Genomic DNA, 72,089 nt, shown 5'->3' with positions numbered 1-72,089 from the left:
ATTGAACAACATGGGTTTGCAATGTACAGATTCACTTACATCTGTGTGTTTTTGTGTGTTTTGTTTTGTTTCCACTAAATACTTAATATGTGTGTGTGCATGTTTGCTTAATCACTCAGTCACGACAACTTTTTGCAATTTCATGGATTGCAACCCACCAGACTCCTCTGTCCATGGAACTCTCCAGGCAAGAACACTGGAATGGGTTTGCCATTTCTTTCTCCAGAGGCTCTCTCCACTCAGGGATCAAACCTGGGTCTTCCACATTCCAGGCAGATTCATTACTCTGTGAGCCAACAGAACACCTACTATAAAAATACAAAGGTTAAAATAAAATGAGGAAATATCTCTCTCTCTCCTTAGCCAAATCTGTATTTTTAGTCAATAGTGGTATCAAGAATTCTACCTAATCATAGGAAAAAATTAACAAATGTACAACAACAACAGAAAGGAGACAGGTATTCACAGGAGAAGGCAATACTTCTAAACTTAAATTTCAGTGAATGTTTATGTTTCAGTTCAGTTCAGTTCAGTTGCTCAGTCGTGTCCAGCTCTTTGTGACCCCAGGGACTGAAGCACACCATTACATTTAGTAGCAATTTAATCTGGCAACATCTTCTGCTCACAGTAATATGTTAAATAAGTGGTTCTTTGACCCCAGTCTTGAAAATTCTGACCTTCGAAGGTCTTGCACAAAGATAAACAAATTAATTGCTATCCCTAAGTTGCCCCATCTTGCTTTCTGAGATGATAAATAGTCTTTCTTTTACATCTGTGGTGATTAAATTTTTCGATGAAGCATGAAATATAATTACAGTGAGATTAGAGAGCATTACCCACATGTGTTATAATTGCCCATGAAATTAGCAATTTTCCACTAAAAAATACCTACAGTGCTTAATACTTTTTTTATTCATCTTGTTGAACTGTAAAGAGTTATGCTTTGTTGTTTAGATTAAATGATAAAAAACTAATTTTGAAAACTCTCACTTTATTGCTCTGTAGTTTTACTTTTTCACTGAAGACCGTTTAACTGTAAGATGCCATGTTTGTTTCAATTTGTATTCATTCAAGTCCCGTTTTGTCGCAGGAAGGGGGACCCCTTCCAGGGCCCAAAACCGGGCTCTCTAATACTCAGAAATGAATTGTCCATGGAGACATGTGTGCTGACAAAGCATGAGATTTTATTGGGAAAGAGCACCCAGTTAGAGAGCAGGAGGGTAAGGGAACCTGGGAGAATCTCTGTACCATATGGCTCCAGTCTTGGGTTTTATGGTGATGGGATTAGTTTCCGGGCTGTCTTTAGCCAATCCTTCTGACTCAGAGTCCTTCCCGGTGGTGCACTCCTTGTTCAGCCAAGATGGATGCCAGAGAGAAGGATTCTGGGAGGTGGTTGGACATGTGGTGTCTCCTTTTGACCTTTCCTGAACTCTTCTGGTTGGTGTTGGCTTGTTCTTTCCGTGTTCTTTACCAGGACTTCCTGTCATAAAGCAACTCATGCAAATGGTTACTATGGTGCCTGGCCAGGGTGGGCGGTTTCGGTCAGTGTGCTTCCCCTAACAGTTTGAAATCCCTAGCTGAAGCTTTTCTAAAATGTCATCTATCCTAATGAATATGTATTAAATAAAGTATAAAATAAATCTAGGAATTGTTTTTTCCAAGTACTCTTGGTTTCTTTGGACTTGAAGGCTCTTTTGCATTGAGTACATTATCAGAGACAGTGTTCATGGTGTAAACTGCTTATTTAAATAGATAAATCCAGAAGGTGAATGATTGTTGTGGAGAACAAACAACAGTGGAAAGTTTTAGGTAACAAAGAGGAATTTACAGTTTAGTTATAAGATGTCCTTTTCTCCTCACAATGGAATGTTTTACTCCATGTGTTTAGAAACCTAGTTAACAAATCTGCTTTTAAATAGCATTTGTAATATTTTTACCTTTTTTCTGATTATAAATAGCATATCCTCATTGTAGTAAATGTATACAATCAATTCACAAAAAGAAATAAGCTCATAATTGTTCCACGATCCCTCAAATCTATCTTTATTACATGGACACAGTTACTTAACTGGGCTTCCCCTGTGGCTCAGAGGTGAAGATTAAGCCTGCCAACCCAGAAGATGCAGGTTCCTGGTTGGGAATATCCCATGGAGGAGGAAATGGCAACCCACTCCAGTATTCTTGCCTGGAAAAATCCCCTGAACAGAGGAACCTGGAGGGCTACAGTCCATAGGGTTGCAAAGAGTCAAACAGGCCTGAAAGGACTGAGCAGGCATGCAATTACTTCATCTACATGGAATGAATAGAAGGAAATTATCGCCATTCTCACTGCCTCTCCCTTAATTGCAAGCCTTTATCACTTGCTAACTGGGCATGACATTTACTTGCTAAGCACTCCCTTTCTCCAGGTTATCTCCATCCTCACTGTTCTCTGCACTGTCTTCAGTGAGGTAAAATATATTTTTGCTCAGGTGATATCCCTCATTAAAATTTGTCCATTAGAAGTTGGTTCCTGTGGTCCCCTTTACCATGCCAGAGAGGGAGAAGGCACTTCTCATAAGGAAGTGAAGACTGGAAGTAGTTAAAATTACCTAGAGAGAAAGCACCAAAGGGATTCTGAAGACTAGTGTCATATAACCTAGAGGAAGGCTGAGCTACTCAAGTCAATATAATGAATTTTTGTAATAACGCCATGGTAAACCTTCTTTTACCATTGAAATGTGAGATGAATATTTATCTGTTAGGTTCCACATCTGATTATTCTTTCTAGAGAAATTCAGGGACATGGAAATCTAATATGTCTGAGAGTTGCAGTTTCTGTCGTTTCCTCCTCCTTTTTTTGTGTTTGATTATTGTCGTTTTTGCTTGTTTGTTTCTTTGTTTTAGCTGTGCTTTGCTGGGAGTGTAAAATCTTAACCACTGGACCACGAGGGAAGTCCCTCCTCCTTCTTACAATTATGGTTTGCAGTTAGCTTTTTGTGTGTATCCTACACTTAAATATGAGTGAATAGCATAGGCTCACTTGATATTTAAAGGACATTTTCAACATGAAAAACAGACCAGAACAACAGTATAAATTATAGGAAACAATATTAATTCTAGACAAAAGAAAATTCAGACTCTTTTTTGGAATTCTCAGCATGTTAAGTAAGTGAATATTAATGATAATACCAGAATGCTATTAAAAAAAAAACAAAACACACACACATCTTGAGGCCAAAAATATGCTCTTTAGTAGATATTATTGTCTATGATTGCTTTGGGATAATGGTACTCAAGTTATATTGCCACTGCAATTAAAGAATAGCTTTTCCATTGTTCTCATGTTCACAGATGTGTCCATGTGAATAATTTTTGACCACAAAAATGTAGGTAGATCTGTTGCTTTGGAATTTAGGAGGAAGTTGCTTTAATAAACTAACTGGAGTATTAAAAGTATTGTATGTGAGCATTGATTGATAACTCAACAATAACAAGAAAATACCTAACTCTGCTATAAGTTATGGAGTAAAAAAAAGAAAAAGAAAAGCATGTGTGCTTCTTTTGTGTGGAGTTATATGTTTATTTTTTGTGCCCTGTGTTCACATGTACTGTTGACTGGGAAAAAAATGTACATGAGGGTTGTGAGCTAAGATTTTGTGGGGTGAATGAGGACTCTAGCTTGGGAGACAGTATTTCAGATAATTCTGAGAAACTGCTTCAAAGAGGTAAGGGGAAAGTTCAGTGTATAGCTGATTTTGGTGGAGCAGGAGTACATGCAATCAGGCACATATTTTTTGCAGATTGCTGCAAGCCTCGTGAAGGTTACTGCTAGTTTCAAGAATGCATCATCACCATGAAGAATTTTAGTGCTTTTCTCAATAAGTGGAGATTCAAGAATTAGGCTTGTAAAATCTTCTGAAAACATCTAACCATCTGAAAACACGATCTGCCCGTTTTCCCCAGAGCACGCAGAGTGCCTTATTCCTGATCTCCATCCTGAACTCCTTAAAGTGTGTCGTAAAGGGTCAGTGGTCACAACAGCTGTGATTTTATTCTTTGTAGCAGTAGATGGCCAGAGAAGGCAAGGGCAACCCACTCCAGTGCTCTTGCCTGGAAAATCCCATGGCTGGAGGAGCCTGGTGGGCTGCAGTCCATGGGGTCATGAAGAGTCAGACACGACTGAAGTGACTTAGCAGCAGCAGCAGTAGATGGCAAGTACCAACCTTTAGTTGGCAGCACGCTAGAAGATTTGAGTTCAACCACGTGTATGGTTAGAGTGCTTGCCTGGTGGCTCAGATGGTAAAGAATCTGCCTGCAGTGTAGGAGACCTGGGTTCCATCTCTGGATTGGGATGATGCCCGGGAGAAGGGAATGGCTATCCAATCCAGTATTCTTGCCTGGAGAATTCCATGGAGAGAGGCACCTGGTGGCCTACAGTCCATGGGGTTGAAAACAGTCAGACACGACTGAGCGACTAAGGGTTTCACTTTATTTTTTTCACTTCATGCTAGAAGATTGGAGTTCAACCACATATATGGTTAGAAGAGTAGACCTGAAATGGAGGATGGAAGTGTTGAATTTTGTATAGGACTTTGCGTAGTTTCTGAGAATTTTCATATCCCTCAAACTCCTAGGCAGGCTGTTCTTTGTTTATGCTAAGCCAATTAAAGCTTAATTGATATTACTTTGCTATATTGTTTATGTATTTTTTTGATAATTAAAGGGAAGTCATAACTTCCTGATGTGAGATAATTAATAGTGAAATATCTTACATGAAACAGCCAAACACATTCTAATTTTGTTCTGCATAATAGAAACATGGAAAAAAAGGAGGATTGAAGCTGTTTATTATAGATATCAACCAGAATGTGCTAACAACTTCAAGAAAAATAATCCTACTCAATTTTGTTGCATTCTTACTTTAAAATTGCTCTGTGAAATGTCCTAATACTGAAGTTGTTTTGGTGTAGTGATTCCAAATAATTCTACTAAGTGATTTTCCTTGTAATAAATATTGTGATATATTTTAATGTAACCAATGAGATATTTATTTACCCCTATTCAAGATAGGAATGGTAAAGAAAGACTGAATAGTCAAATTCCTAGTTTGGAGCTAAGTAGATTTAGTAAATATTTAGCAAAAGCAATAGTATGAAAACCAAAATATGTTTCAAGGACTAGGCACTTGAGTTAATAAAAGAATCCTCTTAAGAGTTTTTATGGGCTTTCCTGTTAGCTCAGTTGGTAGAGAATCCGCCTGCAATGCAGGAGATCCCGGTTCAATTCCTGGGCCGGGAAGATCGGCTAGAGAAGGGATAGGCTTCCCACTCCAGTATTCTTGGTCTTCCCTTGTGGCTCAGCTGGTAAGGAATCCGCCTGCAATGGGGGAGACCTGGGTTTGATCTTTGGGTTGGGAAGATGCCCTGGAGAAAGGAACAACTTACCCACTCCAGTACTCTGGCCTGGAGAATTCCATGAACTGTATTGCAGGGTTGCAAAGAGTCAGACACAACTGAGCGACTTTCACCTTCACCTTCAAGAGTTCTTAGAATATGCCTTTATCTGTCTATTCACTTGCCATATTTCTGTTTCCCTATCTGAAAGTGAAAGTGAAAATGTTAGTCCCTCTGCTGTGTCCCCAGCTCTTTGAGAACCCATGGACTATAGCCCACCTGACTCCTCTGTCCATGGTATTCTTCCAGGCAAGAATACTGGAGTGGGTTGCCATTTCCTTCTCCAGGAAGACTACTAAACTCATTAATAGTTTGAGGACCTTAATTTTTAAAAAATGTACTGAAGTCAAATTGTTGTCACTGAATTTATATATGTATACATGTGTATGTGCACAATAAATATGCGAATAGAAGGACAGTCTAGAGACCCTTTCTCCTGTGGGCCTCAGTTCTTGGTAAGGACACAAAGAAGAATCTAAGGTGTTACTGATTGCAAGAAAGTTTATTAACAATAAGGAAAGAAAGAATACGTCACAGAGTTGGACAGTACTGGGCAACTGAGAACACATAAAGAACGAACCCAGAGAACACCCCGAGGGAGAGGTGGACCAAGCCAAGGGAGGCAAATGACCCTGAGGGCTGGGGTACAGAATTTTTAAGGCAGGGTCATTTGCATAAGGCAGAGAGTGGGTGATTGACAGCTGCAGGGAACTATAACAAGATGCTCTACCACCCACTACCTTCCCATAATTCAGTTTGTTACAATTAGATGTATGTATTCATGGACTATTAAAGAGCCGTTAATGAATCCAGTGGCCGCAAAAGATTACTTTAGTACAAGATAGTGTGAGGTGTGTGCACGTGTTAGAGTAGGGGAACTCCTACCAGTTGGCTGGTGGGGGGGTTTTCTCGCCCCATGACTGTTTTTGGAGTACTGGTGGGGGACATATTAGGGTCCATTGGTTTAGTCCTAAGTCATGTCCTTGTGATCCTATGGATGGTAAACTGCCAGGCTCCTCTGTCCATGGGATTCTCCAGGCAAGAATACTGGAGTTGGTTGCCATTTCTTTCTCCAGAGGATCTGCCTGACCCAGGAATGAAACCTGGGTCTCTTGCATTGCAGGCAGATTCTTTACAGACTGAGTAACCCACTCCAGTACTCTTGTCTGGAAAATTCCATGGATGGAAGAGCCTGATAGGCTACAGTCCATGGGGTTGCAAAGAGTAGGACATGACTGAGTGACTTCACTTTCTTTCTTTCTATAGTTTCTTTTGGAGCACACTCCAGTGTTCTTGCCTGGAGAATCCCATGGATGGAGGGGCCTGGTGAGCTGTAGTCTATGGGTTGCAAAGAGTCGGACATAACTAAGCAAGTAACACACACACACAGACACACACAGACACACACACACACACATGAGGTAAGCCCTATATTAGGGGCTGGGCTGGTAAGTTGCCCTTGATGGGATTAGACAGTTATTGAACATTTAGCTGAAGGGGCCCCCTCTGGTTGCTCTCAGCTAACTTCCTTCCTATCACATGCATATATTGCATATACTTATATGTATATGTATATGTATGTGTATTTGTATGCATACAATACACTCAAATATACACATATATATGTGCATATATATTATATATAAAAGCATTGAAACAAAAAGGAAATTTAATGAGTTTTATGATGGCTCAGAAGGTAAAGAGTCTGCTTGCAAAGCGGGAGACCTGGATTCGATCCCTGGGTCGGGAAGATCCCCTAGAGAAGGAAATGGCAACCCACTCCAGTATTCTTGCCTGGAAAATTCCATGGACAGAGGAGCCTGGTAGGCTACAGTCCATGAGGTCGCAAAGAGTCGGACAGGACTGAGTGACTTCACTAGGTCACTAAAAATATTCATCAATTGAATTGTTAAAATTGTGTATACAGGAGGAAAGAGTAGGTGTAGAACTTTGAAGAGTTATTTAGCTTTTGTCATTATATCACGCATAATGATACAAGATGAGCTAATTCTTTACTGTTTAGATCTGAACTAATTCCAGAAATCAGACTCATTCATTTCTCTGATTTCGTGTATACTGGGATATACTTTCTCATTCTTATTTTTCCAATGGAACTATATTCTTCTTTGAGTTAAATCCAGAAATCACCATTCTTCAATTAATTCTTCCAAATAAACTCTAAAAATTAGTTGCTTTCTTATTTATGCCAATTCATCCTTATACATGGTTTTGTTTCTGTATACAATTGCATTTATTTTACATCTGTTACCACTGAAATAGTAATTCTTTGATAGCAGAAATGGTTTTACTTATTTTTATTACTATTATTAACACATTATATAGCACATATTGAGAGGTAATCAGTGGTTACCACGAATATATCTTATACATGCATGAAGTGTATGCATGTGTGCTCAGTCATGGTGGACTCTTTGAGACCCTTTGGATTGTAACCTACCAGGCTTCTTTGTCCATGGGATTTTTCAGGCAAGCATACTGATGTGGGTTACCATTTACTCCTCCAGGGGATCTTCCTGACCCATGGAAGGAACCCACATCTCCTGTGTCTTCTGAATTTCAAGGCAGATTCTTTATTTGCTGAGCCATCAGGAAGCCCAATAAGTAGATAGAATTTTTTTCTTCTTTTTTCACCTTTTTTTTTCTGACTTTGTTGTTTTTTTTTTCTGTGTGCCTTTATGTGTTTTTCAATAGTCTTTTCTTCCTAATAAAGAAAGTGTTGTTGTTTTATTTCATATTATTTGAATTTCCATGAGAGGAGGGTATTTGAAAATTATTTGGACCAAAAATCAAGAACAAGCTTCTAAATATTTTACAGTTCATTTGCTCCTGATTTGGAAGACTACCATGGTGTCTGATGGTCAGGAAAGAGGTGAGAAAGTTGGAAGGAAACTCTTTGGGCCTTGGACTCTGCAAAGTAGATGAAGCAGTGATTTTCAAAAAGCAAGACTAATATTAAGCCTTAGACAAAAACATTATTCAGATAAGCTGCAAGATCTAAGAAATGGCAACAGACAGACTTTTGTATAGGTAGGAGTGAAGGAATAGTCACCTTACCAAATTTGGATATCCAACTAGGGCTTTCAGAGGAAAATAAAATCTGAAGTCAGTGATCTAAGAATAGCACTCAGTACAGCCAACAGCCTATTTATAAAGTTTTCAACAATTAATTTCTTTTTAATTTTTACTTTAATTTAGTCTGTCCCTGAGGCAGTTAGTGAGAGCTGAACACAGCTGCTGATTCCTTGAGAAACATGCAAATTTAACTCTGTTTCCTTTAGGCAGGGTTGACACTTGGTTTGTCAGATGGTCCCTTCGTAGCTTCAGTGAATTTTGAATATTCTGTGTCATTTAAAGGGTGTTATTTCTCATACAGCAGGAGACAACAGAGACATGGGTTCAATCCCTGGGTCAGGAAGATCCCCTGGAGAAAGAAATGGCAACCCACTCCAGCATTCTTGCCTGGAAAAATTCCATGGAGAGAGGAGCCTGGCAGGCTACAGTCCATAGGGTTGCAAAGAGCTGAACATGACTAAGCAACTGAGCACACACATGTTGTTTATAGCAGCATGCTGCAGACAGGAAACACAGCGGCATTTGACACAAGTCATCCTTCTGTCCAGATCCTGGCTCTGCCACTCACGTAATCTGTAATTGTGAACAAGCAAATCTGAACTTCAGTTTCTGCACTGGCATAGTGATGAAGGTAACATGTCCTACCTCACAGGAGTTTTGTGATTTTTAAATAAGGTTTGCAAAGTTCACAGATAGAGCAGGCATTTTGAAACTGATAATTCCTCTTTTCTCTAAAGTTACTCAGTCTGCCTAATGTGCTAGACTCTGTTCTGCCCACTATTATCATATAAATTATGTTTCCAGTAACAACAAAGATACCTAGCAAAGTAGGGTCTTGTAGAAGATTTTGCAGAAGTGATTTTTAATGAAATGTTTTTTCATGTGATTTGCTTTGGCTACTGAGCAATAATAAAAGACACAAGTAGAGACTTTTAAAGAGATTGTACTTTGGAACTTGGCCTTCCTCGCTGCTCTGTGAACCCTGAAGCCGTCATGTGAGCCAGCCTGGGCTAGCATGGTGAATGGTGAGAAGGAGGTGACCCAACAATTTCCATCTTCCATGCTGACAACCAGACAGTAGCCAGACAACTGAGTGAAGTCACCTGTGACCAGACAACCTGCACCCAACCTGTCAACTGACTACAGGAAGAGGAGTTACCCCAGCCGAGTCTGGCCCAGTTTAGGAGAATTACACAGCTGATCGCAGACCAATGCCAACCCACAGAACTATGGCACAAATAAATGGTTGATCTTTTAGCCATCACATTTTTATGATTTGTTGCACAAGGACAGATAACTATATCTCTTAGTATGTTTTTTAAAAATATATTGACTAATTGAAGACAAAAATATGGAGAAAAAAGAGGAAGAGAAAAAGAATGAAGGGAAAAGAGTGAGAGAGAAAAGATGAATCACGAAGAAGGGAGAATATTATCCTGGATCTTGACATTTTCCCAAGAACGAGCAAAAGAACACTTGTCTGCCATCATTTGCTTCTCATTCAATCCATAAATTAGCATTCCAATGTTGAAATGCCAGATACATTAATTTAGGGGTTCAGAGGTGATCTCTGGGGGAGAAAAAACTCTGCAAAAGCACGTTGGAAAGGCTTCTGTCTTAAATACACCAAGAATATGATTTAACATTTAAGAGCATTTTGTAATCATTAATTAGCACAGATAACTTACTCCATCCATCTAAGAATTCTTTGGCAAAACTGAATGTCCCAGTAATAATGAAAAGAGTAGTATGCCGATTGCTGCAATACTAATTTTAAATGGAGCAGGGGAATTTAAATATGAAGATGAATTATACTGGGACTGTAGTGTATACATATTCCTAAACTAATGTTCAATATATTTCAACCTTTTCCAGGGAAACATGGTGTTATAGAAGAATAGATAGAAGATTCATATAGTTCCATAATATGTTTTAAAAGGAATTGGTTATTTATTTGTCACATTAACAAAAATATGTTTTCTGGTGTTAAGATAATAATCTCAAATTTGGTGCAGTCTCCTTTGGTAAACTAAAAGAAAAACTGAGAATGTCAGTTTGTAGAAAAAATTAAAAATTGAAAACTATAAATTTTTACTGATGGCTTTGCACTTGGGTTAATGGGTCATTGTAGATGGAGATCAGCCACATTTGTAGCATTTAACTCTTTCTCACAGTCCTAGCCTCATTCTGGAAAAAAAAAAAGTCATTTAAAATTTTTTTCATGAACTGTGAACATAATCAAATTATATGTAAAGACTAACTTTTCAACAAACATTAAAGAATTTACATTGTTAAATTAGTATTCACTTTTTGAAAGGTAACATCAAGAGGCTATATAATTATTTTAATAACATTGCTCTTACTTATAATATGTTATTTAGAATTTTTTCTGGAGACTCAAGTTCAAGTTCTATATTACTTATTTGTTTGCCAGAGAAATAAAGTTTCTATGCTGCATACTTCCATGTAGTGAGCATGTGCTGTCCATGTTAATGGGACTAATGTTCAAAAATTCCTCAATTGTCTCTGAAGTGAAGTGAAGTCGCTCAGTCATGTCCGACTCTTTGCGACCTCATGGACTGTAACCTACCAGGCTCCTCAGTCCATAGTATTTTTCAGGCAAGAATACTGGAGTGGGTTGCCATTTCCTTCTCCAGGGAATCTTCCCGACCCAGGGATCAAGCCCGGGTCTCCTGCATTGTAGGCAGACGCTTTACCGTCTGAGCTACCAGTCTCTACCATATGTTAAACAGGCCCTTCAGGCACTAGGAGTTGTGACTTGCCTCAGGGACAGTCCTTGAGAAGCTTTTAACCTGTAGTAGAAAGTGATACTAATATTGCATATCTTTGATCCTATTCATTTATGTGCAGTCACCCTAGTCACAAGCGCTGACAGTGCTGAGAATTTCTCTCTGACAATAAGCCATCGCTTAGGTTCTGCACAGTTTCTACTTAAATCCTTTGTATTTTGAGCTCAAATTAATCTATTGGTTTCTTTCTTTTCCCCACATTCACTGTGCTTTACCAACTGCAAAAAATAAAAAGAAGAGGTGAAAATATATTTCCTTGTCCCTACAACTGGAGAAAAAAAATGGAAGGATCATGCATTTTAGAATCAAACAAAACCACCTTCAACCCCTATATTAAACACCTGTTCTGCAATCTCACACCTACCCCTGTTGTATGGTCAGGCCGATCAAGAAGACCGTTCTCTTGCTCTTTGTCCATCCCTTGTCTGAAAAATGCCTGTCATACCTACACCGTACTCACTCGACCAACCATCCTACATGATTACCCCAGGCCCCAGCTAGGGATAGCTTATCGAGGGACTGGTAAGAGGCATGCCTCTCTTCTTACTTCCCTGCTAACTAATGAGCCAATCTGATGTGACTCCTCCTCTAGCTGGCAATCTCCCCTTCCCATTGGGAGCAAAGTCTGCCACCACGTCCTGACTGCTGTCTTGCTGCACATGGTGGGATGTTACTCCAAAATCCTGCCTCAAATGTGTACACTCCCCCATCCATGAAATCACTGATGCCTCTGTTACTGACTCTTGATCTTTCTTCAGTCTTAAAGCTGAGCAAGCGCAGGCCTCATAGGCCTTCAGGGTGCAGCCTAACACTTGTCGTGTTGCTATGAGGATTAGAAATGGTGTATGCAGCTGATTGTATACATGGGCTTTGTGACCAAATGACTTTATAATTTCATATTTATGGAAGCCTCTCCACTCCAAGCACAAGGTTATGATCGATAAAATTTGGATAGATATAATTGAAAGAGCATAGTGTGAAAGTGAAAGTCGCTCAGTCGTGTCCGACTCTTTGCGACACCATACAGTCCATGGAATTCTCCAGGCCAGAGTACTGGAGAGGGTAGCCTTTCCCTTCTCCAGGAGATCTTCCCAACCCAGAGATCAAACCCAGGTCTTCTGCATTGCAGGCGGATTCTTTACCAGCTGAGCCACATAGCACACTAAAAATTATAGCTACCTCTGGATACGTAACAGAAAGCTAAAATGTTAATTAGGAAGGAAGTCATACATAAGTATGTTGAACTCCTTATACAGAGGTGGGCAGGGGAATCTGAAATTGCTTTGTCATTTTATTTCCAAAGAGTAAATTTATGTCATTTTTTTTTCATTATTTTGCCTGCCTTTCATTTTTTTTTTAAATTTTATTTGTCAGCACATGTAAACAAGAAAGTTATGTGAAATAAGTGGCTGGATTTCATCCTATTATATTCATTATATTATATGATAATTTCATCCTATTATATGATAGAGTTTTCTCAACCATAAGTAAGGCTAAAAGGGGGGAAATATGTCTAAGTTATGCCTGTGCTCTTTTTCTTTTCTCCTAATCTGATTACTAAGAGAAAAAGAAAGAAAAGAAACATACTCAGTATCCTAATCATAATCTGTACCATGAAGGAACCTACCGGATGGGTGGTTTGATTTTGATGTCTCTGTATTACTATACAATGGGAGACACTACTGTCAATAAAAGTCACGATGTATGGGACTTTTTGGAAGTAACTTTAAAACCAAAAATTGTGGTTAAAGAAGAAAGAACATACAAAATTCCACGGCAATTAAGTGTACAAAATAAAAATATAGAAAAGGAGTACTAATACTAAAGAAAACAGCCAGCATGTATACACATGTACATACACACACACACAGACGCTTATATGCATATGCGTGACAAATATACTTCCAGTGAAATATAAATAACAATTTGATGATATCGACACTCACATGTTCATATCTAGTCTGTAAAAAAGAATCACAGGTAAGAAACCGAAATACATCTTAAAATACATAATAAGGAAAAGAGAAATCTATTAAAAATGGAATGGAAAACCACACACAATGAAATCTGTACAAATTAGCATATACAAATGTATAGGCTAGGCAGTGTTTAAAAACTTTAGTGAGTTGGGAGTAAATACTATGTAACTTAACAATTCAAAATAGAGTTGGGATAAAAAGAATGTTAAGATATATAAGACTTCTGTACAAATATTGTTAAATTATAAAGAATTCAGTAAGATGATAAAGAATTATGATAAGCAGGAAAAACAAAAAAATAAATCTTTCATGATAGTTATACCACCACAACAATGATGACCATAATATCGAGGGCTTACCATATAACAGGCTTTGTTCACAGTGCTTTACACATTTTATTTTTAAAACAGTTTATATTATGTACTATCATTTATTCATCTTAAAAGTGAGAAAGCTGATGCAAAGGTATGTTTTTATATAGCAAGTCATAGTATATGCATAAATGTTCACTAGTCCTCCTGATCCTAGTAGTAGACCATACCACTTCTTTGTCAACATGACACGATTTTTCCAAATTAACTTATATATTAATTTTCATTCATTAATTAATTTCATTAATTAGTTATCATTCCCTTTGCCTTTTAAAAAATGTATTTAGTAACTTGACAATTGACTTCTAAATTTCATGTAAAGTAATCAAGGTGAATTTCAAAGCAAAGGAAATTTTGTTAAGAAATAATAAGAAAAGGTGATGATTTAACATCTTGTATAGGGATTTATTTTGTGGATGGTATTCTAGAAAACTAGAGTGCGAGTCAGATGGATTATTTCTGCTTCTTTCTCTATACTTCCAAGCAGCATCTCTGGCAGTGGCTGCATCTTCTCCAGGTTCTAGCTACAATCAGGCCAAATTGTGCCTGCTATCCTAACCACAGGATCTTGCAAATACTAACTCTTCCATGGCCCCTTCTAATCCTAGAGGTCATGATGCCTTTCTGCTCTTGCCAAACTCTGAGTTGCCTCACCAATCCCTTTTAGCCTGTTCAGTTCTGCCTCCTTTACAAATAATTCCCATAGTAAATTCCCTTCACTGAAGCCATTCCCTTCGGCATGGCTTCTGTTGGCTTGATCAAACCCCGGATAATACAGCAATAGTAATTTAAAAAGTAGGATATTGATATAGATATAGAAAAATTGGCAGAAAAGAACCACATATTTGTGAATATTTGTGACAGAATTAGTTTTATAAATTAGTCAGGGAAACCTTGACTATGTAATAACTCCCACTGGGAGCAATTAATTCATCACATGCAGAAGGAAAAGTAAGAAATTAGTTCTTCTCCTCACACTATACATAAATATTTTTCATAGTCCTTAACTTCACACTACATATTTTTCTACCATAGTGAAGAGAGAAAAGTAAAATAAGTTTTAACATTGTTAAAAATATATAGAGAAATATATGTTAAGTAAAAAAGAATTTTTCTAATAAGATACTCAATGCAAAAAATAAAAAGGGGATTATTAATTGCTAATATTAACATTTTATTTTGACAAAAGAAACAAAGTTAAAAAATAAAATGAAAGAAGCAAAGATTTTATTATCAATGTATAAAGAATGTCTAAAAATCATTAACAAAAAACAATTCAATAGAAATGAGTGAAAAATGTAAGTGCAGTCAGTTTAGAAAAAGTGTGAGTTGGATGGCCAATAGATATGTGAAATGGTGTGTCCTTCTACCAATAATCTAAAATATACAAATGTAAAGAATAATAAAATATTTTTTCAATTTTAGCAAAATTATACAAAATGCTTTTAAACAAAATAAGATACTTGCATTTTGCTGATGAGTTGCACATTGTTGGAACATTTTGGAAAGTTCTTCAGCCATAATTAACAAAATTAATGACATATATATCTTAAGACTTAAGGATTCTACAGTATGCCTGAAATCCAAAGAAAAATTTTCACATTTACATGAGAAAACATACAAAACTTCATTGTAGCATGTAGGATTGGAAGATTGGAAATATCTTGTATTTACACCAGTAGAACTCTGGAAGTAGGTTTAGTGGGTATGTGTGTGAATTCTGTATTATAACAAGAAAAAGTAATGACTAAGTCTTAATAAACCTGGGTAGATATTTTTAAAAAATGAATATAAAAGGCAAAGTACAAAATTTATATTCAGATGATAACATCAAGGGAAATTTTAAGACAATACAATATATTTCTATTATATACATATATCCCTGGAGAAGGAAATGGCAGCCCACTCCAGTATTCCAGTCCATGGAGTTGCAAGAGTCGGACACAACTTGGCAACTAAACCACCACCATATACATGTATAGGAAATACATAACAACAACGTTATGTGAGAAAGGCATATATATTAAATTTAGAATGCTGCTAAATGTTGATTTGGAGAAAAAAGAAATGGGATAATGACTAAGAACAAAGAGGGCTCTTTTGTATGAATCTTCTTATTTCTTTTAAAAAATAAATTGATTATTATGGAAAATTTAATATTTTAACAATATAGATGATGTTTGCAAGTGTTACAAATAATAAAATGTAACTTTAAAGTTATTAAATATATACACAACCATGGGCTTCCCAGGTGGTGCTAGTGGTAAAGAATCTGCCTGCTAAGGCAGGAGATGCAAGAGACACTTGTTCAACCCCTTTGTTGGAAAGATCTCCTAGAGTAGAGAATGGCAACCTACTCCAGTATTTTTGCCTGGAAAATTCCATGGACAGAAAAAGGCTGGTAGGCTACAGTCTATGGGGCCACAAAGAATCAGACACAACTGAGCACACATGCATAACCTATGTTATAGACACAGAAAATTAGAAAAATAAACTTTTGTGTAAAGTGATTATGAGTAAATATTGACCTATTAGTTTATGTTTTATCTAGTTTATAATATTAAAATAATATCATCTTATTTATGATAAACAGTGATTCATTTTGCAAACATTTGAATTAACTCAAATGGCATCAAACTGTTTTTATAATATTATTTCCTTTCTATGCTTTTAATATAGATTCAAATTATATATCTAATATAATTTTATACTTGTATTTTACATATACAAAGCTGTTTAAATGGGTTAGTATAAACCTCCATTTTGATTTTTCTTTCATATAAATTAATAGATTTATTTACAGAATAATTCTTTGTGAAAATAGTAGATAGCAAATATGGTCAAATACAGTAGTGCCTTCAAGTTGAATCATTAATCTGCCTCCCTCCCAATACAATATTTTCTTCTTGTTTTACATATTTTACATAATGATACTTTGATACCAGTATTAAATTTTAATGCTTGGTAGATGTTGGCAAATTAGATACTTTTAACATTGTGTTACTCTGAATAGAGTTACAGGACTCCTTTACAGATAAAAGTAGCATATTTGTAGGAATAATAAACATATTTTTATTATGCTGGGGGCTATGAAATATATGTCAGTCTAAATTGTTTGGAATCTCTTTTCCCTCTAGATTTTAATAAATTCTCTTAACAACACAGAATATATTTTCATCTTGTAACTTTTTTGCAAATAAATTTATTTCTAATGTATTTCTAAATTAATTTAAATAATTTTGTGCTGAGTATATAAACACTGAAATAAGTTGCATTGAATGACAACACCACATGCAGATACCCTCTCTAATTACAGTATTTTTCTCTAGAATTTTAGTTCAACAAAGATTTTCTATTGGGTTTAAAGCAGGTAACATTTATATCTTTTATTCCTCCTATTAGTGTTAGAGAGAAAGTTCCTCTGGTCTTTCCTTTCATTGTTTGTAGCTAATAATTAAAAAAAAAAAAATCATTGTCCAAATGTTTATTTTTGGCCTGCTCAACTGAACCTATCTTACTACTATTTCTTCTGGTTTCCAGTTCTTATATCAGAGGAGCAGACAAATAACACAAAGTGAAATGTAAGTAAGGTTTGATTTCCCAGAAAGTAACCTTAAAATGCTTCTTCTAGCCACACACTGTGCTAGAAACCATGGGGTCAGAAAAGAACATATAGACATGGTTCCTGCCCTGAGGTTCTAGGGATGCTATCAGTCTAGTGGATGATGCCTGTTTTTAAATATATTGTAAAAAGAATTTAAAATGAAATATTTTATTTTAAATTTATTTTAAATTTAAAATTTCATTTTATTTAAAATGAAATATTTTAAAATGAAATATTCATTTCTAGAAATGAAACTCAAAACTTTAAGTTGATTAATAGAAATAATTGAAGTGACAGATGGTATTTAATTTCTTAAATTTATTTGTTTTCAATTGGAGGATACTTGCTTTACAATATTCTGTTGTTTTCTGTCATGTATCAACATGAATCAGTCATAGGTACATGTATGTCCCCTGCTTCTTGAACATCCTTCCCCCCTTCCACCCATTCCACCCCTCTAGGGTGTCACAGACAACCTATCTGCAGGCGGCAACAGAGATACAGACATAGAAAACAGATTTGTGGATGCAAGGAGGGGGTACTGGGGGAAACGAATTGAGAGAGTAGCATTGAAACATACATATTACCATATGTAAAATTAGATAGCCATTGGAAATTTGCTATATGACGCAAAGAGATGGTATTTTAAAATCAATGTTATCAATTATTTCCCAAACTGAGAAATTTTTCTATGAGCTTTTTCATCTTTAATACACCACGATTAGATTTTGGGTTGTTTGTGTTTTAAAGGAAAAACAATAATGAGAATTAAAAGGAGGCAAAAAAAATTCAGCAGTCTTGAGTCAAATGACTTATGTGATTTATCTGAAATGTGCAAATTATTTTATATTCAGAAAAAATTAATTAGAATATTTATTTAAAGTATTCATATATTTTTACAATAGTGCTGAGATAAAAATCAATTCTTACATGTATAGGGAGAATAAGTAAATGTGCATATAATACATATTTAATGGCTAAGTGAAATGATTAATATATGTATTAGACATACAGGTTGGGCTATACAGGTATATTTATAGATAGGTAGAGAGAATTAGATAGATAGGTAACTAGTTAGTTATCTACATATCCTTTTTATAATTATTCTCAAAAGGAGGAATGACTAAGAATATTTTTGTAACAGTAATTTTGAGGTAGATAAGTGAATGAAGGTGATACTCAAATATTCAAACTCCTGACAGTAAACTTTTGATGAGGTCAACATTTGGAGTGAATGTACAGAGTGTGGTGTAGCTTCAATGTGAAATATTGTTATCAAACCACTCTAAGTCTTCATTTCTTTGCCTGTAATGTGTAGGTAATAAACTAAATTTCCTCTTGAATGTAAAATCTAGGTGAGAAGTAGTTTGTCCAATTTATTATATTCAATTTATTGAAGAAGTATTTTACTTAATATTTTATTCAATACTACAGCCCAGATGTAAAATATAACCCTTCATATTATAAGTATTGAATACACCTTGTCGAGTTAATAGAAATCAATGCATCAGTCAATTAGTGGTTGCCTTTTACAGACAAGTTTTAGTTGACCTTAGGCACTTTTCAAAAAACTAAGATCATGGCATCTGGTCCCATCACTTCATGGGAAATAGATGAGGAAACAATGGAAATGCTGACAGACTTTATTTTCTCAGGCAAAATCACTGAAGATGATGACTGCAGCCTTGAAATTAAAAGACTCTTGCTCCTTGGAAGAAAAACTATGACCAACCTAGGCAGCATATTAAAAAGCGGAGACAGTACTTTGTGGACAGAGGTCCGTTTAGTCAAAGCTATGGTTTTTCCAGTAGTCATGAATGGATGTGAGAGTTAGACGATACAGAAAGCTCAGCCCGGAAGAACTGATGCTTATGAACTGTGGTGTTGGAGAAGACTCTTGAGAGTCCCTTGGACTGCAAGGGGATCCAACCAGTCCATCCTAAAGGAAATCAGTCCTGAATATTCATTGGAAGGACTGATGCTGAAGCTGAAGCTCCAATACTTTGGCCTATGGGGCTCCAAAGAGTCAGACATGACTGAGCAACTGAACTGAACTGACTGAACAGAATCAGCACTTATTCTTAAGGTTACGGCAATCTAATAAATATGTTAGCATAACAAGAACAATATGGTACATAAGTAATAAAATATTCTTTCAACTTTTAAAGCAGTTTGACATCTTTTGTCAGAATTTTGGTATTTGTCTTGCTTTTGGCCTTAGCAACTTCTCTTGAAAAACTTAAACTTTGAACATCAAACTGTTCAGAGTTTAAACTGCTTAGTCAAAGCATTGCTTATGTTACTGAATCATTTAAATCACTTAATAAAGAGATGCTAAACATATTATGATAAGTCCATTAGGTAGATTGATTTGTGGTCATTAAAAAGAAATGAGAGAGGGTGCTTAATGGAAACAAATATAGTGAACATGAGGAGAAATTACAAAGTATTGCCTTTATTGCTTCTATAAATTTTATGAAAAATGCATTCCCATCTATTCATAGCACAAAGATTGATAAAAGAGATAATAATACACATGCAAGAAATATATCTATACTTTTTAGATGTTCCTGTTCAAATATTCTTTGCTTTTAAAATACTTTTAACAAGTCATTTTAAACAGAAGTATCAGGCAGCAGTATGCAGGATGGAATGTAACCAGGCAAAAGTTGAACCAGAAGCCAAGACAAACTAAAGATGAATATGAAAAGGATGTGGCTTTAATAGGGTTCTGAGTTCTGTTGATCTACTAGTTAGTTGCTAAGTTGAGATAGAGGATACTATAGAATTTCAGGAAACAGTTTTATGATTGTTTTTATTGTTTTTAATTTTTATTTTATTTTTACTTTATTTTTACATAATCAGAGATTATGTAAGCAATTTAAATTTGAAGTGGCAGATGAATATTTAATTAAACCATATGTATGGAGCAAAACCTTTTTTCTCATCTTTATAAATTAATACATACTTGCACCTTAGGGTTTTAGAACAGACAGTTTATTTTAATTTTATATGTTCTTGGTTCAGAAAGATACAGGACGGGAAATAGAGACACTTAGGACATAATGTAAGTTGAAGCAACAAAGATGAGTAATAGTAGGGCCAAGACCATATCATGTAATTAGCAGTGAGGATAATACAATACAATACAAACCTATTACATGAGATTGTTAGGACACAAATTTTGTTTTTGTTAATACTATTCCAGAAATCCCATCAGTGAAAAGAATGCAGGTTAATTGCAAAATGGCTAAGGCCTGTGATATCAAATGGCTAGTTAGAGACTTACTGCTAGATTCTTATTTACCTATAAGAAATCATAAAATCAGGAGGAGGAGCCAAGATGGCGGAGGAATAGGACGGAGAGACCACTTTCTCTCCTATAAATTCATCGAAAGAACATTTGAACGCTGAGCAAATCTCACAAAACAACTTCAGATCGCTAGCAGAGGACATCAGGAGCCCAGAAAAGCAGCCCATTGTCTTCAAAGGGAGGTAGGACAAAATTTAAAAGATAAAAAGGGAGACAAAAGAGCTACGGACGGTCACCCGTCCCGGGAAGGGAGTCTTAATAGAGGAAGTTTCCAATCACCAGGAAACCCTCGCACTGGCGGGACTGGGGGAAGTTTTCGGCAATCTAACTGGGAGGAAATATTAAACAAGGCCCACAGATTACGTGCCTAAAAGCAACTCCCAGCAGAAAAGTACCCCAGACGCCCGCACCCGCCAGCTACAAGCGGGGCGGAACGGAGAGGAGCGGGCGGCATTGCTTAGGGTAAGGACCGGCCTGAAGACCCTGAGAGCAATCGGAGGGAGCTTCTTTAAACGGTGGGACAAAATTAACCGGCCGGAACACACTGCCTGCGGTTCGTGAGACAAAGGGACTGAGAAAGTCCTGAAAAGAGCCGGCCCGTCCCCGCTGGAGGTAGGAGGCAGGGGGAAGGGGAAAAGGGCAAACTCAGCCCCTGAGAAGCCACCCCCTCCCACACTGCAAACAGGCCCCCGGTTCCTATCTAAAGACTTCCTGAGACCCGACTGGCGGCGCGCGCTGGGGCCGCGGAGGGGAAAACCGCGCCGTACCGGAGAGATTGCGCCCAAGCCTCTGGCTGCCTGGGCCGCTCGACGCGAAGGGAAAAGGCGCGCCACATCCGTGGAGAGTGCGCCCAAGCCTCTGGCTGCCTGGGCCGCTCGACGCGGAGGGAAAAGGCGCGCCACATCCGTGGAGAGTGTGCCCAAGCCTCTGGCTGCCTGGGCCGCTCAGGCCAGGAAAGGCACAAAACGCAGGCGCAACCGAATCCGCGCTCTTGTGGAGTACCGAAAACCGAAACCGCACTCAACGCAGGGCCCGCTCCTTATAGAGCAGCCGGGAGCCTGAGCAGTGTAGACGGCGAAAGCACAGACACCCGTGAGCGGGGCAAACCCAGCGTGGCCGGCGAGTGCTAGCCACACGGAGCAGTGTCTGTCTGCAGCGCCCCGCCCTCCCCGTAGCAGGACTGAACTGAACTAACGAACCTAAATAAGAGATCACCTCCGCCCGCCTGTGTCAGGGCGGTAATTAGACACCGAAGAGAAGCCAAAACAAACAAAGGGAACCGCTTCAGAAAGGACCGGTGCAACAGACTAAAATCCCTGAAGGTAACACCGACTACACCTGAAGGGGCCTATAGATATCTAGAAGTGTAAGCTGGAAAGAGGAGCTATCTGAAATTGAACTGAACCTACACTGACCGCAACAACTCCAGAGGAATTCCTAGATATATATGTTTTTGTTTGTTTTTTTTTTTTTTTTTTTTTTTTAGTTTTTATTTTTTCGCTTTTATTATCTTTTAAAATTCCCTATTACTCCCCTATTACTCCTTAACTTTCATTTTCATATAGTTATACGATTTTTTTAATTAGGAAAAAAAAATTTTTTTTTCCTTTTTCTTTATTTTATTTTTTTTTTTCTCTTTTATTTTCTTTTAAAATTCCCTATTACTCCCCCATTACTCCTCAACTTACACGTTCATATATTTTTACGATTTTTTTTAATCAGGAAAAAAAAAAATTTCTTTTTCTTTCCTTTTGTATATTTTCTATTTTTTCTTTTTTATTTTCTTTTAAAATTCCCTATTACTCCCCCATTACTCCTCAACTTTCATTTTCATATATTTTACGATTTTTTTAATTAGGAAAAAAAATTTTTTTTTCTTTTTCTTGTTTTTGCCTTCTATTTCCTTTTAAAGTCCTCTAATACTCCTCTATTATTCCTTCATTTTCATTTTCATTTCACTATAACCTTGCCAAAAAAAAAAAAAAAGAGAGAGAGAAACCCTATTTTTAAACCAAACTTCATATACTTTTCTAATTTTTTTGGGTGTTTTTGTTTTTGTTTTTAAAAATTGTATTTCAAAGAGTCTAACCTCTACACTAGATTTTTAATCTTTGTTTTTCAGTATGTGATATAAATTTTGGACATTTAAGAAACCAATATTCAGTTCCCATTTCTATTTAGGAGTGTGGTGATTACTCTCCCACTTTTGACTCTCTGATTTCTACCTCAGAACACCTCTATTTCCTCCTTTCCCCTTCTCTTCCCAGTCCAATTCTGTGAATCTTTGTGGGTGTCTGGGCTACAGAGAACACTCTGCGAACAGATAACTGTGTGGATCTGTCTCTCTCCTCTTAAGTCCCCTTTTTCTCCTCCTGCTTACCTCTATCTCCTTCCTCCCTCTCCTATTCTTCATGTAACTATGAGAATCTCTCTGGTGGTCTCTCACAGTGGGGAATCTTTTCACCATTAACCTAGAAGTTTTATTATCAGTGCTGTATAGTTGGAGAAGTCTTGAGACAATTGGAAGAATAAAACTGAAATCCAGAGGCAGGAGACTTAAGCCCAAAACCTGAGAAAACCAGAAAACTCCTGACTACACGGAACATTAAGGAATAAGAGACCATCCAAAAGCCTCCTTACCTACACTAAAACCAACCACCACCCAAGAGCCAATAAGCTCTAGTACAAGACATACCACGCAAATTCTTTAGCAACACAGGAACATAGACCTGAGTGTCAACATACAGGCTATCCAAAGTCACACCTAACACAAAGACCCATCGCAAAACTCATTACTGGACACTCCACTGCACTCCAGAGAGAAGAAATCCAATTCCACGCACCAGAACGCTGTCACAAGCCTCCCTAACTAGGAAAACTTGACAAACCAATCGTCCAACCCCACCCACTGGGTGAAACCTCCACAATAAAAAGGAACCACAGACCACAAGAATATAGAAAGCCCACTCCAGACACAGCAATCTAAACAAGATGAAAAGGCAGAGAAATACCCAACAGCTAAAGGAACATGAAAAAAGCCCACCAAGCCAAACAAAAGAGGAGGAAATAGGGAATCTACCTGAAAAAGAATTTAGAATAATTATAATAAAAATGATCCAAAATCTTGAAAACAAAATGGAGTTACAAATAAATAGCCTGGAGACAAAGATTGAGAAGATGCAAGAAAGGTTTAACAAGGACCTAGAAGAAATAAAAAAAAGTCAATTACAAATTAATAATGAAATAAATGAGATCAAAAACACTCTGGAGGGAACCATGAGTAGAATAACAGAGACAGAAGATAGGATAAGTGAGTTAGAAGATAAAATGGTGGAAATAAATGAAGCAGAGAGGAAAAAAGAAAAAAGAATCAAAAGAAATGAGGACAACCTCAGGGACCTCTGGGACAATGTGAAACGCCCCAACATTCGAATCATAGGAGTCCCAGAAGAAGAAGACAAAAAGAAAGGCCATGAGAAGATACTCGAGGAGATAATAGCTGAAAACTTCCCGAAAATGGGGAAGGAAGTAGCCACCCAAGTCCAAGAAACCCAGAGAGTCCCAAACAGGATAAACCCAAGGCGAAACACCCCAAGACACATATTAATCAAATTAACAAAGATCAAGCACAAAGAACAAATATTAAAAGCAGCAAGGGAGAAACAACAAATAACACACAAAGGGATTCCCATAAGGATAACAGCTGATCTATCAATAGAGACCCTTCAGGCCAGAAGGGAATGGCAGGACATACTTAAAGTAATGAAAGAGAATAACCTACAACCTAGATTACTCTACCCAGCAAGGATCTCATTCAGATATGAAGGATAACTCAAAAGCTTTACAGACAAGCAAAAGCTGAGAGAATTCACCACCACCAAACCAGCTCTTCAACAAATACTAAAGGATCTTCTCTAGACAGGAAACACAGAAAGGCGGTGTAAACGTGAACCCCAAACAACAAAATAAATGGCAACGGGACCATACCTATCAATAATTACCTTAAATGTAAATGGGTTGAATGCCCCAACCAAAAGACAAAGGCTGGCTGAATGGATACAAAAGCAAGACCCCTATATATGCTGTCTACAAGAGACCCACCTCAAAGCAAGGGACACATACAGACTAAAAGTGAAGGGCTGGAAAAAAATATTCCACGCAAACGGAGACCAAAAGAAAGCAGGAGTCGCAATACTCATATCAGATAAAATAGACTTTCAAATAAAGGCTGTGAAAAGAGACAAAGATGGACACTACATAATGATCAAAGGATCAATCCAAGAAGAAGATATAACAATTATAAATATATATGCACCCAACACAGGAGCACCGCAATATGTAAGGCAAACGCTAACGAGTATGAAAGAGGAAATTAATAGCAACACAATAATAGTAGGAGACTTTAATACCCCACTCACAACTATGGATAGATCAACTAAACAGAAAATGAACAAGGAAACACAAACTTTAAAGGACACAATGGACCAGCTAGACCTTATTGACATCTATAGGACGTTTCACCCCAAAACAATCAACTTCACCTTTTTCTCAAGTGCACACGGAACCTTCTCCAGAATAGATCATATCCTGGGCCATAAATCTAGTCTTGGTAAATTCAAAAAAATTGAAATCATTCCAGTCATCTTTTCTGACCACAGTGCAGTAAGATTAGATCTCAATTACAGGAAAAAAATTATTAAAAATTCAAACATATGGAGGCTAAACAACACGCTTCTGAATAACCAACAAATCATAGAAGAAATCAAAAAAGAAATCAAAACATGCATAGAAATGAATGAAAATGAAAACACAACAACCCAAAACCTATGGGACACTGTAAAAGCAGTGCTAAGGGGAAGATTCATAGCATTACAGGCCTACCTCAAGAAACAAGAAAAAAGTCAAATAAATAACCTAACTCTACACCTAAAGCAACTAGAGAAGGAAGAAATGAAGAACCCCAGGGTTAGTAGAAGGAAAGAAATCTTAAAAATTAGGGCAGAAATAAATGCAAAAGAAACTAAAGAGACCATAGCAAAAATCAACAAAGCTAAAAGCTGGTTTTTTGAAAAAATAAACAAAATTGACAAACCATTAGCAAGACTCATTAAGAAACAAAGGGAGAAGAACCAAATTAACAAAATTAGAAATGAAAATGGAGAGATCACAACAGACAACACTGAAATACAAAGGATCATAAGAGACTACTACCAGCAGCTCTATGCCAATAAAATGGACAACTTGGAAGAAATGGACAAGTTCTTAGAGAAGTATAACTTTCCAAAACTGAATCAGGAAGAATTAGAAGATCTTAACAAACCCATCACAAGCAAGGAAGTCGAAACTGTAATAAGAAATCTTCCAGCAAACAAAAGCCCAGGACCAGATGGCTTCACAGCTGAATTCTACCAAAAATTCAGGCAAGAGCTAACACCTATCTTACTCAAACTCTTCCAGAAAATTGCAGAAGAAGGTAAACTTCCAAACTCATTCTATGAGGCCACCATCACCCTAATTCCAAAACCAGACAAAGATGCCACCAAAAAAGAGAACTACAGGCCAATATCACTGATGAACATAGATGCAAAAATCCTTAACAAAATTCTAGCAAACAGAATCCAACAACATATTAAAAAAATCATACACCATGACCAAGTGGGCTTTATCCCAGGAATGCAAGGATTCTTTAATATCCGCAAATCAATCAATGTAATACACCACATTAACAAATTGAAAGATAAAAACCATATGATTATCTCAATAGATGCAGAAAAAGCCTTTGACAAAATTCAACATCCATTTATGATTAAAACTCTCCAGAAAGCAGGAATAGAAGGAACATACCTCAACATAATAAAAGCTATATACGACAAACCCACAGCAAGCATCACCCTCAATGGTGAAAAATTGAAAGCATTTCCCCTGAAATCAGGAACAAGACAAGGGTGCCCACTCTCACCACTACTATTCAACATAGTTTTGGAAGTGCTGGCCACAGCAATCAGGGCAGAAGAAGAAGTAAAAGGAATCCAGATAGGAAAAGAAGAAGTGAAACTCTCGCTGTTTGCAGATGACATGATCCTCTACATAGAAAACCCTAAAGACTCCACCAGAAAATTACTAGAGCTAATCAATGAATACAGTAAAGTTGCAGGATATAAAATTAACACACAGAAATCTCTTGCATTCCTATACACTAACAATGAGAAAACAGAAAGAGAAATTAAGGAATCGATACCATTCACCATTGCAACCAAAAGAATAAAATACTTGGGAATATATCTACCTAAAGAAACAAAAGACCTATACATAGAAAACTATAAAACACTGATGAAAGAAATCAAAGAGGACACAAACAGATGGAGAAATATACCGTGTTCATGGATTGGAAGAATCAATATTGTCAAAATGGCTATTCTACCCAAAGCAATCTATAAATTCAATGCAATCCCTATCAAACTACCAAAGGTATTTTTTACAGAACTAGAACAAATAATTTCACAGTTTGTATGGAAATACAAAAAACCTCGAATAGCCAAAGTAACCCTGAGAAAGAAGAATGGAACTGGAGGAATCAACCTGCCTGACTTCGGACTATACTACAAAGCCACAGTCATCAAGACAGTATGGTACTGGCACAAAGACAGAAATATAGATCAATGGAACAGAATAGAAAGCCCAGAGATAAATCCGCGAACCTATGGTCACCTTATCTTCGACAAAGGAGGCAAGGATATACAATGGAAAAAAGACAACCTCTTTAACAAGTGGTGCTGGGAAAACTGGTCAACCACCTGTAAAAGAATGAGACTAGAACACTTTCTAACACCATACACAAAAATAAACTCAAAATGGATTAAAGATCTAAATGTAAGACCAGAAACTATAAAACTCCTGGAGGAGAACATAGGCAAAACACTCTCTGACATAAATCACAGCAGGATCCTCTATGACCCACACCCCAGAATTTTAGAAACAAAAGCAAAAATAAACAAATGGGACCTAATGAAACTTAAAAGCTTTTGCACAACAAAGGATACTATAAGCAAGGTGAAAAGACAGCCCTCAGATTGGGAGAAAATAATAGCAAATGAAGCAACAGACAAAGGATTAATCTCAAATATATACAAGCAACTCCTCCAGCTCAACTCCAGAAAAATAAATGACCCAATCAAAAAATGGGCCAAAGAACTAAACAGACATTTCTCCAAGGAAGACATACGGATGGCAAAAAAACACATGAAAAGATGCTCAACATCACTCATTATCAGAGAAATGCAAATCAAAACCACAATGAGGTACCATTATACACCAGTCAGGATGGCTGCTATCCAAAAGTCTACAAGCAATAAATGCTGGAGAGGGTGTGGAGAAAAGGGAACCCTCTTACACTGTTGGTGGGAATGCAAATTAGTACAGCCACTATGGAAAACAGTGTGGAGATTCCTTAAAAAGCTGGAAATAGATCTGCCATATGACCCAGCAATACCACTTCTAGGCATACACACTGAGGAAACCAGATCTGAAAGAGACACGTGCACCCCAATGTTCATCGCAGCACTGTTTATAATAGCCAGGTCATGGAAGCAACCTAGATGCCCATCAGCAGACGAATGGATGAGGAAGCTGTGGTACATATACACCATGGAATATTACTCAGCCATCAAAAAGAATTCATTTGAATCAGTTCTAATGAGATGGGTGAAACTGGAACCCATTATACAGAGCGAAGTAAGCCAGAAAGATAAAGACCATTACAGTATACTAACACATATATATGGAATCTAGAAAGATGGTAACGATAACCTTATATGCAAAAAAAAGAAAAAAGAGACTCAGATGTATAGAACAGACTTGTGGACTCTGTGGGAGAAGGCGAGGGCGGGATGTTTCAAGAGAACAGCATCGAAACATGTATATCTAGGGTGAAACAGATCACCAGCCCAGGTTGGATGCATGGGACAGGTGCTGAGGCCTGGTGCACTGGGAAGACCCAGAGGGATGGGGTGGAGAGGGAGGTGGGAGGGGGGACCGGGATGGGGAATACATGTAAATCCATGGCTAATTCATTTCAATGTATGACAAAAACCACTGCAATGTTGTAAATAATTAGCCTCCAACAAAAAAAAAAAAAAAAAAAAAAAGAATCTTAGTTATACTTTCAGTGTCACATGAAATTCAGAAAAACTATTCTATTACATAATTCAACAAGAAATAAAAAGGGATGCTTGCCATATTCAAAAAAAAAAAAAAAAAAAAAAAAAAAAAAAAAAAAAAGAAAGACAGGGGAACAATGAGAATGTTTGCCACAAGGATAGTAGCAACTTCTCAGATGAGAAGAGAGGGCTGTGGAGGGGCAAGATCTATTGGAAGAAATATTGTCAGAGTGGCTTACAGAAGTCATGGAAGGTCGGAAACAACCCGATTCCTCCGTAGGATGAATAAAAAGTCAATGGGCCGCAGAGAGACATTACACAACACAAAAGCAGAGGAAACATCTTAAAAGTAACCAGATGGGAAAGACAGATTATCCAAAGATAAACAATAATTAGACCACCAGAGCATATAATCCTCAGCTGTGAGAGAGGCCAGAAGACAGCAGTAGAAAGCCTTCAAAGTGGAAAATAAACTAAACTAAGTTGAATTATCACTAAAGAAGGAGAAAATAAAGACATTTCAGACAGCAAAAAAAAAAAAAAAAAAAAAAAAAAAAAGAAATCATAAAATCAAATGATATCATACAAGTAACATCATCAACCATATTTCTTACAGAGGATCAAACAAAAATTTTGCAGGTGTTTCCAACAGTACTTTTTAAAAAGGACAAATGCCCACATTGGTGTGCAATTCAGTAACATCAGTTAATTTTATGTGTTTTGAAGGGATTGTGGTGACAGAGTAAAAGTTTCACATATATATTTCCTGCTTATATGGATTTCAGCGTTAATTTTGGAGAATTGAGTGGTATAAGCTTTTTCACATATACTGTTTCTTAAATTATACCTTTGAAGGTGGGTGGTTTTGAGTATTATACCTACATGGAAACTTTTATGCATTGCTCATTAAACATAGACCCAAACACCTTAACAACGCTGAAAAAAACATACAATTTTGAAATATTGTGAAAAACAGTGTGAGGAAAATGTTAGAAAATAACCAGCTTATTACTTACCTAGTGGCTCAGATGGCAAAGAATCTGCCTGCATTGTGGGAGGCCCGGGTTCTATCCCTGGGTCTGGAAGATCCTCTGGAGGAGGGCATGGCAACCCACTCCAGTATTCTTGCCAGAATCCCTTGGACAGAGGAGCCTGGTGGTCTACAATTCATGGAGTCACAAAGAGTGGGACACGACTGAGTGACTAACACTTTCACTTTTCACTTGCATCATTTCTTGGTAGTTTGGCCATTTAAATTCCTGGTACCATGACTATTATCAGTCAATATTACATTAGATATGTCATATTCAGGTGATTGAAATGTAGTGGGAAGAATGATTATTTATATGCTTGCACAATTGTAACAAAAATATTTATTTTAGGAATAGTAATAAAGAGACAATAAATGAAGACCTTTAGGAAAGTTATGACCAACCTAGACAGCATATTAAAAAGCAGAGACATTACTTTGTCAACAAAGGTCCGTCTAGTCAAAGCTATGGTTTTTCCAGTGGTCATGTATGGACGTGAGAGTTGGACTGTAAAGAAAGCTGAGTGCCGAAGAATTTATGCTTTTGAACTGTGATGTTGGAGAAGACTCTGAGAGTCTCTTGGACTGCAAGGAGATCCAACCAGTCCATCCTAAAGGAAATCAGTCCTGAATATTCATTGGGAGGACAGATGTTGAAGCTGAAGCTCCAATACTTTGATCACCTGATGCAAAGAACTGACTCATTTGAAAAGACCCTGATGCTGGGAAAGATTGAGGGCAGGGGGAGAAGGGGACGCCAGAAGATGAGATGGCTGGATGGCATCACTGACTCAATGGACATGAGTTTGATTAAATTCCGGGAGTTGGTGATGGAAAGGGAGGCCTGTTGTGCTGCAGTCCATGGGGTGGCAAAGAGTCGCACATGGCTGAGCGACTGAACTGAACTGATAGACTAATAATTTTAGATATATTACAGAGAAAACCAAACAAGATTATATATATAAAACCTTTTCAAATATATTTTAAGAAATTAGTTTTATATTTTTTCAGAAGAAAAATCTTTAAAAGCCATGATATTTATTACAAAATGTAAATGAGTATGAAAACTATATTAGCCAAGTTAAGATGTGTGTGCCTGCTCAGTTGTTCAGTTGTATCCAACTCTTTGCAACCCTTTGGACTGTAGCCCACCAGGCCCCTCTGTCCATAGAATTTCCCAGGCAAGAATGCTGGAATGGATTGCCATTTCCTCCTCCAGGAGATTTTCCTGATCCAGAGATCAAACCCTTGTCTCCTGCATCTCCTGTATTGCAGGAGAATTCTTTACCACTGAATTCTGGGGAAGCCCCACAGTTTAGATACTGCAGCATAAATTTTGTATTAAATTATTCCCAAAGCTAAATAATGTATCTCTTCAATAAAAACTTATACAAATAACCCTCGTCTTTCTTCTCTCAACCTCTCTGTCATGTTCAGCCACTGCCATCCATGCTAATTTTTGATAATATCAGGATATATCTTAGTCTTAAAATAGTGGGAAGAAGTTTCATTAACACAAATACTGGCAGGCTGTTGGACAGAATTTCTGACAATGCACTAAAGACAAAGCATCATACCAGTAACTTAGTATGACTCATCTTAATTTTCTATAAATACATATGCTTTAAATTTGATAATCTCTTATAATTACACTGAGTGTTGCAAATTTAATGTGAAAACCCCATTTCAACTGCACTCAGTATTTTCAATTTGAAAGTAATTGGTTTTCCATCTTAACTTAGAAGCATAAAGCACAGAGAAAATATATGCATTGCCATAAAACCACAGAAGGGTATGGGAATATATTTAAATGCTTGGTGAAAATTAAGAGGAACTTTGAAGCATTAGTAACTGCTTTGATTATAAAGGCATAATTTTGGAATCTATTGCTCTTTTATTCCATTTTGGGTATAGCTAGTTCTACAGTTGGGTTTGTTCTTTTTGTATCATTTCATGTGCTATATTAATTAACTAATTAATTAGATTGTGAGTTATTAAACTGTGTTTTTTTTTTAAATTCTCATGATATCTTCTTGACAGAGGTTATAGATTCAACAAAATAAATGACATAAATTTCTTATGCAAAACAGCTTTATTCCTAATGAGAAAAGCAAACACATATGATAACACAAGACAGCATGTGGATTCTTGAATAATCACATATATTTTTTTTTCAAACTTGATCCTACTAATGAATTCTGATCATTGCTGTTCATTTTCTATTACTAGGGAATAAATTGAATGAAAGACCTGTGTTTCTGAGTAGTTTTATCCTATATCCTAATTCCTATGATCTAAATATTTTAAATATATTCAAGAAATATAGATTGATTCTAATTCCTAGTATGAGCCAAATATCTGATTTTAAATATTTCTTTTTAAACTTAGGTCTCTTTTCAGTCCCAGTTTTCATTGACTGATTTCTATAACTGCTCATACATTTGAACTGCCATGCCTTTGTTGGATTATATAGTCTTAGGAAAAATGATTAAAACATGAAAAAAAAAAATGTCCTTGAGGCAAGTTAGAACAAACAGTTGAATAAGTAAAAATGAATGGAAATGTATATTGTAAAAGCAGTCAGTTGCTGAAAAATATAATTAGCACTCTAATTAAAATTTGTATGTATAAAATAGATATCCAAAAGCTTAATTCAGTGAGAAAGAAGTATAAAAGACAATGTGTGAAAGACAATTTATACTCTTAAAATTAAAAATCACAGATGTTAAAGAAAACTTTTTTAATAAATGCATGAAAAGCATAGATGCACTGGGGAGATACAAAATTAACTATATTCAGAGTAATAGAGTGAAGAAAATAAATGAGAATATCAGAAAAAGTAGAAATTAACTCATGCTTCATGGTAAAAGTCAGAGAATTGCTTAATTGTGTATCAGGAGAGAAATAGTGTTTAAGAGATAGGAAGGTAATAAGAAAACATTTTTTATTTATATAACACCAACAAATCATGGAAATAAACTTTGTCATTCCAATGTAAGACAATATAGATGAGAGAAAGGTGAAATATATTTATTATTTTCTGCTTTTGTAATTATTTCTAGTCTTACTAAATATCCTAAATAGATATTAACCAGAATGTGAGATTTGAAATAGAGAATTAGAAAGAAAAATTCTTTAGATTTACTATCAACCCATATCCCATTGTGATCTGTGTCATTTAATTCAGTATTCTTAGTCTTTAAAATTCTGCCTTCTTAACCTAGGAGCATTATCATTCAAACTGCCTTTTATATAACCATGTGTGCTGGACTATTCTGTTATAAATAAGGTTATTTGGATTTATGTTTCCAGGAGTCTTATTCCTGAAAAGAGTTAGACAAAAGTGAAAATATGCAATATTTAAGAGATAAAGCAGCAACCATTTTGCTACAAAGCCTCCTGCTGATTAAAGGAAATAAGAAGCTGATACAGATGGGCTCATGGGGCCCAATTCTTGTTCTTTCTTGCATCACTAAGAGCTCTTCTCTCTATTCGCTCACTGATATAGCAGTTACTCTTGGCTCAAGGATAGACTCCTCCACCCTCAAACTCAGAAGGCCCTAGCCACAAAAAAGAACACAAAGCCAGAATCAATAAAATTAAAACAGAGATAATTAAAACAATAGAGTGTGCTAAAAATAATAATCATCTTTAGAAAAATAACCATTCTTTAGAAAGGTAACAGAAACCTACTGTATTAATCAAGACTGAAGTTGTAAGCAGATTGAATTCTTTGTACAGAAAAGGCAGGAGAAGCTGTAAACTATTATCTTGGGAAATTTTTGACTTAACAGTGCTTCAACAGATAGAGTACTGACTTATTTCACCAGGAGTAACTGTATCTCTATTTTTTTGTCTATATTTTGGCAACCTTTTTCAATATTTATTCAAAAATATTTATAAGCATAACTAGACAGAGACTTTTTATGAATCAAGGTGCTGGATCTTTTTAAACTGAGGATGGCAGTTGCCAAAAGAGACAACATCCTGCCATAGTCTTGTATACCATGATTCTATCATGCTCCTTCACTAGAAGTTGGATGAATCTAGCCTCTAGATTTTCCTGGAAACCTACACTCAGAGCAGCTACTGAGCTTTCTTTAATCTTTCTAGTCCCTTTTTCAGATTTTTCATTTCATTGCTCCTCCAAAGTTGTAAAGAATAATTATAAAAATTATAAATAATTATATATAAATATATACAATAATATATACAAATATACGCATTTATATATAAATAAATGTTTAAATGTGTATATTTATATATATTATATATATTTATATATTATATATATAATATATATAAATAATTACAGAAAAATTTTAAAGAAAAATTTAAAGAAAAATTATAAAGAATAATTCCTTATTTCATTATAACCATAGTGCTCTTGCTTTATTAATTGAATTCTAATACAAGTAAACATCATATTCTATTAAACCCTTACATCATGTACAGCTTCTTATTCTGTCATAAGTACCTTTTCACCATTTTCTGTTGTTTTAATTGACTTCACTATTTTAATAAGTTTCTTTCTAATTAGCTAAATCTAGTTTTTGAAAAATAATACCATCAAGCATATCTCTGTTTTCCAAATCAAACCATTAATCTAAATCACTTGAACAATTTTCTGAAAAATATAGATTCTTGGATCCTATTCCAGACTTTAAAATCAGAATCACTTGATGTAGATCTCAGCAAACCATGAATTTAAAAGACTCATTAGTTATGTTCACTTGTGAAAGCTTCCTAACGTCTCAACATTATTTTCACCATATGCAAATAGAATTAATAATGCTACCTACAAAAGCTGTAAGAATAAATTACAAAGTTACTGTTTAATTACTAACAAATGAATTATGATTAGGTAAGCTAATGATCATAAAATAAAAAAATTGATTAGTTTCTAAATTCCTCTTCAGATATTGACAGACTTATTCTGAAATTTCTATGATGATTCAAAAAGCAAAGAATAGCCAAGACAATCTTGAAGGCAAATAACAAGAGGGGTATTATTTTACTATCTTAAATATAAATATTTAGTATAAAGACATGCTAATTAAAATAACATTTTAAAGGTAGTATGATAGAAAAATAAATCAATAACAAAGAATGCTTTAGAATCAGAGAAACATACAGGTGGGCGATTGATTTTTGGCAACAATAATATGGTAGAATACTGAGGAAACCTAATAAATTTCAATTATGTTACATAAAGAAAACAATGGTATTTGACATTTATTCAAAACTCCATAAATCAATTCCAGGTTCTACATTCATATAAATTTGGACATTCAATGGAGAAAAATAGTCTCTTCAATGAATGGTGTTGGAAAAACTGGACAGCGTATGAAAAAAAAATAGATATTTCTTTCACACAGTATAGGAAGACCAATTCAAAATGGATTAAAGGTTTGAATGTAAGACCTAAACACATGTAACTCCTACAAGAAAGCACGGGCGTCTTTGCGCCCTGGTCAGCAGTCCACAGGTTTGGAGAGGAGTCCACACTGGGCCCAGGTTATCAGCCTCCTAAATAAAGCAATTTCCCTTTCCTACCAACAGTTATTTCTCCAATATGGGCTTTCAAGTGGCGAGCTGCTCAACCTGTTCGGTAAGAGTATTAGTGGGAATGTGGACAAAAGAAACCCTTGGACACTTCTAATTGGAATGTAAATTGGCATAGCCATTACAGAAAGTAATAGGGAAGTCTCTCAAAAAGTTAGAACTAGAACTACCATATGGTCCAGCAATTTTACTACTGAGGGTATATCCAAAGGGAATGAAACCATACCTCAGAGAGATAGCTACACTCTGCATGAACAACGTGTTCACTGCAGCTTATTCAAAATGTCCAATATATGGAAACAACCTGTGGCCGTGGATGGATGAATGGTTAAAGAGATTGTTGTATGCACACATACACACACACGGTAGAATGTTATTCAGCCTTAAAAAGGGAGATTCTGCTATCTGCAGCAATCTAATGAAAGTGGAGAACATTATGCTGAGTAAGATAAACCAGAAAGAAAAATACTACATGATATCACTTACATGCAGACTCTAAAAAAAGTCAAATGCATAGAGTCAGGAGAATGGAGGTTAGTTACCAGAAGCAAAGACTGATTAAAGGATACAAAATTACCATTATGTAGGATTATCAGGAAATGGCAACCCACTCAAGTATTCTTGCCTAGAGAATCCCGTGGACAGAGGAGCCTGGTGGGCTGCTGTCCATGGGGTCACACAGAGTCGGACACGACTGAAGCGATTTAGCATGCATGTATGCATTGGAGAAGGAAATGGCAACCCACTGCAGTGTTCTTGCCTGAAGAATCCCAGGGACAGAGGAGCCTGGTGCGCTGCCGGCCACACAGAGTCCGACATGACTGAAGCGACTTAGCAGTAGCAGCAGCAGGATAAATAATTCTAAAGATCTAACACAAAAAGCATGATAACTACAGTTAATAATACTATACCTAGTACTGGAAGTTTGCTAAGAGGGTAAATTTCAGACGTTCTAACTTCACATGCAAAAATGGTACTTATGTGAGGAGATGGATATGGTGATTAGTTTGACTACTAATCATTTCATTATGTTTATGTATAGTGAAATATCTAATTAGCATGTTGTACAACTAAAATATAAGTTTCATTTGTAAATTTTAGTTAAAAAAGGAAAAATAATGAAATATGGTATAAGATAGATGCTGAATGAAGTCACTTCACATTTCATGATTTGTTTTAAATGCCTAACACATATCTGTTACTATCCCATATGATTTAATGGCCATGTACTTCTAATTCCTGTAAACACACATTATCTGAAAGAGCAGAAACAAAACAAAGAACTCTAAATTAAGGTAGAATAGGGGAGCAATACAGATAGCTTGTAATACTTGAAAAATTTGTTGCCTAGTTAATTATAATACCCACTGCTTTTATTTTTTTATTTTTTCAGAGAAGTATTAAATTTGCTTACCTCAATAAATAGGAGAAATGGGCATGGTGTAAACAGTGGAAAATTAGATGAATTCATTACAGCACATATTTTTAAAGAATGCATAGGGATGAAATGACCATGGTAGGAAGGATTATACAGAAAGTGATTTGAAATATTTTCCTAATATATGTTAATAATTCTATCTATGTCCTCTCTTGGAGAAAAATGGAGAATTCGTTAAATGCCCTTCCACAGAGAGCAGTAGCAGTTTTATTCATTATTCTACATTGTAACAGCATCTGTGACTTTCTATCCAGAATTCATGAACCAAGCACTTCCTAAGTGATTTTCTAAAGTTGTTGGCAGCTCATGCAAGAAAAGAAATAGGGATCCTTGTTTATTAAGGATGAATTGCTTTTTGCAAAGACCTGCATCTTTATCTTAGTTAATCTTCTAAGGGATCTTTCTTGCAAGATAAATTCATCATCCCCATGTTATGAATAGACAGGCTATATTATCTGCCTGAGTTCAAACTGAAAATGTATGGGAGAGCCTGCCGCTGAACCTAAGCTTACATGACTCCGTATCAGAAGCTCTTTCTGCTCTGCCACACAGCCATTTATATAGCATGTAGAAATTAATGGTGTCAATGTAGGAGAAAGAGCAGGAGGAACTTTCAGATAATATAACCTCTTGTGGAACAATGGCATGGCCTTGAAGGAAAGGACAATTTTAAACTTGATTTGGAAGAAAATGATTATTGAAAGTGGGACATTAATATATTCTCTAGGGCATTCATCCTTCCAGATTAGGTACTCATACATATAATTTTATAGCATAATTAATAGGTATTTTCAAGGTAAGGAAATTTAACCTTACAGAAAATGCATTGATGAGTGCTTCACAGGGCTTTAGAATACTCCATTTTTTAAAGATTTTTCTTTTAAAGTTAAAGAAAAATGTTCTAGAGACAAACTAATAGAGAAAGTAAGCAACTGTAACTCTGTCAATTTGTATTTAAACAGCAGTGTTCCTTGTTAGACCTCAGATAATTATGTCCCTTATGTTATAGATGGAGAAAATCTTTTCTCAAGAAAACTGTATATATTAAGAAAATTCAATGATTAAAAATGTAGATGTCATTCAATTAAATCACAGTGAACTTAGTAAAGAGAGACTTTCTAAAAGGTCTGTTGCGATAGGAAAAGAGACTGTTGCAATAAGGATCTAGACAACAATCGAAAAGGGCAGGCAGAAAGCAATTGTTTATTATAGAGAAGATCAAATACAGCTAGAAAGATGGGCATAGAGTATGGGGGGAGGATAGTTCACCATGGACTGTTTTCCTTTGAGTTCATCAGGTTATCAGAAGAGGCCATTAAAGAGTGATTGTATGCTGAGTGTCAGTTAAAATTCAAGACCTGGAGAATGGAAAAAGGCTTAACTAAATTTAGTCAAATTAGTTAACAAGCACTTTTTTACTGTTGAGTAGTGGGGGCCAGCAATTCAGTTAATCTTTTATGAAACAAATAATCGGTATTTGGACAATCTGTGCCCAGCCTTATAATATGCAAATGAGGGGGATATTCATGAGTATTATGGAGACTCGTGTAGGAAGAGTGGTTCTTCTTTTTTTTTTTTTTTTTTTTATCACAAGAGAGTGGTTCTTCTTAGTAAGCCATTTCCTGAATCAGAAAAGAAAAAGGTGGGGGGGATTTCTTAACCCTGGCTGATCCCAGGAGCACAGAATTCAGGGTTTTACACTCATTTCTCCTGTGCTATTTGTCACAAAGCAAAGACAGAACCTCTAGCCAACTTAGAACATTGTTGTTTATTCACTAAGTCCTGTTGGACTTTAGTGAACCATGGACTGTAGCCCACCAGGCTCCTCTGTCCATGGTATTTCCCAGGGAAGAATACTGGAATGGGTTGCCATTTGCTTCTCAGGGGGCTCTTCCCCACCCAGGGATCAAACCCATATCTCCTGCTTGGCAGGCAAATTCTTTATCACTGAGCTACCAGGGAAGCCCCCGACTTACAACGTACTTGCAAACAATTAAGATATGAAGATATACAAACTCTATTAAGTCAATTAAATAAGGAAGCCATTAGAGGTGTCTCTAATGTTCTGGGAGCCTATGTAAGTAAGTAAACCAAAATCTAAGCCAGTAAATATCTCAAGATTATGAAATTAAAATTAAAGGACAACAAATCACCAGCAGTCAAGGAGGCTTTAAGTTATAGCCAATCCATAATCCTTTACCTTGCTTCCAGTCTGCCTTTGTTCGGTAATAATCTTTCCCCTAGCTCCTGTGGGTAGAGTGCCCCTAACCAGTTACCGCTTGGCACTATCCCAGTTCAAACTGATTCTTGCACAAGTAAACTTAAAATTTTTAATATGTTTCATTTTATCTTTTCATAGTTTGAATTTTGAGCTTCCTTTAGGTCCAGTACACTTAATTCCTCAACTATATGGAGAAGTCTGAAACTCAGACTACTGTTTCAAGCTTGGCGTGCTCAGAAAAACTTATTCTGTGTCCTCTTGGATGTATTTTTGTGTCATGCTGTTCAAAGACTTATTTTCTGAGGGTCACAGTGAGTGCTATTGGCCAGATCTAGTATGCTTTATTTTTGCCTGGCCCTGTTCCATGTTATTAATAAGTAAAAACTTTATATAGTAACTTACTATTCAAATTTTCTTTGCTCTTCTGGTCTATGTTATTGAACACTGGGCTGCAGGGAGCTCCTAAGCATTTTTCTTTCAGTCCAGGAACCAAAGAGAGTCTCTCACTCTTCCAACTTCAAAAATCCCTGGGAAGTTAGCCACTGATGTGACTTAATATATCCTACCCTGGACAAGCCAATTGGTGACTAAGGTTTGGGGTAATACTGCAAAAGTGATTTGTACCTGCAAATATGATGCACATTCCTAAATCACCCTGCATTTAGAGTTGCTCTGTCAGATAGCTGCTTTAGTTATAACTTTCAATATCATAACATAAACAAACAAAAAACCCAACCATTTATGTATAATTTCCAGTGGGGTGTGTTGGAGAGAAAAAGAGGGAAAAGGAGCAAAAAAGGAATAACTGCACATTGTGCTTCATAGATCTCACTCTGTTAAAATTATGCTTTCCAATATCACTCTTTGTTTTCGATGTAATACATTAAATTATTGCTCTGGATAGTTTGTCTGTGTCATTTGTTTCATTAAAGTTGATAAATGGAACAGATAGGTATAAAATTTAAGACATATTATTTATCACTTCCACAGAAAAAGTGATAGTCATTATTGAAGCTATTAAAATGTTTAAATATACAGTTTTAAATGGGTTACCTTCACACTCCAAAGCCTATCATATCCTGTGGCTGCAAAAAATTATTATGGCCAAAATTAACTCTTCTGAATTACTTTGGAAGATTTATTCTGAAAAGAACTACTTTTATTTCTCTTTCTTTTAAAAGAGTTTACATCACAATTTTAACTCTGAATTTCAAGTTCCAAATTTGGTATAAAACAAATCTAATTAATACCTGAAATAATATCTTTGGCATTCAGAACTCTAAAGTTAACTGTTATGTGAATATCATGATATTTCATTACCAAGGTTGTGGAAAGGAAACAAGTATATTAAAATTTTGAACTTAAAAGACAACTTAAAGTTAACATTTTATAACTTAACTGAAGAAACATATCTTGAATTTTGAAATTTATTCATGGTTTTACCATTTTCCCACAACCTAGGTTTTTCTGATCGTTATTCCAGTATTTTTGCCAAAATACATTCAATGCCTCTGTGTGTGTGTGTATGTGTGTTCATTGCTCAGTCGGGTCCAACTCTACGTGACCTCATGGACTGTAGCCCACCAGGCTTCTCTGTCCATGGGATTCTCCAGGGAAGAATACTGGAGTGAAAAAAAAAAAAAAAAAAGAATACTGGAGTGGATTGCCGTGCCCTCAGGGGATCTTCCGGACCCAGGGATTGAATCCAAGTTGCCTGCACTGCAGATGGACTCTTTACCATCTGAGCCAAAAGGAAGTCTCAAAATAAATTCTATTACTTGTGTGAAACAAAACTTTAAAGCAACTTCCAATATAAATATTTGCTAAAGGTCAGCTAGTGATAACTATCAAATCATTACATAGTATTCCTCAGAAATAAATGTAGTGTTATGATTTCTTGCTCTTCAAAACAGAAGTACATAACTCTGCAAGTTGTCTAGACAAATAAATATTTTTTTTTAGAATGAGAAAAATATATATATATATACACACACACACATATATAAGACAAGAAATCTATCACTTTTTATTTAACATTGGGATATTAGACTTATAATTGTAAGGGATTTGATTTAGGTCATACCTGAATGGTCTAGTGGTTCCCCCTACTTTCTTCAATTTCAGTTTGATTTTGGAAATAAGGAGTTCTTGATCCAAGCCACAGTCAGCTCCCAGTCTTGTTTTTGCTAACTGCATAGAGCTTCTCCATCACTGGCTGCAAAGAATATAATCATTCTGATTTTGGCGTTGACCATCTGGTAATGTCTATGTGTAGAATTGTGTCTTGTGTTGTTGGAATAGGATGTCTGTTATGACCAGTAGGTTCTCTTGGCAAAACTGTTAGCCTTTGCTATGCTTCATTTCGTACTCTACGGCCAAATTTGCCTGTTACTGCAGTATCTCTTGAGTTCCTACATTTGCATTCCAGTCCCCTTTGATGAAAAGGATATCTTTTTTGGGTGTTAGTACTAGAAGGTCTTGTAGGTCTCCATAGAACAGTTCAAATTCAGCTTCTTCGTTATTACTGTTTGGAGCATAGACTTGGATTACTGTGATATTGAACGGTTTGCCTTGGAAACAAACCTAGATCATTCTATCATTTTGAGACGGCACCCAAGTACTGCATTTTGGATTGTTGTTGACTATGAGAACTGTACAAAAAAAAAAAGATTTTCATGACCCAGATAACCATGATGGTGTGATCACTCATCTAGAGCCAAACATCCTGGAATGCAAAGTCAAGTGGGACTTAGGAAGCATCATTACAAACAAAGCTATTGGAGGTGATGGAATTTCCAGTTGAGCTATTTCAAATCATAAAAGATGATGCTCTGAAAGTGCTGCACTCAATATGTCAGCAAATTTGGGAAACTCAGCAGTGGCCACAGGACTGGAAAAGATCAGTCTTCATTCCAATCTCAAAAAAAGGTTATACCAAAGAATGTTCAGCCATGAAATTAAAAGAGACTTGCTTCTTTAAAAAAAAGCTATGACCAACCTAGACAGCATATTAAAAAGCAGAGACATTACCAACAAAGGTCCATCTAGTCAAAGCTATGGTTTTTCCACTAGTCATGTATGGATGTGAGAGCTGGACTGTAAAGAAGGCTGAGTACCAAAGAATTGATGCTTTTGAACTGTGGTGTTGGAGAAGACTCTTGAGAGAGTCCTTTGGACTGCAAAGACATCAAACCAGTCAATCCTAAAGGAAATTAGTCCTGTCGCTAAGAGTTGGACATGACTGAGCGACTTCATTTTCACTTTTCACTTTCATGCATTGGAGAAGGAAATGGCAACCCACTCCAGTGTTCTTGCCTGGAGAATCCCAGGGACGGTGGAGCCTGGTGGGCTGCTGTATATGGGGTCACTCACACAGAGCCAGACAGGACTGAAGCAACTTAGCAGCAGCAGCAGCATTCATTGAAAAGACTGATACTTTAGCTGAAACTCCAATAGTTTGGCCTCATGATAGAAGAACTGGCTCTTTAGAAAAGATCCTGATGCTGGGAAAGATTGAAGTGAGCAGAAGGGAACGACAGAAGATAAGATGGTTTAATGGCCTCACCAACTCGATGGACATGAGTTTGAGCAAGCTCCGGGAGTTGATGTTGGACAGGGAAGCCTGGCGTACTGCAGTCCATGGGGTTGCAAAGAGTCAGACACGACTGAGCAACTTAACTGAATTAGACTTAGGTCTGAGTATTAGGATGCATACAATAAATGTTAAAATATCTGCAGAAAAAATAAGGAAATAACTTTGGAGATCTGTTTGTTGCAATACAAGAGGTCTTCCCAGGTGGTGCTAGTGGTAAAGAACCCACCTGCCAATGCAGGAGACATAAGGGACATTGGTAGGATCCCTGGATCAGGAAGATACCCAGAAGAGGGCATGGCAACCCACTTCAGTATTCTTGCCGAGAGAATCTCCATGGACAGAGGAGCCTGGCAGGCTGCAGTCCATAGCCTTGCATAGAGTTGGACATAACTGAAGCAGTTTAGCACAGAGAATCTAAAACAACATAAAGAAATTTCCTGAAATGTAGTAAACATAAATCACCTTAACATCTTAAAAGTAAGATTGATTTTGAAAAAATTTATTTCAATATAAATAATTGGTCAAATGACTAAATTATTTTTCCCTCCAGAAGCAAGTGATAAACATGGGGAAGACGATGTCAGAAAAAACTGATGAGGTGAAATTCAGAGGCTTTGTGAGGAACATGAGAAACCATCCACCAGTAATGGGAAGGCTAAGAACAGGACAGATCTGAATGAGGAGAGTGTCCTGATTCATCCCTTAAATGTTTCTTGGTGGTGGTGGGTTAGTGGCCAAGTCCTGTCTGACTCTTGTAACCCTATAGACTAGTTCGTCAGTTTCCTCTGTCCATGGATTTCCCAGGCAACCATACTGGAGTGGGTTACCATTTCCTTCTCCAAAATATTTCTTAACTTCTGTTTTTGACTTTCTAGAATTCACTTAATAAACCCCTCCCTCAATATTACAACTACATCTGTGAAAAGTATATCCTTAATTTTTATCTTCAATCTACCTTCAAACTAAATGTAAACCATATCTTTGGATCATGAAGTTCATATATCTTTAACATTAACATATATCATATAACTTTAGTGGGTATGTTGGCTTTTCATTTGGTGGCTTAATGGTATGTGCACTAAGAACTATTAAATTACTAAAAGACTGAAGTCTAATGTGTGAAAAAAAATTGTCTTTAGAGTGAAGTGATAATATGTGGGTATTCCATTTGTTGTTTACAATTTTTTTTTTAATTTAAACCAAATATATTTTATGATAATAAGTTCATCTCTCACACAAGATTTGAAAACCCAGATGGCTGATAAAAATTGGTAACAGTTACAGTTTGATACAATACTATTTCAGAGGCTGCTTACATTAGTTTTCTCACTTAAAATTTTGCCATAATTTTAGGTAGCAAATGAAGGAAATGAAATTGCGAGGAGGTCATGTAACCAATCAAAATAACAGATAAAAAAGAAAACAGTATTTAACGCCAGGGTGGTTTGACCATAAAAATTAGGTTCTTATCTATTGATGATAGATAATATGTTCATCATCACTAGCCACATTTTCCACTATCCCAGGAGATCATCAGAAAAATTTTATGGATAATAAAATTTTATCAAAGCAATGTTTAATTTATCCTTGAAGAAGGAAATGGCAATCCATTCCAGTATCCTTGTCTAAGAAATCCCATAGAGAGAGGAGCCTGGTGGCTATAGTCCATGGGGTCACAGAGTCAGACAAAACTTAGTGACTAAACAATGACTAAACAAAGTACTTAGTATTACAAAGTGTGAAACAGTAAATAACTGACTTGATAGAAATCTAGTCTTCTGACATCGAATTTAATGTTATTACCACTACACTCATTTAAAATTGGATTTGCCTGGGGCATGACATGGCTTTTCTGAATTTCGCTTAATGATTAGTTTTCAAAATACCACTTTTTCTCTGTTCATTGTTTCCTGCTTCTTCAGAAAGTAGTCAATAAATGGGAACACTGTCCTCAATTGATTCACTTAGCAGGTAATAATCAATTACTGTTTTGTGTAGAGTACTTCATATAACTTTTACCATGTAATCTTAACTATAAATCCATGAAGCAGGTGATGTTTTATCCAGTCATATTGCTGAAAGCACTGAGGCTCAGAGACATTGTACAAAATATACGTTACTCACAGTTAAAGATGCTGAGTAGATTTTTTAACCATTTCCTTTGAGTGTTAAAGTAGAAACACTTATATCAGACTGTGTTCCAGAAAAGATTGCAGGTAGGAAGACTAAACAGGAGAACATCACGGTAGTGCAAGTAAGAGGAGATGATATTCTGAAGTAGAACATTTATCATAAGTAATGAAAGGACCAAATAATATTTAGGGCATAGAGGCACAACATTTCTAAATAAATGTGAGGCTATTAGAGACAAACAACAGTGAAAGTTTTTTTTTTCTTTTTTTTGATAAGAAACTGAGTGGGTGATAGTGCTGACAATATAAAGTATGAAACAAAAACAAGTCTAAAGGGGAAAATTTGGATTTTCATAGATTAAGTTTGGCATTCCAGACTTAGGGAGCTGCTTCCATAACTACGGAGGTGACCAAGGAGGAAGATATAAATTTGAGGGCTTCCCAGGTAGCTCAGCTTGTAAAGAATCTGCCTGCAATGTGGGAGACCTGAGTTCGATCCCTAGGTTGGGAAGATCCCCTGCAGAAGGGAATGGCTACCCACTCCAGTATTCTGGCCTGGAGGATTCCATGGACTGTATAGTCCATGAGGTTGCAAAGAGTCCGACACAACTGAGCAGCTTTCACTTTCACTTTCAGGTAGCACTGGTGGTAAAGAACTCACCTGCCAGTGCAAGAGACATAAGAGATACCGGTTCGATCCCTACGTTGGAAAGATCTCCTGGAGGCGGGCATGGCAGCACACTCCAGTGTTCTTGCCTGAAGAATCCCATGGACGGAGGAGGGGCTGCGGTCCATAGGGTCACACAAAGTTGGACACGACTGAGGCGACTTAGCGCAGCACACACAAGCACATAGTTACTAAATTATGACATGGATTGGTTGAGATCAACTCGGGAAACGAGATGGTAGAATAAAAAGTGATTTGACTTTGGATGGCATTCTGTAAAATATATTTAGTGGGCCTAAATATAGCACATGTCCAAAGAAGGGTTAGTTAGAAAACGTTTATAATGTGTTACTAGCAGGGAAGTTAAGAGTCTCAGAAAAGAGTGACGAAAGGTGTCAAATGAAGCAGAAAATTAAGACCGAAGAAGATCCTTGGTATTTGACATTCACTTCTTTGATAAATAGCTCAGCTGGTAAGGAATCCACCTGGAATGCAAGAGACCTGGGATCGATCCTTGGGTTGGGAAGATCCCCTGGCTAAGGGAACTGCTACCCACTCCAATATTCTTGCCTGGATAATTCCACGGACAGAGAAGCCTGGCGGGGTACAGTCCATGGGGTCGCAAGGATACAGCTGAGCGACTTTCACTTTCACTTTCTTTGCAAATATACACTGGAGATCTACTGATAATTTATGCTACTCACTGCCAACACGGAGTTAAAAAAAACAAAAGAACAGACACCTTCCTTTGCATCATGGAGATTACAGTCCAGTGGGGAAGAAAATCATAAAAGAAAAATCATTAATCTAAATCATGATGAATCCTTATTAGAAAAAGAAGACTGGGAAGAGAATCAGGAGTTACCTAATTTATATTTGAAAGTTAAGACAGGCTTTTCTGTGTAAGTGACATTTAAATTGAGATCTGAATGATAGCAGCTTAAAAGTGACCCTAGGGTTTCTATTTTCAAGGAGACCTTAGGATATAATTCAAATTGCAGTGGGTTGAAAAATTAATGCTACGTGAAGAATACAATTCAATTTAAAGAACTATGAAAATGGAAGAAAAGTAAAACTTGGTTAAGGTGATCTGGAATGTTAAGGATATTTGGAGGAAGAACCTTCTAGAAAGAGGGACTATTTTCAACTGAAGTTCTCAAAGCATGTGTTGGAAGGGCATCACTGAGGTGAATGGAGCTGGATAGGGAGGAGGGAAGTAGAGAGAGATAAAGTCAAAGAGACTGATTCAAGGAGAAGTGGGAAATAAGTCAGGTCCTTATAAATCATTACAAGGTCCTTGGATTTTACTCTGAGGAAATGAGAAGTCTTTATCGGTTTTGAGCTAAATGAAAAAATCTAATTTATATTTAGAAAGAACATCTTGGCTACTATTTTGGTGATAGCCTGTAGACGGCAAGTGTAGTAGTAAGCAGACCTTTAAGAAATCTAGATAAAAGATGGTTATAATAGTACTGGAACAATAGTACAGGAGATGATGAAAAGCAGTCAAATTGTTCACACATTGTGAAGGCAAATTCAACAAAATTTTCTGATACAGGGGATTTGAGAAAGAGGAGAATTTAAAATAATTACAAGATTTTAGAACTGCACTATTGGAATAATGTTCTTTAATTGCAAGTGTTCATTAATTGCAAGTTCATTAATAGCAATTTTTACCAGCTGAGCTACCAGGGAAGCACTTTGTACTAAAAAGTGTGTTTACCCCTGGTATAGACTATTCTTTTCAGAAGATTACTTTACTGTGGGAAAATGAATTTGATAATAAGTAGGGATGATACAGGCTTCCCTGTTGTCTCAGATGGTAAAGAATCCACCTGCAATGTGGAGACCTGGGTTCTATCCCTGGGTTGGGAAGATCCCCTCGAGGAGGGCATGGCAACCCACCCCAGTATTCCTGCCTGGAGAATCCCCACGAACAGAGCATCCTGGTGGGCTGTAGTCCATGGGGCCGCAAAGAGTCAGACGTGACTGAGTGACTAAACACAGCATAGCACAGAAATGATATAAGGTGGTGGTTTACTTGCTAAATTCTGCCCAGCTCTTTTGTGAACCCATAGACGATAGCCCACCAGGATCCTCTGTCCATGGGATTTCCCAGGCAAGAATACTGGAGTGGATTCCCATGTCCTTCTTGAAGGGATTATCCCCACCCAGGGATGGAACCTGGATCTCTCCTGCATTGCAGGTGGATTCTTTACCACTGAGCCAGCAGGGAAGCCCAATACAAGGTGCAGGGATTAATTTTATCCTTTGGTTTAATGGTTTTTAAAGGACAAGGCATCAAGTTTATGGGTTGAAAAAAAGGAGGAAGTGAAATGAATAAATTTTAACAATACAGAGAGACTTTATGTTGAGAAGGAAAGGAAAAAAAAAAAAAAACTCTAGAGGAGTCCAAGAAACCAGGTTTTTAAAGGAGAAATATCAGCAGCAGATAGACTTTGTTAAAACAGTAAAGAGAAAGAAACCCATACATGTCTCAGTGAGGGTGTATAGACTTTCCTTCCTGTCTTATAAGGTAGTTCCCTTTATGGATATCTAGCAGGTTTTTCACTGAATATCTATTGTTTTAAAGCTGAATGTTTGTTAGTGTGGTTTATTAGGGTAAATATATATTATTTTACTTATTTGCATGCATATTTGAAATGTTCCTCATATTCCAGCTTCATTTTTGAGGAAACTAGTTAAGTACATGATATCTATCAGCATTGAGTAAGGGCTTCCCTGCTGGCTCAGATTGTAAAGAATCTGCCTGCAATGCTGAAAATTTGGGTTCGATCCCTGGGTTGGGAAGATCACCTAGATAAGGAAATGGCTACCCACTACAGTATCCTTGCCTCGAGAATTTCATGGACAGAGGAGCCTGATGGGCTACAGCGCATGGGGTCTCAAAGAGTCAGACAGGCCTGAGCCACTTTCAATTTCAGAACTTTCTTCTTCCAGCCTCATTTTTTAAAGAAACTAGTTCAATACCTAATATCTACTAGCATTGAATGACTTCTTTATACGTTCAAAATAGAATTGATTAGAAATTTGGATAGAAAAATGGCCCATTTGTTAAAAGAAAGTGTCCCAAGAACAAAGGAATGAACAAATCCCCACAAAGTATATTTATTTTCAAATAGAAAAACACAGCATTTCTTTGATGCAGCCAGATTGAATGAAACCACTTCCCTCCTGAGAAGCAATACCTGTTCTTTCATCCCCAACGGTGCCTATGACACTGGACCCCTCTTGCGCCTCTGTCAACCTGCTGATCGATTTTTGACCCTTCAGCCACTCTGAACATCACCAGCTCTCATGTTCATTGAGAACAGATATCTAGCTTCCCATTGTCTTGTGGAGTCTCCTTGGACCTGTTTTCTGTGCAGTGTCAGTGCTCTGACATTACTTTTCACACTGTAGAGTGTATTGCTTCTTTTATCTTAGACCCTGGCTGGCATGACCTTTGTATATATACTGGCAGATCACAAAGGTCAGAACATATCATCTATCAACTCAGAACATCTAATTTTAAAATAATAATGTCAATATTGTTGAAATACTTCAAGCAGAATGGAAAAATCCTGAACTGAGGGTGTGCTATTGTTACAGTAAGAAGAATTTGGAGTATTTATTAGCATTAGAATAACAAGTTGTGAGGGAGAAAGTGATTTGTGTAAACAGAAGAAATTGTAGAATCTTATATGTCACCTTATTTTTCTTTTTACTAATCATTTTTTTTTATGTTAGGCTATCTCTTTTTAGCAAATATTTTTGTGCCATTCCATGCTTCTACACTCTCCAGCTGTGTCATTGTGATGGTTCTTCTGGGATAGAAAACTCTTTATCTTGACTCTCTCTCTTATTCAAACACTATACTGAACTCCAACTAAGTTTTCTGAATTGTGCCAATTGGACCTTTCTTCACAAAAATCTGAAAGATGTCCAAAATTCCTATGAATATGGTATGGAAATCCTACTTTGTCTAAATTGTAGATTTTACATTCAGACTTGAGCTCAGTCACCAACCATCTCAGAAAAAGTTCACTGGCTAGTTATTTTGTTAGCTTGATTAAGGTTGAAATTTACATTAATTTTGGCATAATAAGAGTTTTCATAGGTGCATTTTATTTGACTCAAAATGGATTTGGATTTCTGGTTCTTATTATGACTTAATTATTAATCTACTTTTAAAATTAGATTATTGCATGTTAAATACAGATTTATAATTTATCTTGAAAATATGGCCAGTTGTTATCTTAGGGCTCATATTCCTTCTCAGAAATAATAAGGTAAAGCAAGATGGCTGCTCGTTTTAGGTTCTTGTGTTTACTGAGTTCCAGCAATGCGTAATTTTTATCTGCTCATTCCAGATTTCATTTATATTATCCCCATGGTTCCTAAAATGTCTTAACAAGCAGGACATCTTAAATGAAGAGCTCCTGGAATACAAGATGGTGTATACATTTAATAACAACAACAAAATGTACATGGACATTTTGAACACAATAATATTTAAATAATCTATGTATTAACTGGTCTGATGTAAATGTATTAATTAAATTACACCTCAGAATGTCAACATATTTTTTGGTATTTATTGCTCTGTTTATTGCACATAAATAATTTAACAAATAAGTTTATTTTATATAAAATAAAACCCACAAAAATCATACAATTTTCATTACTTTTCCATTCTATTGCTGTTTTAGTACCTTCCTATGTGTATTTTTGCTATAAAAGATAAGTACATTGAAGTTTGCTGGTTTTTGATATTAAAACTAAAATCAGTTTTTGAGATTAAAACATAAAAATCAGTTATGTATGATCCTCATGAAACAGTATTGGTGGAATACATAAATCAAACCTTTATGTTTTTTTCACTCCTTTGAATCTGAACTCACAGATATTGTATGAACAGATTCATGAAAATTTAGACTTCAAATAGATTTTTCAGTTTCTGAAGTCTAAAACTTTTTGTTTTTATATGAACACAAAATCAGAAAGATTAAGTATCTCGTCTAAGGTCACAGAATTTAATTAACCAGATTTGCTGATTTCCGGTCCTATAAGAAACACTACTGTTTATCTTTATAAATAAATGAATTAATATTTCTTTTTTTATTTTTAAAATTGAAATGTAATTGATGTACAATATTGTGTTTCAGATGTACAACAGTGATTCACAAAATAAAGAGTAAGCTTAATTTACAACTATCATAAAATATAGGCTGTGCTCTCTGTATGGTACATTATAGTCTCATAAACTTATTTATTTTACACACTGTCATTTATAATCTTAATCTCCTGCCTCTAACTTTCCCCTCTGCCTTTCTCTCTTTCCAGTGGTAAACACTAGTTTTTTCTCTGTATTTGTGAGTCTGTTTCTGTTTTGTTATGTTCACTAGTTTGTTATACTTTTTAGATTCCACATGTAGGGGATAATGTACAGTATTTGTCTTCATATATCTGACTTATTTCACATGGATAATATCCTCCTTGTGCAGCCATGGCATTGAAAAGTACAAAATTTCATACTGTTTTATAGCTGAGCAGTATGCCTTTGTGTGTGTGTGTGTGTGTGTGTGTGTGTTCAAATTTTCTTTATCCATTTATCTGTTAAGGAACACTTAGGTGGCTTCATTATCTTGGCAATTGTAAATAATGCTGCTGTGAACTTTTGGGTGCATGAAGCTGTTCAAATTAGTGTTTTTATCTTTTTCTGATACATACGCAGGAGTGGAATTTCTGGGTCACATGGTGGTGGTTCTTTTAGTTTCTTTGAAACTTCCATCCTGCTTTCCACAGTGGTTGTACCAACTTACATTCCCACCAATGTGTATGAGTTTATGAGTGTAACAGTGTATGAGTGTATGAGAATAACCTTTTCTCCACATTCTTGCCAAAATTTGTTATTTGTTTTTACATTGATGATAGTCATTCTTATAGGTGTGAAGTGATGTATTATTGTGGTTTTAACTTACATTTTTGTGATGATTCACAATGCTGAGCATCTTTTCATGTGCTTTTTGGACACCTGTATGTCTTTCTTGTAAAAATGTCTCTTCAGGTCTTCTGTCTGTTTTTTAGTCAAGTTGTGTGTGTATGTGTGAGTATGTGCATGTGTATGTGTGTTTGTTTTGTTTCTTGTTGTTGAGTTTGATGAGCTATTTATATATTTTTTTATATTAACCACTTATTGGTCATATTATTTGCAAATATCTTCTCCTATTCAGTAGGCTGTCCTTTTATTTTGTTGATAGTTTTATTTGCTGTGTGAAGTCTTTTAAATTTAATTAGACCTGATTTGTTTATTTTTGTTTTTATTTCCTTTGTTTTTTAGATCAAAAACATACTGTTATGATTTATGTCAAAGAATGTTCTGTCAAAGTTTTATTTTTAAAGTTTTATAGTATCCCATCTTACTTTTATGGCTTTAAACCATTTTGAGTTTATTTTTGTACATGGTGTTAGAAAATTTCTAATTTCATTCTTTTACATCTATATGTCCAATAAATGAATTAATATGTCTTAACCAATTCTGAATAAAGCAGTCAATGCATACATAAGCTAACAGCCTAAAGGCTTTTATTTATTTACAACTTGTGATCAGGTTTTATACTTTCAAAAATTTTAATAATTTAATTTGGAGAGGCAATCAAAATATCCTAATGTTGAGGATGACTTCATTTTTATTAAATTCCCTACAATATATACAAATTGACTATCAGCAGACATTTTTGTAATAGATCATTGGATAATAAGAGCTACATGTTGCTCTGAAACTTTGCTTTGTATAAATATCAGTGTTCGGATGATACATGAGAATTCTCAGGCTAGAGTGTGAAGAACACATCCATAATGGCATATCAATATATTAGGCAAAGAGATAGAATTATTTATTTTATAAGCCTCACAATACAAACTATTAATTAATAATGATTGGAATCTCTTAAATATATGTAAATCATCTGTTACATAAATGTAAATCATCATACTTTTAATGTGTTTCCTGATTGTTACATCTTCCTTTTTTTTTTTATGTGTGAAAGTGAAAGAGGAGAGTGAAAAAGTTGGCTTAAAGCTCAACATTCAGAAAACTAAGATCATAGCATCCAGTTCCATCACTTCATGGCAAATAGATGGGGAAACAGTGGAAACAAAGCTGACTTTATTTTTCTGGGATCCAGAATCATTGCAGATGGGTGATTGCAGCCAAAAAATTAAAAGATGCTTACTCCTTGGAAGGAAAGTTATGACCAACTTAGATAGCATATTGAAAAGCAGAGACATTACTTTATCAACAAAAGTCCATCCAGTCAAGGCTATGGTTTTTCCAGTGGTCATATATGGATGTGAGAATTGGACTATAAAGAAAGCTGAGTGCCAAAGAACTGATGCTTTTGAACTGTGGTGTTGGATAAGACTCTGAGAGTCCCTTGGATTGCAAGAAGATCCAACCAGTCCATCCTAAAGGAAATCAGTCCTGGGTGTTCATTGGAAGGACTGATGTTGAAGCTGAACTCCAGGGTGACAATAAATAGGCTTGAGATACTCCTTTTCCTATTTGGAACCAGTCTGTTGTTCCATGTCCAGTTCTAACTGTTGCTTCCTGACCTGCATACAGGTTTCTCAAGAGGCAGGTCAGGTGGTCTGGTATTCCCATCTCTTTCAGAATTTTCCACAGTTTATTGTGATCCACAGAGTCAAAGGCTTTGGCATAGTCAAAAAAAGCAGAAATATATGTTTTTCTGGAACTCTCTTGCTTTTTCGATGATCCAGCAGATGTTGGCAATTTGATCTCTGATTCCTCTACCTTTTTTAAAACCAGCTTGAACATCTGAAATTTGACAGTTCATGTATTGTGGAAGCCTGGCTTGTAGAATTTTGAGGATTACTTTACTAGCGTGTGAGATGAGTGCAATTGTGCAGTAATTTATGTATTCTTTGTCATTGCCTTTCTTTGGGATTCAAATGAAAACTGACCTTTTCCAGTCCTGTGGCCACTGTTGAGTTTTACGAAATTGCTGGCATATTGCATGCAGCACTTTCACAGGTTCATCGTTTAGGATTTGAAATAGCTCAACCGCAATTCCATCACCTCCACTAGCTTTGTTCATAGTGATGCTTCCTAAGGCCCACTTGACTTCACATTCCAGGATGTCTGGCTCTAGGTGAGTGATCACACCATCGTGATTATCTGTTGTGAAGATCTTTTGTATAGATCTTCTGTATATGCTTGCCACCTCTTCTTAATATCTTCTGCTTGTTAGGTCCATACCATTTCTGTCCTTTATTGAGCCCATCTTTGCATGAAATATTCCCTTGGTATGTCTAATTTTTTTGAAGAGATCTCTAGTTTTTCCCATTCTATTATTTTCCTCTATCTCTTTGCACTGATTGCTCAGGAAGGCTTTCTTATCCCTCTTTGCTATTTTGTGGAACTCTGCACTCAAATGAATATATCTTTCCTTTTCTCCTTTGTTTTTTGCTTCTCTTCTTTTCACAGATATTTGTAAGGCTTCCTCACACAGCCGTTTTGCTTTTTTGCATTTATTTTTCTTGGAGATGGTCTTGATCCCTGTCTCCTGTACAACATTAGGACCCTCCATCCATAGTTTATCAGGCACTCTGTCTATCAGATCTAGTCCCTTAAATTTACTTGTCACTTCCACTGTATAATTGTAAGTGATTTGATTTAGGTCATACCTGAATGGCCTAGTGGTTCCCGCTACTTTCTTCAATTTAAATCTGAATTTGACAATAAGGAGTTCATGATCTGAGCCACAGTCAGCTCCTGGTCTTGTTCTGCTGACTGTATAGAGCTTCTCCATCCTTGGCTACAAAGAATATAATCAATCTGACTTTGGTGTTGACCATCTGGTGATGTCCATGTGTAGAGTCTTCTCTTGTGTTGTTGGAAGAGGGTTTTTGCTATGACCAGTGTGTTCTCTTGGCAAAACTCTATTAGCCTTTGCCCTGCTTCATTCTGTACTCCAAAACCCAATTTGCCTGTTACTCCAAGTGTTTCTTAACTTCCTACTTTTGTATTCCAGTCCCCTATAGTGCAAAGGACATCTTTTTTGGGTGTTAGTTGTAAAAGACTTTGTAGTTCATCATAGAACCATTTAACTTCAGCTTCTTCAGCATTACTGTTTGGGGCATAGACTTGGATTACCATTGATATTGAATAGTTTGCCTTGGAAACAAACGGAGATCATTCTGTTGTTTTTGAGATTGTATCCAAGTACTGCATTTCAAACTCTTTTGTTGACTATGATGGCGACTACATTTCTTCTAATTGATTCTTGCCCACAGTAGTAGATATAATGGTCATCTGCATTATATTCACCCATTCCAGTCCATTTTAGTTCACTGATTCCTAAAATGTCAATGTTTACTCTTGCCATCTCCTGTTTGGCCACTTCCAATTTGCCATGATTCATGGACCTAATATTCCAGGTTCCTATGCAACATTCCTCTTTACACCATCAGACCTTGCTTTTATCACCAGTCACATCCGCAACTGGGTACTGTTTTTGCTTTGGCTCTATCTCTTCAGTCTTTCTGGAATTGTTTTCCACTGATCTCCAGTAACATATTGGGCATCGACCAACCTGGGGAGTTCATCTTTCAGTGTCCCATCTTTTTGCCTTTTCATATTGTGCATGGGGTTCTCAAGGCAAGAATATCGAAGTGGATTGCCATTCCCTTCTCCAATGGACCACATTTTGTCAGAACTCTCCACCATGACCTGTCCATCTTGGGTGGCCCTACATGGCATGGCTTAGTTTCATTGAGTTAGACAAAAACTTTGTCCATGTGGTTAGATTGGTTACTTTTCTGTGACTGTGGTTTCAGTCTGTCTGCCCTCTGATGGCCTCTCTCAGCGCCTCAATAGCAGTGCAGAGTGCCTCAAAACAAGTTGGTGGTGATTATGTTGTGGCTGAATGGAGTGAAGTTATAGAATTGTACACAGCAGACTATTCAAAATTTCATCTAACACAACTGTTACAGAAGGCCAAAGTGATTGCAGGACAGATGTTCAAATTTTCTGTTTTTTATCGTAACCAACACAAAGAATATTTTGACTACATTTGAAAACATCATGGGAATTCTCTGTCAAGAATAGCAGTGGCAGCCGTGGCTCTCCTATCAGTTGAAAATTAGAAGGCATCTTTAGCTGGGCTTCTGTTGTGGCTCAGCTGGTAAAGAATCTACCTGCAATGCAGGAGACCTGGGTTTGATCCCTGGATTGGGATGATCCCCTGGAGAAGGGAAAGGCTACCCACTCCAGTATTCTGGCCTGGAGAATTCCATGGACTGTATGGGGTCGAAAAGAGTCAGACACGACTGAGGACTTTCACTTTCCCTTCCTTCAGCTGCAGTACTGAATTCAATACTGGGAAGCCACCCAGGATTCACCTTATGGAAGATAGAGGTTTGAGATTGCAGCAGAAAAGCTTTTTAAGCCCAATAGTAACCTATACTTCAGGGACTTCTACTGTGTGTACACTGCTTATCATTATGTGATTCTGGTCATTGCCCCTGTGGGATCTCTAGGAGATGAATTTTGTAAACAGTGCCTCCCTCAACTAAATTCCCAGGATAATGAATTTCTGACCTGCAGAGAAGAAAATGGGGTGGTGGTTTACCACCATGCCCAGGATGTCATTTTAGAAGTCATTTACACTGACCCTGTAGCTATTTCTCTAGGCACCATGGCAGAAATCACTGGTCATCAGCTCATGAGTTAATCTACTGCAAATGCAAAGAAAGATCCCAGATGCAAAATCTGTAATATTAGTGCTGGACATGAACACCCACTTTTCTTATTTTCAGTCCCCCTTTCCTCCTGTAGAAGCCCTCATCTTCTGTTGTCCATTTTCATCACCAGATCTTTTCCACTGAAGCATGCACATGCCACTGTCACCAAGAGTGAACTGCCACTTCTCAGATTTCCAACTTGTTGTAGTGTCTCCTATCCCTACACTTCCCAAGACTTTGAGAGATGAACTATCCTAAGTCGTTTCGGACACTCTCTTGCCTATACGCTGCAATATTTTTATTTTTCCTTTATGCCAAACATAATGAAACTACTATATAAACTGCTTTAGTAAAATACAAAATAATGGCATATAAATGGTGTTTAAATATGCTCCCATTTTAATCTGCTGAACAAATATTGGAGTAACTCCAAACCACACAAAAAAGTGTAATTACAGAATGAGTTAAACCTTGAAGCCTAGAATTGTCATCACTTTCAACTTTTTGTTTGACAGTGTTATTTATGTTGTTTATATTAGCTAACAGGAAACAGCTACTGTGTTTTAACATAATAAATATAATAGAAAAATATTTTATTCGTATTGTTGTATAAAATATTTACAATCTTATAGAATATATAGAGTTACACCTAATAGCAATTGTATACATGTCATGAAACCATTTCCCTTATCAAAGATGTAGTTTGTAAACCTCAAATAGTTGTGTATCTGTCCTGTTACAAGTACATAACTTTAATTAAACAAATTTGTGAAGAACATTATTCTAATTCATAAAGGTTGTAAAATATCAGGTAAATATAGAGAAAACAATAAGCCTCTGAAACCATCTGCTTCAGAAATAGTCAATATTAATCCCATCCAAACCACATAAAAATGTGAATTTGTTCACCATCATGCTTAAACATTATAGAAAAGAGAATTACAAACGTGGCTGGTATGAGAGAGAAAATGTGGACCTTTTACTTATTTTTTATAAAAGCAAAATAATAAACATATGGTTTAATGCAAAATAGCAAAACAATATACACCGAAGTTAATGATGTAAATGAAATATTCTGGCTTCTTAAAAAAAAAAAAAAAACAGGAGTACTAATTGCCCAGTAAGGAAAAACCAAAACCAGGGAATAACTGTTGAGAACTAAGTCACAATAATTCAGGCAAATCAAAATGAAAGATCAGAGAATTCACCTAAGGAAGAAGTGGTCATGGCAAAACATACTTAGGTAAACATGGCTTTATTTGAGGAAACTAATCAAGGATGAAAATGACAAAGTAAAGAATTCTAAGAAACAAAAGGCCTAGAACCTCAGAGAGAATTTTTGTATTCAGAGGTCAGAGTAGTAATAAAATGACATTTAAAATTTTGACCCAGAACTGTCACTAAACCTGCTTAACATCTAAGAGTGAAGGTTCATTTGTTTTTTTAATTGAAGGATAATTGCTTTACAGTATCTTGTTTTCTTTCAAACATCAACATGAATCAGCCATAGGTGTACATATTGACAAGTGCATTCATTTTATTTGACTGTGGTAGAGAAGGAGTCTGACAACAAGTGTCCTCAGCCACTAATCAAAATACAAGCAAGAAAAGCAATGTTGTGGATACAGACCACTGTAGAAATAAAGAATGACTTAGTCATCAAGAATGGAAATCCATTTCTTTTGCAAATGTATAGAACCCTAATTTCCAGCAGGTTCATTATTGTTCTCCTTCAACTTAATGAGTCAGTTAGAAGGTTTAACTTTACAGAAAGCCAAAACCTTAGCAAAGCTACATTTTAACTATTGAGTTGCCCTTGAAAATTTTCTAGTAACATAGAAATTGTGTCTCATTCTTGGGAAATACAGATGCAAACAATTTTTAGTAGAAATGACAAAGTAAACAGTGGCAGGTAGGAAAAAGCTTTATTCTACTTTCACTAACATGTCCACCAGGGTAAGTATGAAATTCTTTTATAGCAAGATTCCTGCTTCAGATAAAAGGAAAAAAAGCTGAATGTTTATGTTTCAAAAGACTTCTACAGCATCTTCCAAGTCAGTTCTTAAAAGTGCCCTTCAAAAACTCAAGGAGAATTTTAAAGTTTAGAGGGTTTAAATCTCTCTCTCTATATATATATATATTTTTAAATCCTTTTAATATTGCTTCTGCGTAAAGAACATGATGACATCTGAGTATTTTCATTGTCTAAAAATTAAACAAAAAATCTACAGAAAATCATGCCATTCATGGCACATAGTTACATGTATACACCAGATTATAATAGTAAATGACAACTGTATATATTGAAAATATAACTTTTAAAAGTTATTTGGGAATTTTGCAGTTATTTAACCCTGATTTTTATTTCAAGTAATAAAAGCATATACATATATATATATATGTATTTATACACACACATATAGTAAGTATATATATGTAAGTATATATAGTATAACTATATATAAGTATATATATAGTATATATGTAAGTATATATACTATATATATATACTTATAAGTATATAAGTATATATATAGTAAGAATATATATGTGTGTGTATGTGCATAAATACATATATATGTATTTCACACATTTATTATCAAAAAACCAAAAATCCTTGGTTAATTTAGATATTAAAAAGTAAAGTCAATGTATGACAAAACCACTTCAATATTGTAAAGTAATTAGCCTCCTATTAAAAGAAATAAATGTGTATTTTAAGAAAAAGTAGTGTTTTCCGTTTCCCCTGTGTTTAATTTAAGCGGTGAGTGACAGAACCCCAAGATAGATGCCTCCTTCTGTCCAACATAAAAGTTCAGGTGAACAGCCCAGAGCTGGCGCTTGCTCTGCAGTGTAAGTGACTCGCGTTCTTTTGATGTCATTTTGCTTTGTATGCGATCTCCATCCTTATGTGGTTCAATATGTCTTTTCTACTTTCAATTACTAAAACTCCTATTGATGTTGACAAGAAGACAAAATGGAAAGAAGAAAGGCATATTCTTTGCTAAGACACTTCAGAGTTTGTACTGACTATTTCTACTGACATTCTTCTTGTCATTATTTGAACTTATGATCATGTCCTGAAAAAGAGGCTGAAAATACAATCTTTATTCTGAGTAGTCACAGGTACAGGTAAATATGCTATTACTATAAAAGAGGCTCATTGAGGAACATTTTGCAGTCTGTGTTACAACCTGCTATCAACAGTGGTGATGTTGGCAAATGTATCTATATCTATACACATTTCAATATATTATACTAGAGGTGTGTGAAAAAATAGATTGTATATATAACCCACAGTAGAAAATAAGCATCATTTCATTGTTGAATTAGGGGACTGTGCTTCAATTGATCATATTAGAAATGTATCTGTATGTACATACTTGGAGCAAAAGTAACACAAAGAAATTTTTTAAAGCACCATTAATTGTTTAAAGCCAACCTTCAAAAAAATAAAATAAAATAAAGCCAACCTTCAAAGAGAAAATATAGTGACATTTAAATGACACTCTGGAGTCTAGCACTGTTTCAGTGTCACTTTCAATGTTAACATCAGTTTCAGATGAAGAATAACTTTTAAGAGTCATCTGTGTATTATAATGAGAAAAAGATAATTAAGTAAAGTTCTGTTAAATTCTCTAAACTAAACATTCAAGACTATAAAGAGAGAAGAGACTATTACTGTCTTCTCAATAAAAATCGAAATTAAATCCAAATATATTTTTTCACAAAATTTGATCCTGAAGTTACACACATATGAATGTAACCACAAAGACATAGTTACCACACACTCATATATCAAAACAACTACAGTAACTTAAATGATCAGAAACAGTCAACTGATTGAATAAATGATAAATGATATGAAAATAATGTATTAATCATAAAAATGAAGTTGTTAATATACATCCACTGGCATAGAAATACATTTAGGCTATAATACTGTGTGCCTGAAAAAAATACAAAATGTTACATGCAATGTGATCCAAATTTTGCAACCTGAGAGTGTAACAATATGGATTCACACGCATATATATGTCTCGAAAAAATAAACCAAATGTTGACAGCAGTTAGCTCTATGTTGTGGAATTTTGATAATCAAGATTTTTTTTTTCAGATTATGAGACTGAAACACCGCTTGTAGTGCTAAAAAAGACACTAAGATTTTCTTTTCAACACATAGCACACATTATCTAAAAATTATTTAAAAAACACAAGATATAACAAATAGGATAATTTTTTAAAAGTACAAAATAATTGAGATATATACTTAGGTGAAAGGCAGATTGAACACCAGTATGTATGTGTGAATTCTCTTTAGTAAAGTAACATAAAATGCATTATGATAAATCTGTAGTATTTACAGCAAATACTATCTGTGGTCAGCTTTGGAATTAAGACCCATAGATGATTTTTCTAATAAAATTAATGCTATGTGTTTTAAGATGTAGCCATATTTTAAGTATTACTTTATTATCATCACGATGTATGACTTCTACTGAGTTTCGGCTAGAATAAAAAAAAAAAAATAAGTCTATTGTATGCTCCTTCTTGTTCTTACCATCTGCTCCCTGCAAGACTGTGAGAGCCTGAGAGAAGGCTATTTCTGCTTCAAAATTATCTACTGCTGACAGAAAGATCCTAGATAACTGACCTTCAGTAGTCTTGAAGGAAGTACTAATGGAACACCTAAAAATTCTTCAATTCAAAAGATTGCAATGGAATTACATCAAGTATTATGAGTCAACTGAGCGTGAGAAAGATGTCAGGATCCAGCTTATTGCTGCTTCAGCACTTGAGGCCATGCAGACCCATCAGCCCCTCCAGAGGCCCACCCCCACACATGTAATTGCTCAGATGGGTCAAAACCCTCCCTTCTACAGTAGTATGGTTTAGCTCAGAGCCTGGGGACAAATTCTAGAAGCCACTAGAACATGGCTTGGCTTGTTAACATAAAATCATTTACATATGGAAATTTTATTTGAAAGTGAATTGGATTAGTATTTGTCGAGAACTGGTTGTGGAACCATAACTAAAAAGTAAAAGGAAAATTTTGGTTCATCTGGTAAAAATATGAGAAGTGTCCAGGGAGAACTTGTTTCAGATACCTGTGATTTCGGGATCTAAAATCACTGTGTCTCTGTCAGTCTCTTTCTTTTTCCCATTTCCCCCCTCCCTACTTCCCCTTATTCCTGAGTGGTGCTATTTACTTCTCTCCAATTGTAATTAATAGTAAAATTTCACTACATTCATAGGACCCTTTCAAAACCTGTCTCTCAGCTTTGATGTGTCCATATAAAATTATTGGGGAGAATGTACTCTACACAACCATAGCCTCACACATCCCACACATGAATTTCATCTTCCAAAAACTTCTTGATCATGTCAACATCTGTGCACTTTTAACATTTCCACTTTGGCCAGCTGCTGTCATACCTTATCTGATGATTTCTGTTCAGTTCAGTTCAGTTCAGTTCAGTCACTCAGTCGTGTCCAACTCTTTGCAACCCCATAGACTGCAGCATGCCAGGCTTCCCTGTCCGTCACCAATTCCTGGAAATTGCTCAAACTCATGTCCATCAATTCTGTGATGCCATCCAACCATCTCATCCTCTTTCATCCCCTTCTCCTCCTGCCTTCAATCTTTCCCAGCATCAGTCTTTCCCAATGAGTCATTTCTTTGCATTAAGTGGCCAAAGCATCGGAGCTTCAGCCTCAGCATCAGTCCTCCATTGTTTCTAAATGTTTACCTTCCCTCATGCCCCTCCCCACCATCACTCACCACTAGATAATTTTCCAGACCTGAAGGAACGCCCCAAGATTTGCCCCTGCACACATAATCATTCTCCAGAGTGGAGTTAGAGGAATATTTTTAATTGAAAGTCTGATCATATTCCATTTACATAGTCTTATTTTAAAATGCATACATGGCTCCCAGAATCCTGACCTTGACCCACACTGCTCTTTGGTAAATGGCTACTCCTTCCCACCCCAATATCTTCTTTCAGAATATATTCATTATTTTCCCAGTGACATTTCTTTTTCTATTATTCTTAACTGGACAGACTCTTGCTAAAGGATCTTCTTCCTCTGCATAAATTTTTATTTATTATTTGACAAACTAATTCTAACTTTCTTAGATCTTAGATAAATGTATTAGTTTTGTGTTTCTACTTATCACTAAAAATTTAGTGGCTTAAAACAACATAAATGTATTACCCTAGAATTCTGGAGGGCAGAAATTCATATCAGTCTCAAGGGGCTGATATCAAGATGCTCCTGCTAATGGTTCAAGGAAGGATCCATTCTGTTGCCTTTTCTAGTTTCTAGACATAATCTGGCTTCCTGAGATCATGGCTCCTTCTCCACCACCAGAGCCTGCAGAAGGGCATCTTCAAACCTCTCTCTCTGTGACCCTCTGCTTCTATCATTACATACATTGTCTCCTATGAATTTTGTTCTTCCTTCACTTTTTATGATGACTCTTGCAGTTACATTGGGCATAGCCAGATGATCCAGGAAAATCTCCCCTTCTCAAAGTTCTTAATTTAATGACATTTGCAAAGTCCTTTTTGCCATGTAAGATACCATATTGATAGCTGCTGGAGAGTAGGAAATGGGGGAGTATTACCCTGCCTATTTCATTAACATCATTTCTTTCTATGGAAAGCATCTCAGAACTCATTTATTTGATGAAAACTCCTTCATAAGCTATATCAATCCTTCACTTACTTGCATCCTTCATAAACCTAGATGCTTGGTGAATGCACGAATTTTTCCAGTTAATGTTTCCTAGTATTTGATCTTGTCACTATAGCCACTGCTATGTAGCACCATGATTGACACATAGTCACATGTCCACCTATGTAGTTAGGTACATTAAATCTGTTATCAAAAAAGGATGAGGAGGTGGTGACATTCAAAAACATAAGCTAATATATATCCATTTTGATTCCTTTTTTCTAACTGTATAGCATTAACACAACTGTCTTAAACCCAAAAATAGTGCCAACAATACTGAAAAAGGAAACTGAGAGTTGACTTATCAATAAACATGCATCAGAAATTCCAGGTGTTATTCTAGCTTTAGAAAATTATTCTTAGAAGTTCTTCTGGGAAAATAATGCATATAGGAATACTAGTTGGTAGATTTTAGATACAATTTGATCACAATTTTAGACACAATTCAAAACTATATTGTTGGTGGGGACTGGACTTGGGAGTCTCAGTGTTGGGTACAGTCAGGCAGAATGTGGAATTACAGGCAGAATGACAGAAATGTCCTAAATTCCTAAGATAGCAGGGTGCATTTTAAATCAGAGTTTTGGTGTCCCAGTGATTGTTGATAATGGCAATACCACACTCCTAAGAGAATATGGAGGAAATAGCTCACTCAATTAAATCCCTAGTTAAAGGTCCTGGTGTTTTAGGAAGACTCTAAGTTAGAAAGAAACACCCACGCACACTCTTTTCGTCAGTTTTAAAATAAATTGGTTTAAAAAAATCTATCGCAAGTAAGGTTGAAAAAGACCCTAGTGGGTCTGTGTGCAAGGCAGAATTCTAGTGTGTGTGGGAAAAACAACTAGTATTAAATGCAGGTATTATACTCAGAGCCAGAGGAAAATTCACCATGAAGCTGAATAGATGCATACCAGTTACCTTCTAGGGACACTCGCCATGGGTTCATATGGTCATACTGCTGTGTAAAGTAAGTAAAATCAAGATTTTTTTAACAGTAGTTGATTAAAGCAATACTCCAACTTCATTTTTTTTTTTTCCCTTATTTACCCCTGTGCTAGACTTACTGAGGGCATGATAGGGAACAAGTTAATGGGAAATTGAGTTGGGAGCTCAATCATTTGTTTTTCCTAGATATATTTATGTGGTTTACAGTTACCTATGTCAAAATTTACTTCATTGTCAGATGTCAAATACAGGAATGACTTCCGGGAAAATTCCTGACCAATTTTACTGATACCCCCACATTATAGCATGGGTGTTCATGACCAGAAATTGTATCTCACACACACACACACACAAATATCCCTTGACAATCAACACTGGCAGTATGTAGGTAGAGAAATAGAAATAAAGTATATATAGTATAAAGTCAGAAACTACTCTAACTTTCTGTTTATTGAAGTGCAGTTGATTTACAATACTGTGTTAGTTTCAGGTGTACAATAGAGTGATTCAGTCATACATATTTTTTAGATGGCTTTCTATTATGGATTATGTTAGCATATTAAATACAATTCCATGTGCTATGCACAGTAAGTCCATCTTGATTGTCTATTTTATGTATAGTACTTTGTATGTTAATCCCATAATCCTAATTCAACCTTCCCTTACTCATTTCCCCTTTACTAACTATAATTTTGTTTTCTATGTCTGTAAGTCTCTTTCTGTTTTGCATATAAGTTAATTTGTATTTTTTTTTTAGATTCCACATATGTGTTACTGTATGATATGTCTCTCTGTCTGACTTGCTTCATTCAGAATGATAATCTCTAAATTCATCCACACTGCTTTAGAAGCAATATTTGCATTCTTTTTTATGACAGAGTAGTATTCGTGTGTGTGTGTGTGTGTGTGTGTGTGTGTGTGTGGTGTGTGTGTGGTGTGTGTGTACACAAATGCCACATCTCTTGACAGGCACTCGGATTTTTTTCCTTGTCTTGCCTAGTGTCAACAGTACTGCTCTGAATATCATAGGGCACATATCTTTTTGAATTAGAGGTTTTATCTTCTCTGAATATATGCCCAAGAAAGGGATTGCTGGATCATATGGTAGCTCTATTTTTCACTTTTACTTTTAAAGAAATCTTCATAATGTTTTGCATAGTGGCTGCACCAGTTTACAGTCGCACTAACATGTAGGAGGCTCCCTTTTCTCCACACACTCTCTAGCATTTATTATTTGTAGACTTTTTTATGATATTCCTCGTGATGGGAATGAGATGATGCCTCACTATAGTTTTGACTTGTGTTCCTGTAATAATTAATGATATTAGGCATCTTTACATATGTCTGATGGCATTTTGTATGTCTTTAGAGAAATTTCTATTTAGGTCTTCTGCTTACTTTTTGACTAAACTTTTTGTTGTTGTTACTGAGTTGTATGAGCTATTTCTATATTTTGGATATTAACTCCTTGTCTGTCACATCATTTACAAATATTTTCTCCCATCCCCAAGGTTCTCATTTTGTTTTGTTAATTGTTTCATTTGATGTGCAAAATCTTTTGATAGGTCCCATTTTTGCTTTTCTTTCTTTTATATTGGGAGTTCAGTTCAGTTCAGCCACTCAGTCGTGTCCGACTCTTTGTGACCCCATGAATCTCAGCACTCCAGGCCTCCTTGTCCATCAGCAAACTCCCAGAGTCTATCCAAACCCATGTCCATCGAGTCGGTGATGCCATCCAGCCATCTCATCCATTTGTCCCCTTCTCCTCCTGCCCCCAAACCTTCCCAGCATCAGGGTCTTTTCAAATGAGTCAACTCCTCACATGATGTGGCCAAAGTATCGGAGTTTCAGCTTCAGCATCAGTCCTTTCAATGAACACCCAGGACTGATCTCCTTTAGGATGGACTGATTGGATCTCCTTGCAGTCGCAGGGACTCTCAAGAGTCTTCTCCAACACCACAGTTCAAAAGCATCAATTTTATAAACAGTGCTGTGATGAACATTGGGGTGCACGTGTCTCTTTCAGATCTGGTTTCCTCTGTGTGTATGCCCAGAAGTGGGATTGCTGGGTCATATGGCAGTTCTATTTCCAGCTTTTTAAGAAATCTCCACACTGTTTTCCATAGTGGCTGTACTAATTTGCATTCCCACCAACAGTGTAAGAGGGTTCCCTTTTATCCACACCCTCTCCAGCATTTATTGCTTGTAGACTTTTGGATAGCAGCCATCCTGACTGGCGTGTAATGGTACCTCATTGTGGTTTTGATTTGCATTTCTCTGATAATGAGTGATGTTGAGCATCTTTTCATGTGTTTATTAGCCATCTGTATGTCTTCCTTGGAGAAATGTCTGTTGAGTTCTTTGGCCCATTTTTTGATTGGGTCATTTATTTTTCTGGAGTTGAGCTGGAGGAGTTGCTTGTATATTTTTGAGATTAATCCTTTGTCTGTTGTTTCGTTTACTATTATTTTCTCCCAATCTGAGGGCTGTCTTTTCACCTTGCTTATAGTTTCCTTTGTTGTGCAAAAGCTTTTAAGTTTCATTAGGTCCCATTTGTTTATTTTTGCTTTTATTTCTGAAATTCTGGGATGTGGGTCATAGAGGATCCTGCTGTGATTTATGTCAGAGAGTGTTTTGCCTATGTTCCCCTCTAGGAGTTTGATAGTTTCTGGTCTTACATTTAGATCTTTAATCCATTTTGAGTTTATTTTTGTGTATGGTGTTAGAAAGTGTTCTAGTTTCATTCTTTTACAGGTGGTTGACCAGTTTTCCCAGCACCACTTGTTAAAGAGGTTATCTTTTTTCCATTGTATAGCCTTGCCTCCTTTGTCGAAGATAAGGTGACCATAGGTTCGTGGATTTATCTCTGGGCTTTCTATTCTGTTCCATTGATCTATATTTCTGTCTTTGTGCCAGTACCATACTGTCTTGATGACTGTGGCTTTGTAGTAGAGTCTGAAGTCAGGCAGATTGATTCCTCCAGTTCCATTCTTCTTCCTCAGGATTACTTTGGCTATTCGAGGTTTTTCGTATTTCCATACAAATTGTGAAATTATTTGTTCTAGTTCTGTGAAAAATACTGTTGGTAGTTTGATAGGGATTGCATTGAATCTATAGATTACTTTAGGTAGTATAGCCATTTTGACAATATTGATTCTTCCAATCCATGAACACGGTATATTTCTCCATCTGTTTGTGTCCTCTTTGATTTCTTTCATCAGTGTTTTATAGTTTTCTATGTATAGGTCTTTTGTTAGGTAGATATACTCCTAAGTATTTTATTCTTTTTGTTGCAATGGTGAATGGTATTGTTTCCTTAATTTCTCTTTCTGTTTTCTCATTATTAGTGTATAGGAATGCAAGGGATTTCTGTGTGTTAATTTTATATCCTGCAACTTTACTGTATTCATTTATAATAGCCAGGACATGGAAGCAACCCAGATGCCCATCAGCAGACGAATGGATGAGGAAGCTGTGGTACATATATACCATAGAATATTACTCAGCCATTAAAAAGAATTCATTTGAATCAGTTCTAATGAGATGGATGAAACTGGAGCCCATTATACAGAGCGAAGTAAGCCAGAAAGATAAAGACCATTACAGTATACTAACGCATATATATGGACTTTAGAAAGATGGTAACGAGAACCCTATATGCAAAACAGAAAAAGAGACTCAGATGTATAGAACAGACTTGTGGACTCTGGGAGAAGGCGAGGGTGGGATGTTTCAAGAGAACAGCATTGAAACATGTATATTATCTAGGGTGAAACAGATAACCAGCCCAGGTTGGGTACATGAGACAAGTGCTCGGGCCTGGTGCACTGAGAAGGCCCAGAGGGATCGGGTGGAGAGGGAGGTGGGAGAGGGGATTGGGATGGGGAATACATGTAAATCCATGGCTAATTCATTTCAATGTATAACAAAAACTACTGTAATGATGTAAAGTAATTAGCCTCCAACTAATAAAAATAAATGAAAAAAAAAAAAAAAACAAAAGCATCAATTTTTCGGTGCTCAGCTTTCTTCATAGTCCAACTCTCATATCCATACATGACCATTGGAAAAACCATAGCCTTGACTAGACAGACCTTTGTTGGCAAAGTAATGTCTCTGCTTTTAAATGAGCTATCCAGGTTGGTCATAACTTTCCTTCCAAGGAGTAAGCATCTTTTAATTTGGGGGACTGATATAAAAAAAACATTGCTACAATTTGTGTCTGAGAGCATTTTGTCTATGTTCTCTCTAGGAGTTCTAAAGTGTCACCTCTCATATTTAGTCATTTAAATAATCTTGAGTTTATTTTTGTACATGCTGTGAGGGAGTATTATAATTTTCTTGATTTACAAGGAGCTATTCAGCTTTACCAACACCATTTGCTAAAGAGACTATCTTCTCCCCATTATATATTCTTTTGTCCATTGTTGTAGATTAGTTGACTGTGGGTGTCTGTGTTTTTTTTTTCCTGGCTTCTCTATTCTATTTTATTGATTTACATATCTGTTTTGGGGCAATAATATGCTGTTTTGATTATTGTAGCTTTATAGTATTATCTGAAGTCTGGAAGTGCTATGCATCCAGGCTTTTTTTTTTTTTTTTTTCCCCTTCAGGATTGCTTTGCTTAATGTCTGCAAAAGTAATACTACTTGCTATGTAATTTTGGAGAAAACCCATTTCTCAAATTGCCAATGGTTAACCTCATGACTCTGCCTCAAACTTATTTAATTTAGACCAAGAAACAAATTTCAAGTGAAATCTAAGTAAAATCTGTGATACCTCAAACAAAAATGACTCATTTTTGAGAACAAATATTAATCATTCTTATCTTTGGAAGAAATGTCCCACATAAGTTCTAAGTTGTAAAAATAAGCTCAAAATAGATTAAAGGTCTAAATGTAAGACAAGAAACTATAAAATTCTTAGAGGAAAACCTAGGCAGACCACTCTCTAACATAAATCACAGCAAGATCCTTTACAACTCACCTCCCAGAGGTGAGTTGGAAATGGAAATAAATGGAAATGGAAATAAAAACAAAAATAAACAAATGGGACCTAACTTAAAGGCTTTTGCATAATGAAGGAAACCATAAGCAATGTGAAAAGGCAACCTTCAGAGTGGGAGAAAATAATAACAAACAAAACAAGTGACAAAGAATTCATCTCCAAATACAAGCAACTCATGTAGCTCAATATCAGAAAAATAAACAACGCAATCAAAAAGTGGGACAAAGACCTAAACAGACATTTCTCCAAAGACATACAGATGGCTAACAAACATGTGAAAAGATGCTCAACGTTACTCATTATCTGTTCAGTTCAGTTCAGTCGCTCAGTCGTGTCCAACTCTCTGTAACCCCATGAACTGCAGCACACCAGGCCTCCCTGTCCATCACCAACTCCCAGAGTCCACACAAACCCATTTCCATTGAGTCGGTGATGCCATCCAACCATCTCATCCTCTGTCGTCCCCTTCTCCTCCTGCCCTCAATCTTTCCCAGCATCAGGGTCTTTTCAAATGAGTCAGCTCTTTGCATCAGAGAAATGCAAAATAAAACCACAACAATATACCATCTATTGCCAGTCAGAATGGCTGCCATCAAAAAGTCTACAAACAATAAATGCTGGAGAGGAGTGGGAAAAAGAGGACTCTCTTACACTACTGGTGAGAATGCAAACTAGTACAGCCACTATAGAGAACAGTGTGGGGATTCCTTAAAAAACTGGAAATAGAACTACCATATCACCCAGCAATCCCACTGCTGAGCATACACACCAAGGAATTCAGAATTGAAACAGACACATGTAACCCAATGTTCATTGCAGCATTGTTTACAATAACTAGGACATGGAGGCAACCTAGATGTCCATCGGCAGATGAATAGATAAGGAAGTTGTGGTACATATACACAATGTAATATTAGTCAGCTATAAAAAAGAACATATTTGAGCCAGTTTTAATGAGGTGGATGAAACTGGAGCCTATTATACAGATTGAAGTAAGTCAAAAAGAGAAACACCAATACAGTATATTAGCACACATATATGGAGTTTAGAAAGATAGTAATGATGACCCTATATGTGAGGCAACAAAAGAGACACAGTTGAAAGAATATACTTTTGGACTCTGTGGGAGAAGGCGAGGGTGGGATGATTTGAAAGAATAGCATTAAAACATGTATATTACCAAATGTAAAATAGATGACCAGTGCAAGTTAGATGCATGAAGCAGGACACTCAAACCCACTGCTCTGGGACAGTCCAGAGGTTGGAGGGGGTTCAGGATGGTGGGACACATGTACACCCATGGCTGATTCATGTTGATGTATGGAAAATACCACCATAATATTGTAAAGTAATTAGCCTCCAATTAAAATAAATAGATTAATTTAAAATTAAAATAAAAAGATGCAAGTTGCATCCTGAACGTCGTAATTGTGTCACCCCTTATTATAGTGTTTAGTGATGGACTACCACATTATTAGTTAGTGTAATTCAGGGCCAATCAGAGCTTGGGACCAGTTGTTTCATTTGACCCATACTGCATATTCAATAAAGGCCTCAAATGTAGACATCAAGTTATATATGAACAAATTTCATGTATGCAATCACAGACTGTTGGATTTAAATAGGATGTTGCTCATACAACTTTAAATTTATATGCCATTAATAGATATACCACCTCGAGCCACCATGAATTAATTTTATTTAAAAATTAAACAGTAATTATCTAGATAAGTGAAAATTATATTGCATTTTGTCTTACACTTTGTAGCATTAAACATATTTCTAACTGCATAAATTCATAAAGACATTAGAGAAGCCCTGTTTAAGATAAATAGTGATTAGTTCTAAATAGCAAAGGACATTAGGGAAAACTAAAACAACCTCAAGCAGAACTAACCCAGAAAAAAAATGAGAAAGAAAGATTGAGAGATTGAGAGAAAGGGAATGAGATTGCCCTTCTACTTACAGTAATAGCAAGATTTGCTTCTTGGGAAAGTATAAATGCTGAAGGAAAAACAGCATAAACACAACACCTGAAGAATGTCCTAGACAAGGAGTATTTGAGCTCAGACTCAGATTTATGTCGTAAAGAGAAATCCTAGACACATGGAAAGCCAAAAAGATCAGAAAGATTTTAGACTATAGTGATGTAATTAGTAATTAGTCTAATAATTAGACTACATTGATGAAATAGTAATTTTAGAGAATTTGTGAAATGGCACATGGAAGAAGTAAGTTCCGGTTTTAAAAGACACGCTAAGGGGTTATAAATTGTCTTTATCCAGCTGTGATTGAGCTTATCAAAATTGCACTATTATAATATGATATAGAAGGTTAAAAAACAATGTTCCAATTGAAATTCACTTTCTATCCATGAAGACATCTTTAACATAAGGCACTATTTTGAAAGACTTTTTAGTTAAAAAAAAACTGTGTTAAAACTGAAAACAATTACAAAAATATCTAAAATTGGTATATGACCCAATCACATAATATAATTGTATTTGGTAAAATTTGAACAAATTTGTAAAAGTGATTTTTGAACACAGCCATCTTTTTCAAATGAGAACCTGTTGGCCATATTATTTTATAAAGATGAAAGAAAAATAGAAATAATGTTATAAACCAAGAGAAAAAATGGTGAAATTTATGGGTTAAAGAGAAACAGATACTAATAAGTTTGAAAATCTAAAAACAAGCAAACGAAAACAAAGAAGGAAGTTCCAAAGTATGACAGTGAGAATTGACAATGGGTCCATTTTATAAGCAAACAATACAGATTACGATTCCCAGACTTCTAGAAAAATTTAGTAAGCCTTTGCTTTTTTTTATGTTTATTTACTGTGGTAAAAAATAACATAAGATTTACCACCTCAACCATTTTTAAATGTACAGTACTGTATTGTTAGTATTTTCTTGTTGTGAAATGTCTCCGGAACTTTTCCATTATGCAGAACTGAAAGTGAATCTGTTAAATAATTCCCTTTTCCCTCCCCAACTTCAGCTGCTGCCAACAATCGTTCACTCTCTGCTTCTGTGAACTTGACTACTTTAGTTCTTCATAAGTGAAATTATACAGTATTTGTCTTTTTGTGTCTGGTATATTACACTTAGTGCAAAATGTGGCTCACGCATAACAGTGAAATATTATTTGGCCTTGAAAAGGAAAGAGCTCCTGTCATATACTTAATAGCAAGACTTTACTTTCATGTTAAAACAG

General features: G+C 36.1%; 1 pseudogene; it reads left to right on the top strand.

The window, feature by feature from the left end:
* Window positions 1-55,285: 55,285 nt before the first annotated feature.
* On the top strand, window positions 55,286-56,424 carry LOC110147060 (phytanoyl-CoA hydroxylase interacting protein-like pseudogene; annotated as a pseudogene).
* The last annotated feature ends 15,665 nt before the right edge of the window (window positions 56,425-72,089 follow it).

The sequence above is a fragment of the Odocoileus virginianus genome, chromosome 21 (assembly GCF_023699985.2).
Source record: "Odocoileus virginianus isolate 20LAN1187 ecotype Illinois chromosome 21, Ovbor_1.2, whole genome shotgun sequence".
NCBI lineage: Eukaryota > Metazoa > Chordata > Mammalia > Artiodactyla > Cervidae > Odocoileus > Odocoileus virginianus.
The sequence above is the reverse complement of the archived record's forward strand: the minus strand, read 5'-3'. Positions and strand labels throughout refer to the sequence as shown.